This window comes from Cibotium barometz, chromosome 47, assembly GCF_041138505.1.
Source record: "Cibotium barometz isolate CiBa-2024 chromosome 47, ASM4113850v1, whole genome shotgun sequence".
NCBI classification, from domain to species: domain Eukaryota; kingdom Viridiplantae; phylum Streptophyta; class Polypodiopsida; order Cyatheales; family Cibotiaceae; genus Cibotium; species Cibotium barometz.
In genome coordinates, this window is record NC_141092.1 from 34,927,315 (window position 1) to 34,990,076 (window position 62,762).

The window sequence follows — 62,762 nt, forward strand, 5'->3', positions numbered from 1 at the left end:
CTGTGTATGAAGCTATATATATACATCCCCTTGAATTTGGCAATTACATGGTCAGGGGAGAAGGCTAAGGTGGAAGCATTAGAATGTCGAGCGTGAGTACATGCTCCCCCTTTCCTTGGGTGGATCATATTATTTGCAATGATGTTGCAGCCTCTTGGAACCAATTTGTCCAGCGGGTCATAGGTTGTGATGTGGGCAGATAGCTTTTTATGACCCTTGTGGCCACATCCACCAATTGCAGAGATGGTAGTGTACGCTCCCATTGACGAATGGAGGAAATGGTTTCCGACGATACTATTACAAGGGGAGACGTAGACTCATCGGTTTTTTGTTGGGTGTTGGCAAGAGTAGGTGTAGAGCATGTAGAAACTTCTATATCAGCGTGTGCCTGGCATGAGGAGCTAGAAGCTTCATGTGGCTCCCCCCTTCCTGAGCTAGGTGGTAATGATCGATATCGTTTGGGAATCCAAACTAACTCTGGAAGAAGTGGTGTGGAGCACTCTGTTACCTTTCCCTTACCACGATCTTGAATTATCGTTGGGGTGGCAACAATTGGTTTGTAAGGTTTTACAGGTGATGTAGAGGGATTCAGCTTATGTTTAGGGACCCAAATCTGGTCATTTCCCTCGTAGTACCCTTGGGCTACTAATAATTTTTTAGGGATCCATCGCGATGTTACATTGCCCTTTCTCGGGTGGGTAGCTGCTTTCCTTTTACGAGGCTTCTTGGTGGCTGAACGAGATTGAGCAGGGGAAGTAGCTGTTAACGAAGCTTTGGGGACCCATTTGTATGTACTCTTTGGCATAGTAAGCGAAGCTTTAGGGACCACCTTGCCTGTTTCCACTCTTGGCATTGAAGCATTAGAGGGGTGGCCAACAATCGAAGATGGTTTTTCCACTGGACTTGGTGATTTTTCGTTATCCATCATTTTGTCCAGAGTCGATGGCTTAGGAGCGAGATTTTGAGCGGTCCGACCTAGTGTTGGTTCTTGCGTTGTGACCCGTCTGGTTGCCCAATCGATATTGCACTTGGTGGCCATCATCCATTTGCGCCCTAAGATTACAGTCCCTTCCATGGTACCAGCAGGCATAACCAAAAAGCTTTGAATTATGGTTCCCTTGTCATAAGCTACCGGAGTGTGCAGAATTCCTGAGACAGGGGTTTTCTTCTTGTTGATTCCTTGAACTTGGATAGAACTCTTGGTTAAAGGTGGTTTTCCCAGTTGACACCACATGCCATATGATAGCAAATTGTGTTGAGCTCCTGTATCCAATAATGCATTATACAGCACCTCCCCGTAAGGACTCTGTAACTCAATTGGGTATCTTAGAGGTGGGTCAGATTCCAGTGCATCCTCCTCTACTTCCTCGAAAAATACTTGCGTAATTCCCAAGTTGGCTTCTCGTTGTCTCCTAGCACGCTGTTGACGTTCTTTGGCTTCGACTCTCGCTTGTATCTTTTTAAGCTCAGCTTGTTCTTTAGCTGCCTTCTTTTTATGGATTGCATGTAACTCCTCTTGGCTCAGGGGGTCATAGTATCTTTTGAATTTACTCCCATTAAGGAATCCAATGGTTTCAACTCCGTCGAGAGTCTCCACTCTGATGGTACCTTGTGGGGTAATTTCACATACTCTATATGGTCCCTTGCCAGCATATTTGAGCTTCTTCTTTTCGTTTCGCACTCCATACATTAGGACTTTATCCCCAACCTTGATGTCCTTGTCCTTTAGATGGCGATCAAACCATTTTTTCCTTCTATCCTTCTCCACAAGGGCATTGTACACAGCCAATTGTCTTTCTTCATTTAGCCGCTCAAGGATATACAGACGCTCTGCTAAGGGATTACCATCCCAACCCTCTTGAGTAGCAACACGAAGACTTGGAATGACAAATTCCCACGGCATGACTGCTTCTTGGCCATATACCATTTTGAATGGTGTGCAATTAATAGCCACTTTGTACGCAGTACGATAGGCCCATAAAGCTGTTGTAAGCTTTAGATCCCAATCCGTGCGATGAGCTTCAACAGTCTTTGTCAGAACAGAGATTAATGTCTTGTTTGTACTCTCGGCTTGGCCATTCGCTTGCGGATAATAAGGAGTAGATTTATGATGGGATATCATGAAATTTGTTGTGAGCTCCTTAATCACTTCATTTATAAAATGCGTACCATTGTCGCTCACAAGTTCAAAAGGACAACCGAATCGTGTGATTATATTTTCGAAGAGGAACTTGGCTGTTGTCCTTGCATCTGCCTTACGTGTCGCTTTTGCTTCAGCCCATTTGGTCATATAGTCAGTGGCCACAATAATATAGCGAGATTGTGTGTTTCGGGTCGCTGGACTAATTGGACCTACAAAGTCTAAACCCCACTTTTCAAATGGTTGGTTTACTTTGATCGGATGTAGGGGCATTTGATCTTTCCTCTGGGGTTTCTTATATCGTTGGCATTCATCGCAACCCTTCACAAAGAGTGATGCGTCTTGGAACATAGTGGGCCACCAATACCCTGATTGTAAGATCTTTCGCGCAGTTAAGTCGCCTGAGAAGTGACCACCGGCTACGCCCATATGTGCCTCTTGCAAAATGTATAGATACTCATCCTCTCGGGCACAACGCCTAAGAACGTCATCCTTTCCTCTTTTATAAAGAGTCCTGGCTATCAGGCAATAGGGTTCGCATTCTTTGATTAGCTTTCGAGCTAGATCTTTACGAAGCTCCTTGGGTGGAAAGCCATTAACCAAAAAGTTAACAATCTTCTCACTCCATTCAGGCATTGTCTCCACCATGAACAGGGAAGTGTCCGGTAAGTCATCATCAACCCCCGTAGGAGCCTCACCATTAGGTATGCGAGACAAATGATCAGCCATAACATGTTTTTTGCCAAGCCTCACAACAACAGTGAAATCAAACTCAAGAAGAATCAATAGCCATCGTGTGATTCTTCCTATGGAGCATGGTTTGTTTACCAGATACAACAATGCTTGATGATCCACATAGAAAACAAACTTGGTGGCAAGGAGGTAATAACGAAATTTCCTTACTGCGTATATCATTGCCAACCCTTCTCGCTCCGTAGTGGTGTAGTTCATCTCAGCATCGTTCAACTGGCGACTGGCAAAGCTAATGGGGTAGTCTAGCTTGTGTTCTCCAGGTTGAGTTAACACACACCCAATAGCAAAGTTTGATGCATCAATATGCACATGGAAGAGTAAATCCCAGTTAGGCATTCTCAAGATTGGAGCACTCGCCAAGGCCTTCTTTAATAGCTCATAGGCACGGTCACATTCTTCGGTCCAAATAAACTCGATGAGAAGCTTATACAATGGTCGAGCTATCTCGGCGAAGAAGAGAATAAACCTTCGATAATAACCAACGTGGCCCATAAAGCGTTGGACTCCCTTGTAGTTGGTGGGTGGGGGTAATTCCAGAATGACCTTGATTTTACTCTCGTCAGTGGAAATCCCATTTTTGGACACTATATGCCCTAAGATAACTCCGTGTTTAACCCAGAATTGGCATTTGAAAGGATTCAAGGAGATGCGATATAATCTACACCTTTCAAATATTTTTCGTAAACACATCAAGTGCTCATCCCAAGAGGAATGAACACAAAGATCATCTAAGAAAGCTTCACAGAAGTCCCTTAGATATTCCTTAAAGGCCGTGTTTATCAATCGTTGGAATGTTGCAGGTGCATTGGTCAAGCCAAAAGCCATGACGCGAAAGGCAAACACTCCAAACTCCGTGATAAATGCTGTTTTAGCTTGGTCCTCGTCTGCAATTGTGATCTGATTGTAACCCGAGTACCCATCTAAAAAGCTATATGCCTCCTTGCCTGCCACTCTTTCAAGCACATGTTCAGAATATGGCAAGGGGTAATGATCCCTTCTGGTGGCTGCATTAACCTTTTTGAGATCAACGCACACTCTGAGTTTCCCATTCTTCTTTGGCACGATGACTATCGGAGAAACCCATTCTGAGTGCTCAATTGGGTATATGAATCCACATTTTACCAGCTTTTCAATTTCCTCTTGTACAATCTTTGCGTACTTAGGATTCATTGGGTAGGGACGTTGCTAGACTGGTTTAGCAGTGCTAATCATTGGAATCGTGTGTTGCACCACCAAAGGTGGAACACCCTTCATATCATGATATGTCCAAGCAAATATGTCCTTGAATTCTTTAAGAAGCTTCGTAAGTGCAGCTTCTTCCGCCTTGGTGAGGTCTTGAGCAATAAAAACTGGTTTAGACTCCTCACCCGGATCTGCTAAGTCTATCTCCTTAACTACCGCAGGGCCATCGTAGACACCGCTACTCCCATTGGTAGGCGTTCGTTGGGCTTTTGTGTAGACTACTTTACGTTCCCCTGTGGTGAATGATTTGAAATGCTCGGGTGCGGGGTGTAAGTCTACTGGTTCTTGTTGTGCCCGGTTTTTTTCTTTTAATTCCGCCTCCTTTTGTTGTTGAGCCAACTCTTGGTTTTGCCGCCTTCTTGCAGTACGACTTAGTTTTGGCTTCTCTTCGATTTCTAATTGGGCGACGTCATGAGGTTGCGGAATACACCACATAACACTTTGGAGGTATTGTCCCCAATTATCCGCTATCTTCCGATGAGCGTCAATGGCTCCTACATAACTAAGCCATTCTGCAGTGGATCTCTCCTTATTTATTGCAGTTCGTACATTAGCTCGATAGCGTTGGCGCTTATGTCTCGTTTTCTTCTTACCAAGTTTTTGATTTTTGTTTCTATCCGATTCGGACTCACTTGGTCGATCTTCACTTTCGGATGAACTGCAGGAGGCCACTGTCCTAGGCCTTGAGCACCTTGCTTCCACATTTGGGTGAATATTTGATTCATTTTCCCCATCAGGCTCAGGGTCAGTTTCTTCTTGAGATTCATACTCAGAGTTGCATTGGTCAGAGTCTTCGCTACTTTCAGTGTCGGTGGAGTTTGCCACTTCCTCGCCATCAGGGGTCAAGTGCATAACACCTATCATGTTTATTGGCACTAACGGTGGCATATCTTGCCCGTCAGGTGTTACCCAACTTGTGCCTCTATTTCCCCATGTGTCTATGGTTGCCGCTAGGTGTACCCAATCCACGTTATCTGACTCAGTCATGCCCGGTAGGACATCCATGTAAGGAGAATCTTTCCCATCATCAGTCTCTTTTTTGCATGTATAGCAATACCTTAATGGGGCGGAATGAACAGTGGTATCCGATCGATTATCGATGATAACCTTGCTTCCTAAAGGATGTGCACGACCATTCTCAAGATCAACTCGAATGACAGAGTCCTGGAATTGTAGGTAGACATGGTTTTTCGACCAGTCATGTACCATTTGTGCTTCCCTCATGAAAGGACGTCCTAAGATCATTTGATATGACATAGGATGCTTGGAGAAATCCATTACAATGAAGGTATGTTTTCAGGACCTTGATCTTGAGGTCCCTTAACATTCCAATAGGTTTAGCTATGGTTCCGTTTGCCATCTTAACCACTATGTTTGTGACTTCGAGGTGAGATCTTCCCATGGATTCCCAACAGTTTTTAGTCACAATGCTCACTCCAGCACCACCATCAAGGATTCCCTTTAGAGTTAATCCCTTGGTAGTAATGGGGAGGGTGGCATTAGATTCGTCCCCTTCAAAGTACTGTCCCAACTTGTTAACAGGTATTTCAACGACCGAATCTTCATCTAAGTTGGGTTGTAGATCCCAATGTTCCCCTTCATCTTGAAGCGTGTCGGGTCTATCCATATTTGCAAATTGTGGTAGCCCCGCCTTAAGTTCTCCATTGAGAAATGCCCGAAGAGCTAAGAATAGCTCAGGATCTCCGTATAATTTGGATATGATTGTGGTTCTGATTTCGGAGGACATGAAATCCATTAGCTTGGACACATTCAATGGTACTTTTCGAGATATCGCCCCTTGACTAGGGACTGGTGAAGATGGAATCACTTCCTCTTCAATGGGGTCAGGCATTCCCTCACTAAACATTCTTTCCAGCAAGAAGGGTGTTTGCCCACTTCCTGATGTCCTATCCTCACTTCCTTCCCGAATGATACTAGGTATCGCTAACGGTTTATGGTTCCTGTGAGGTTGAACTTGCGTAGGAAACACTGTATCTGGAATTTTGACTTTTCTCGGGTTTGGTTCCAGTTCTCTTTGTGTTTCTTCCACCAAACCCCTTAAGTGTTGCACTTGTTCAATCTCCTCAACTGGGTTTGGGTAAGTACCAATCTTTTTCTTGAGGGTTTTTGGCCCACGTGGCTTGTCTTGGGGAGTCTCAGTCAGTTTGGGAGGTCGAGAGGGCATTAACTGACTTGGTTGTGGGGCCGAGGAAGTTTCCTTCTGTTTTTCCTTATTTATGTACTCGCTTGATTCTCCTTCGTTGAGCTCCCGAGTGGGTTCCTCCCTTAAGGTAGTGGCTTTGGTCCCCATGGTTTCTATTGAATCAGAATCATCTTCAGGATCATTCATATACACGGGGTCGTCTCCTGTCCCTATGTTAGTCTTTGAACTGGGCTTGGAGCTCGTGGCATTAAGCGATCTCTTTCGTCGTGTTTTCTTTTTCTTTGCCTGAGTGATTGATGCAGTATCCCTCTCTTCAAGAATGTAGTTTTGATTTTGAAGCATCGATCGTGTAACTACATTCGCGCGGGTACAACAGGTGTAGTTCCTCGTGCTTGGTTGGTGACCTCAACCAAATTCAATGGCGTAATCTTGGGTGCATTAGGATTATGTGGACATTGAGCGATCAAATGATCTATGCCACAACGATTACATGTAAGTACCGGCATTCCCGATGTGCTCCCTTGATTTGGTTGCATTTGAGTAGTGATCTTCTGTAGCCTATTAGGGCACTCTGCTACATGATGCGGTCCACCACACTCGTAGCATTGAAGAGGTGGTCTCCTCGCCAAGGTATTAAGGTTTTGCCCTCTTGTGGCGAGAGCAGCCGCTTGATATACAGGCTTGACTTGCCCGAGATGATCCTCCATGTAGTACTGGGGAATCATTTCAAACGTATCAATCCCGTATGGAGCAGTGGAGTCTATCTCCTCTTCATAATCCCCACATGCACTATGTGACTCACAACCCATCTGGTTTACAGGGGTAATCCTTGGATGTGGAGGTTGTGGTCCTAGCACTGGCGGTGGTAACGGCACAGACTGGACTACATTCGGATTCCTTGGAACTATGTGCTGTGACGGTTGCTCGATAGGTTGTGCAGGCATTAGCGCGGGTACTTGAGGTGTGTTTGACCAAGCTAGTGGTACCTGGTTTGCCAACATTCGCTTAAGTGTTAGGCAATCTTTAGATTGATGGCCATACTTACCACATGCATTGCAATTCCCATTGAATTTGACTCTGAATGTGGGACATTCACTCGTGCTATGTGGTCCTAAGCACACCGAACACCATTGTTGCTCTCTCCTTGGGTACATATGGCTATTCTGAGGAGCTCGATTACCCCTAAAGTATTCTTGGAGAGCCTTAGTAAGGTCGGTCACAGACATTTCAGATATCTTGGGCTCCTTGGCAATAGGTTTTACCGTCATTGGCTCGTGCCCAGATACTTGCGAACTAACGGATTTTGTTTTTGAAGACACCTTTTTACCTGCAATCATCAAGTTGTCTTCTAACTGGATTGCATTGGCAGTGACTGCTTCCCACGTTGTAAGACCTCTAATGACTAGGCCATTGTAAATGTCCTCGTGGCGCAATCCTCGGATGAATCTATCGAGGAGTTGGTTGTTATTGAAGCGTTCATCGGGAGTGCAACGAGAATTTAGATGCTTCAATCGACTTATAAAGTCTCTCACTGACTCCCCTTCCTCGCGTTCAGCTTTTTGGAGTTGAGATGCTACCCCCCAAGCACACCCTCACGTATGTATTCTTTCAAGAACAATCTCTTGAGAGTGGGGTAGTGAGTGCGCTCTTCAACCCTTAAGGTTCGATACCAATCTCCGGCCTTCCCACTCAAGGTTAAGCCTAAGGCTTTACACTTATGCAGCTCATTGTGCTCTTCCAAGGAATCACACACGTGTTCAAAGACTTCAATGTGCTTCCTAACATCCTCGTTACCACTGAAGTTTTGAGTGAGCTTAGCCACTTGTACTGCCTTGCTTCTAGGTTCTCTCTCAGGCATGCCCCGCATGTTTTCTGCAATGGATCGTCCGATCGTTTGAGCAAATGCTGCGAGATCACCTAAGTGAGCAGGCATAGTTGGTGGAGGCACTTCTGGGATAGCCTGGCTGATAGGAGTTAGCGTTGGTCTGAGTAGGTTGGCAAATGACGTAGGATATGATATGTGGCTAGGCCTAGCTCCTCTTGGATAAGGGTGGTGATAAGGCGGTCGTGGAGCATACGCCATTGGCATACTAAGAGGCGTAGGAGCTACCTGAGCATGAGTAGCGATAGGTACATAGGGTCGATAGGCACTGGCACGCACTGTTGTAGGTACTGTTCCACTAAGTAGCGGTGTTGTACTAACTACAGCGGTAACAGGTGCACTTTCAGCTATGCTCATCATTGGGGTGGGCATTGCGGATTCCTTAATGGAAAGTTGAGCCAAGGTTGGGAAGCTAAAGTTACTACTCGTGGGCTCAACCTGCATTGAGACTCCAGGCGAAACAACATATGAAGGGTCTATGGGACTCACCGAGGGAGTCTCCAATTGTGATAGGGTTGGTTGTTTGGCCTTGCCCGTATCCAAAAACCTCATAGGGCCAGTGGAAACTAGGTTCACTCCCCTATTTTGCCTCTCAAATTGGATAATTCTATGAATCACCTCACATATCATGTGTTGTTGCTCCTCTAGATTAGTGGCGCTAGATGTAGATCGTAGGACTTCTAACCAACCCACATGGTATGTGTAACCCATGTATAGGTCCGTTAGAGTCTCTGTGTGTAGATCATATTCCCAATTTTCATTGAGAAATATCCCATCCAGACTTGGTGTGCCAAACGGTTCTCTTGAAGTGGACGCAATGTCACTTCTTAAGGGTTGGCTTCTAGGGACCTCTACTTTAGGAAGAGCATCGGAATGTGGTAGCTCAGTAGGGCCCTCATTAAACGAAGTGGGTAGAATATCCACATGGACACTCTTTGGGAGGGTAGGGTCCACATAAGATGTGAATGGCGAATCTACTACCCCTCCTTCCTCATTTACTTCGCTTGTCGCATGCTCAGAGCGTGTAGCTCTACTAAAGGTCTCTATTAGACGACTAAACATGCTAGATCCGGGTTGTGGGGCCCACACTGGCATGTTTTGGCTTGTCTCCTCAGGGTTCTTGGTAGGGTGTCCTTCCATGGCTTCTGAGTCAGAGGACGAGTCACTATCCACTATTCGTGGATCTTGGGTTGCACTCCCTTGGGTTCGAGCCGAAGGCCAAGATGCCAACGTGGAGGGATGGTGTGAGCCTGCGTAAACTGAAACACTTTCTAGTGGTTCAGGCTCTAGCACCCGACCAGAACGTAGATGCATGTGACGTGGGTACCCTACGTGCGTTGGTAACTACCCTTGAAGCCCACACAAGTGGTTTCTTGGGTATTTTGCACCTCGTTTTTACTTGTTTTTAGATTGTTTTTAACTCGTTTTTGACCCCCTTACTTACGGTCGAACTTGGACTAGGGCGTGTGATAGCTCGAAACGAGCGTATCGTTCAAAGGATCCTAGTGTGCTTTACAGCACCGTGTTCGCCTATGTAGAGCTCTTGTAGTCCTCAAAACAGTCCGTTTCCCTTGGGGGGAAGGGGCAAAAGCCTATTTGCTTGTGGAGGAAAGGGTGAGGGCTTTATCCCACATACTCACTTTACTCCTTGGGGAGTGGGCTACATATAGGGCACGACTTCCCATAAGCTCTCGCTTGAAAGAAAGCTATGGAGGCTCACTCTCCTATATATATATATCAAAAGACCGAGACCGAGACCGAGGCCGGGGCCGTGGGTCGTGGGTCGTGGGTCGATTGGGGTTCTTTCTTTTCAAATTTTTTTTCTCCAATTAGAAAATCTTTCCTCTCTTCCTCTCCACACGTTTGGTTCTTTCTTTAAAAATAAAATTTAATTTTTTTGTTTTTTATTTTTTATATTTTTTTAAAATTTTTATTTTCTGTTTTTTTTTGGAGATAAGTTTTCTAGGGTTTCTTTAGGGTTCGGCCTTGGCCGCGGCGCTGTTCGCACACACAGCACAGATCTGGGGATTCAGAAACCCCCCCTCACACGCAAAAAACCAGATAACCGATCGTTCGCCCACACGCGGAGCGGAAAAATAACAAACGAAACAGAGATGTAGAAGACAAATTGCAGGAATAGATATTGAAAACCACAGAAACACCTCAACAACAACACAGTCCTACAGTGTAGATTAAACTTCACGCAGCAGCCGAGCTGCAAACTGGAGCTTGGTGCAAGGCAACTCCCCGGCAGCGGCGCCAAAAATGTGCGCTTTTGCCGCACAGGTCGTAGCTGGGGACTTGCCGGACACCGTATGCGAGCCACGAATGGCTGCAAGCATACAACCAGGAAGGCAAGCTCAAAACAGAATGCAAAAGGTGTGTCACTCACCGCTTAACCGCTGCCTTGAAGGATTCCCGCGTCGCAGCCGTGAAGGAGGAGCCGCCGACGCCGCTCTACCGCCTCTCCGCCGCCTCGCCGTGCCGCTACACAGTGCGCTCGATCGCTCTCTCACTCTCTCTCTCTCTCTCTTACACACACGCAGGAGAAGGAAACCAAGGAGATAAGGCAAGAGCACTCTTGTATTCACAACACATGAGAATGAGGATTTTAGGGTTACATTTGACTCTTATAGGTGACTTGGCCGTTCACACTTGGGCGCCCATACATGGCCGGCCGACCCTAACCCTTATCCTACTGATATCCAAGGTGCGCCTCTCATCGGCGATCACCCAATCCCTTCATCCTTAACATATGGTGCCGACAAGCCCGGCCCATGACTCAGAATATTTAAATTAATGACGTAAAATATAGTATGTCGCAATGTCCGCCATGGGTTAACACCCTACAGTCTCACGGGTCAAAACCAACAATTTCACAGGGTCAAACCCTGCAATCTCACGGGTCAAAACTTGTAATCTCACATGTCAAACCCTATAATCTCATGAGTTCAGGTTTCTCACGGGGGTTAAGAGTCTCAGAGCTTAAGACCCTGCACTTTCATAAGTTAAGCTTCTCATGGGTTAACCCCTTTCATGAATTTACAATCTCACGGCTTAAGAACCTGCACTTTGATGAGTTAAGCCATATCACAGATTAAGCCATCTCACGCATTAACACTTCCCCAAAATGATCTTATAGCCATTACATAATTGTTAAGCTTATAGCTTACTATTCTTTTGGCTCAATTAATGTAGGAGCTGCTCCATGCATACATATCCATACTCATGCATTGGTGGACACTCGCACCAAAGCCTCACCATTGACAAATATCTAGGTACATCTCTGGATGGGGGGGTCATGGTGGGCGAAATCTTGGTCAATGGTACAACCCATCGCCTGGAATTTTTCTTCAAATTACAAACCTCTCTAAATGACGCTACCATCTTCACAAATCAATGATCTTCAATCCTTAGTTAGGATATCTATATTAGCTTCGCAAGTTGACATAATTCTTGCAATCCTTGCCGACAAGTGGCTACTTCAACATAGAGCAGTTCAATAAGAGTCTATATGACTCACTTCTTCTACCTGATAAATATCTACTTCATAAGAGCACTTAAATATACAAAAAAACATAAAAAAGAACATGGGAAGAAGCATGCAAGAACAGGTCCTACTTAACTACATTTGACAAGAATCCTGCCACACAAAGGGACATCATCGAAGGCCAAATTCTTTAAATGATGAATGTCACTTCAATGAATCAAATGAGAAACTAAGAATCACTATCTCATTCTGATGATTATGTCTACGTTCCTAGTAGTTCATATTGATTGTGATTTTGTATATATAGGTGAGATCTAGGTCAAGTTAGGGTGTGATATATATAGCTCCAACACCCCCACTCAAACAAAGGTCTCTAGCGGCAAGTGAAAAAACCCTTGGGGAGTACAAGGGAAAAACCCGAGTCCCTATACATACATATCATATGCAAAAGATCAATGTGTGTAATGTGAAAGAGTATCTACAAGGATACAAAAATACATTTTGTACAAGTTTAATTATTCAGGGTGTGAGTGTAAAAAGTATTAATCTCCAAAGCATGAAGTTACAACAGCAACTCCAAGTTCTCCACGTAATGATGTGAATCTAGCTTCACTCAGTCCTTTGGTGAATATATCTGCAATCATCTGAGGAAAAGCAATGAGTAAGGATTGTGTATCATCAGAATCCTTACTAGACCACGTACTCGAGGGGTTCACCTAAAAAAATGTTAGTGTACCACATGAGTTCAACAGGAGGAGTTTTTTAATTAGATACATTGAGAAAAATTAACAGAATTACAATAACAGGATGAGTGTTTTAATTTCTTGTTAGTTCATAAGTAAAGAGGGGTTGTTCTATTGGGGGGGAAGTTTTAGTTAAGGGGTTTTTTAAATACTTCCTGAAAACACGTGATACCAAGGGTTTTATAGTAGTGCACCCCCCGAGACCATGTACCTCCCATCGAACATTCATCAAATAGAGCATCACGACTGATGATGAATTTTTGAGAAGTAGGATCATAAAAATTATATCCTTTAGAATTATCAGAATATCCAATAAATATAACTTTTAAACCAGGAGGATCCAACTTTTTTCGCATTTCTTTTGGCACGTGAATATAATCAATACATCCAAAGGTGCAAAAATATGATACAAAAGGAGTTTTTCCTGTCCAAATTATAATGGGAATCTTACCAATAGGTGTAGTTGTGGGAAGATGATTTTGAACAAAGACTACTTTATGAACTGCTTCAGTCCAAAAGCTCTTGGATAATCCAGAATGAATAAGCATACATCTTATAGCATTGATAATAGTTTGATTCTTACGCTCTGCAATGCCATTTTGTCGAGGAAAATATGAAACAGTGAACTCATGATGAATTCTTTATTCAATACAATAGTCATCGAAGAGATTTGAAATATATTCTCCACTGTTGTCACTACGAAGAGTCTTGATAGAGCGACCAGTATGAAGTTCAACTACTTTCTGATATTGCTTGAATATGGATAAGGCTTCAGACTTATGCCTCAAAAGAAAAACATATGTAAAATGAGAGAAATCATCAATGAAGGTAATGAAATAACAATAGTGAGATTTGGAGGGAGGAAAAGGTCCACAAATATGCATATGAATGAGATCTAAAAGGGCATGTGAATGTGTAGAGGTAGAGATATGAAAAGGTTGTCGATGATGCTTGCTAAGAGCACAATACTCACAGATACCCATATGAGGACAAGCTTTAAGATCCATACCTCTGACGAGATCACAACGATGAATATCAAGAAGCTTTGCAAAATAGGAATGGAAAAATCAATGATGCCATAACTTGCAATCAAGATCTCCTGGAGCAGTAACAACATTTGCAACATCATCATTCAAAGAGAGCTCAAACAGATTACCACGTCAAGGAGCTACTGCAATAGTAGGCCCATCCTTCTCAATTCGACACTTTGTATGATCAAAACAAACAAAAAGACCAAGATCAACAAGTCGGGCAACATAAAGAAGATTCCTTTGAAGATCTGAAACATGCAAAACTCCTCGTAATATTTTGGTAGAGGAAAGGGTGCCTGTAAGATTCCTCCCTCCAGCTTTTGAGGTGTAAAGGTGTAAGAACCTCCCCATCTATTCTTGTAATTATTCCCCTCTCTGAAATAAAAGAAAGATCTTGTTTTACCCTGTTTTGGCGTGGAGAGAGAAAATGTCTAGAGAGAAATAACCTAAAATTGAGATATTCTGGATATAAAAATCTTCCTAGTGTCTAAAATGGTTTCCCTTGAAACAAAAATTCAAAAAGAACTTTCTAATGTGCATTTGGAATTAATTGAAAATATGTATAAAGGACTTAAGCCTAAGGGTCAAGATTTTCAAAAATTTCTGGATGATGGTTCATTAAGGTTTCTATGGACCAATAGGATTAATCCAAGTGTTGGGATGAGATAAAACCAAAGAATAAAAGAAAATAACCAAAAATGAGTAAATGCTCACATAAGATGAAGAGTTGACTGAGTACAAGGTTTATTAGTTAAAAACTATGAGATATTACTAAAAAGATGAGATATTTTGGAATAATGATACATTTTTAACACCTTGGTAAGGAGGGGGGAGACTTTGAGGTAGGCACCTATTTCACACATGTGGATGAGTTTTTAATTCAAAAAAATTGTGATATTTTTATCTCTCCTCTTCTGGATCAAACCAAATCAAAAAGGGAGCCAAACTGATCCAAATCTTGTCCTCCAAATTCAGCCAAAGTGAAGCTGAAAAATTCTAGAACTTAGTTGGACTCAGTTAGTGGACTCCCTCACCTATAAATAGACCCTCATTCTTTTGTATTCTCATCTTTGAGCTATACCATGCAAGTATTACATTAAAATACTCATATTTTCTATTATCCCTTAAAAATCCTCTACTTTTGGAGAGAGTGGAGCTTCTCTCTCTCTCTTCAACCATCCTTGGAGCTTTCCTTTCAACACACTAACCAATTGATTGGTTGGGAGCTTCTTCTAAGATAGAGAAGCAAGTAAAATCAAGAGGTAAGAAGTAATTTCAAGATTTTTCTCTACTATTCTCAATGTTTTCACTTCTCAACCCCTCTCAAGCTTGAGAAGTTTGTAATTAAGTATTTATAATGCAAATCAAGCTTTTCTTAAGAGTTGTAATAATGAATAATTAAGAAAAGTTTATCTTTATACTTAATTCAGGATGTTTTTTTATGTATATCTCTCTCCCGAAAAAGAATGGTCATTCTTATAACCAATTCTCTATTCAAATGATACTTGTCATTGATAAATTCTCAATTCACAAATCAAACTCTAGGCTTGGGAAGCTAGAGGTTAAGAAAATGGCTTTTTATACTTTTATGCTAATAAAATTATAGTAATCTTATGATTTAAATCCATAAATTGGATTTAAGTGTAAAAGATAGTTATACTATCATAATTGTATTACTAAGTCTTATTCTTTTAGAAAATATTAAAAATTATCAGTAAGAGCAGCAGAGCTATGGTAAAAATTTTAAGAAATTAATACATAACTTATTCTTAGGCATAATGTGAAAAGAGGAATTTCTACCATATTCTAGGATTGAATATCCTAGGCTAAAAGAATGTTTTTCATCAAAATGATGGTAAAGTAATTTTGAAGGTTTATGCATAATTAAATAATTAAGAAAAGAGAAAATTTTGATAATTTTATTTACATGATAAAAGAGGAATTCCCATGACATTTGGAATTCAATCATTTAAATGGTAAAAGTGAAATTCTTTGCATAATTGAATTAATGGATATTTTTATTCAAATTCAAAGAGAAATTTTAGATAAATTTATTTTATGCATGAGAAAATTTAAATGATAAAAGAGGAACTCCCATGACATCTAGAATTCAATCATTTAAATGGAAAAAGTGAAATTCTTGGCATATTTGAATAATGGATATTTTTATTAAAGAAAAGAGAAATTTTAGATAAATTTATTTTATGATAAAAGAGAAATTCTATCAATCAAATGTAAAAAGAGGAATTCCCATGATAAATTTATTTTATGATAAAAGAGAAATTCTATCAATCAAATGCAAAAAGAGGAATTTCCATGATAATTGAGATCCAAGAAATTAAATAGAAAAAGAGGAATTTCTGGCATAATTCAAATTAGGAGTATTTATCAAAAGTGAAATTTTGAGCATTATTGAGAAATATGAGTAGAATTGATTTTGTAAATCCCATGAATCTTTTATCAAAAAGAAGAATATCGAATATATTTCACTTGAGAAATTTGAGAAAGAATATGAAAATATCTGTTGAGAAAAAGAACCTAGGCCAAGCAATTGGCAGAAATATTAGAAAAGCCCCATCGATATCAAAAATAGAAAATGTTACTAAATGTGAAATGGATGTGGACGTGAATGAAGAGATGAGAATGAGATGTGAGGATATATGAAATGGATGTGGATGTGAATGAAGAGATGAGAATGAGATGTGAGGATATGTGAAATGGATGTGGATCTGAATGAAGAGATGAGAATGAGATGTGAGGATATGTGAAAGGATGTGATACAAATGAATATGGATGTGAATGAAGAGATGAGAATGAGATGTGAGGATATGTGAAAGGATGTGATACAAATGAATGTGGATGTGAATGAAGAGATGAGAATGAGATGTGAGGATATGTGAAAGGATGTGATATAAATGAATGTGGATGTGAATGATGAAAGATCCCTATCCCCTCCGCGCAATGTATTCAAGGATGCTAGCAGTAGAAGTAGCACTTCCTGCACGGGGCCTCGTCCACAGATATCCGGACAAGACTACTCCCTCGGTTCTTCCAAAACCGAACCTGAAAAAACTCTCGTCGAAAAAGCACGGGCGATTCCTCTAGGATGTGTTTTTCTCTAACATAGTCAAGATGATCTGACCGAACCCATAAGTATCATAGTCAGATCAAGGAAAAGACTTGGACTTGGATCATAGAGACCAACACTTTTTTCCTCATTGAGAGACACAGCCGGTTATTCTTTTCCATAGAACAAATTTTTATCCGGGATTTACTTCATCTATCGTACCATAACAGAATTGAGTTTCATTTTAGGGATCCATCAGTCCAGCAGCCTACTAACCCCATCCAGCCCCATGGGTTAACCAACCACCTAACCACTGTAGTGATGGGATCCATTTAAGAATTTGATTAGGTTTTGTCCCGGGTACCAGGGAAAAGAGTTCCCAAGCCCCCTAGCCGGATATTCATGCAAACTCAAAACTAGTCACACCACTTACACACCCAATATAAAATTTTCTTTTTCATAGATTCAGCTGTCTTTAAAACAATCATTTAATGAAACTATAGCATCACTGATCATAATCCTCCAAAATATCCAGTTGAATCCTAATTTCTAATTTTTCCTTCATCGGAGTACCTATGGCATCATTGGCAACCAGAATGCTCACCACACCAGTCCACTCAGGGGCCTTTTCGATAGTTCCTAGCTCATAGTATCCAGCAATATATTCACTTATAAAAATCTAAATGGAATCTCTATTGAAGATCAGCAAGATCGACCAACAGATCCATATAAGAGAGCCATGCGCACATCTGAAGATCGACCAACAGATCCATATAAGAGAGCCATGCGCACATTTGTTGAGGACCAGCAAGGTCAATCAACCAGATCCATCTTCGAATTCAGAAAACAACTCTTACTCCTTGTTCCAATATCTTCTACGACGCACGTGGGTATCTTCGACAACCCAGAGCCCGCCGAGCACCGTATGGTTAGCACCCTCTAGGATCCTTCACAGGTCACCTAGCGCTTCACTCATAGGCCGCTTCCTTGGTCCCTTATCCATCGTACCGGAAGCTCACCATTTAAATAAAACCGAGGCTGGTCAAGACCTCGACCGACCTTGCTACGTGATACATCTTCTGTTGACTCTCCGTCAGCTGTTGCAACTTTAACAGGTAGGTCTCCATGACCTCATTCACAAGATGGTCAAAATGCTTCCCCAACATTTTTGACATAAAATAGTTATTTAAAAACAGGTCAAATACAATTTCTATAACGAACTCTCGTCTTTCCATATTGTTTCACATCAATCCTCATTTATTTCATATGTATTCCCATTCTCATCACATCATTTTCTATCTCATCACATCTTTTCTCATTTATCCGCATCAGATCTCATCCACTCGCATCTACCCATATCCACTCGCATCTACCCATATCCACATCTCATCACATCATATGCATTCACATCATACATCAAATCTATCTCCATTTACATCACATCACATTCATTCATATCCATCACATTCAATCGTTCATATCCACCATATACATTCTCATAACCATCCCATCACATACATTCTATCCACATTATATCACATCACTTCTATCCACATCATATCTCATTCATACACATCGCATCTCATTCATCCACATCCATCCAATTGTTCTCATGAAATAAAAATAATTCCTTTATGCATCTTTTTATGCATAAAAATAAATTTTAATGAGAATAACACTTTTGAAATAAAAATAATTCCTTTATGCATCTTTCTATGCATAAAAATAATTAATATCAGTGATATCCACCATGCATATTCATAGGTGAATATGTACATGGAGTAATCAGAATATTTCTTTTAGATGCAAAAATGGTGGGAATTACTCTTTTGGAATAACATAAAAACAAACTTTCTTTTTCACAAAATTCTAAAAATTTTTACCATAACAGCTTTTGTATGGTTAACCATTTCTCATTTTTATCATTCTTCAATTGACTTAAATTAACCCAAATTAGATTCATAGAACTCTAATCTACACAATTTTTTAAATTCAAGAGAGTAAACAATAAGAAGAGTTTAATTAATATTTTAGTTAATCTTTCTAGGATTAAGAAAGGCTAGAATGTAAAAAAGAGAAGGGAGTGGCCTTTTCATCAAGGCATAGCATTTGAATTTAATTAAATTTACTGCAAAACATAAAAATATGTGACTGACAAACAAGAATATGTAACTTAATCCATTTATATCAATTAAGACTCATCCAAAGAAAATTTCAAATTTATGCAAACAAAACAAACATGAAATATTTAGTGTCTAACCTTGAATTCCTTTATTATTGACAAAACAACGATGCAATATTTAGTCTCTACCCTTGAATCCCTCTATTATTAACAATATCATTTGATTAAGGCTTTCCTAGAAGTCTCTCAATGTCCTTGCATAAGGTATGATAAAGAAGAGGTTAGAAAAAAAGTAGCTATATTGTATCTTACTCACTAATTAATATGTGGGAACATGGAATCACCAAAATAATCCATCACATCAAATAGAGGTAGTTAATAAAGCTTTAATAAGAGTAGTCACATACTAGAAGAATATCCTTCAAGAAGAATATTCTAGTCCATATTTACACATTTTGGACGCTTTCTGTAGCTTGGATGCATTACATCTATGAGAGGGATAGCATGTCGTATTACTCCACATTAGATGGAAACAACTCCAACCTAGGACCATGGAAATAATGGTGAAATGTTAGAAACATGGTTCATTAGCTTTTTTGACTTGTGAGCATGAAAATAATGGAGATGTTTAGAAACATGGTTCATTACTATATTAGATTTTATTAATTAAAGTCTTCAAAATACAAGTAGAAGACATACGTACCCAAGATACAGAGAAGTCACAAATTTATCTTCTTGGGTTGATTTTGGAGCTTCTTGGGTTGATTTAGCAACTTCTATTTCTATAGAGTGGGTGGAGGGTAAGTTGTCACTTGAACACTCTTGGATGGTATGAGTGCTCAAACCCAATAAGGGAACATTGTCCCTTATAGAAATAGCCTTGGAAAGCTACATATGTCAATAGAACCTTCATAAGATCACCTAAGTTTCTTCATCACACAACTTTGTTAAACAGTGAATCATAACTTCTTACCTCTAGTTTGAGAAGATTGTTTTCTTCTTGAAGAAGGGCTTCCTACAATCAAAAATTCAAAAACAAAAATGCAACACACTACACAAATTACTTTCAAGATTTTTAACAAAATCCACATCTTTACTAAATTTCAAGATCTTCAACAAATTCTACATGATGTTGAAGCTCTCACAACCAACCACATTGACTCACCCACTCATGTCACTCAAGTCACACATTCAAATCATGTTCATTATGGGAAATTATTAGAATCCCATGCACTTTCCTAAAATCTCATCCACTTCATACCTCTAATGCATGCCTAGTCGTGCGCTCACTGTCTTGCCACAATAGTTTGGTATTGGGAACATTAAAAGTATTATAGGTATCATTTTCTCACGTAGATAAAGCAAAAAAGAAATGTAATACACAAACTTATTTGAGACAAGAGCTAGTGAGGGTATGGTAATTCCTACTCAAAAAATTATGGTGCATATAGAGTTTTTAGTGGGTATGCTATGGCACATCAGTCTTATAGTATGATAACTCCTCATAAGGTAGTAATTGGTTGTTGTCATGATCCTAGCCACTTTGCAAGGTAATGCCTCAGTGGGTATCAAACTACTCTAAGAACTACAAGAGATAAGCTAATGACAAGTGTTTCTATGTTCATGTCTATGGGTGGCATTCTAAGGGCATGCTAGTCCTTAGCTTAAAACATGATATAAATACTCAAAGTTGTTTTCCAACACTAGAATATTAGGGCCCCTATATGCTACAATATAGAGTAAGTATTCCTAAACATGTTGTAAAATCAAATTAAGCCTAAGAACCAAGAACCTTAGAGCATCTAGAAGCTATACACTTAAAATTATTGTAATCAAAGACCAAGGATGTTTTTTTATAATTATTAACAATATATTGGTCTTTAAAAAAACTAGCTTTAAGTCCAAGATCCCCTCATAGTTGCCATTTTTCACCACCCATAGTAGGCACCTTTTATTCACTTGTAGGCGATGTCATTGAGGAAAACATTATCAGGTTTGAACTAAGGACCTCCTAGTCTTAGGCATATACCTTCACAACTCGGGCTATCACCTAATTGGCCACATAGTAGTCTTTTAGAAAAAAATTTACTTGAATGATGCTTGTGAAAAATATGGCTTGGAAAATAGGTCTATAAGGAAAGTCTATAAATCTGGATAACATTGATCTTCTTACAGATTCCCCCTAAAAGAAATTGAGATGGATACGACTTAATAAAAGTTTTTTATATTTTATATTTTCGACACTCATGCCACATGAAAAAAGAATATGTAACACAATTCATCTTTATGGCTATATGTACAAATAAGACGTCTCTCACTAAAAATAGACATCTAAAAAGAATATGCAACACAATTCATCTTAATGGCTATATGTACAAATAAGAAGTCTCTCACTAAAAAGAGACATCTTACTAAGATGTCTATTTCTAAGAATGTAACATAGTTGGACCTAAGGTTGTTTTGGAAATTTTTTATATAATATTTTTAGATACTATTTATTTCACTCATGATAAATTTATAGTCCCAAAAAACATCATCTTTTAACCCATTTCATTCCCTCAATGGCATATGTCACACATGATGGTCAAGTGTTATTTACCATGCAATATTCAAGTTAGAAGAATATTGAAAGAAAGGAGCTTCTAGATTAGCCTTGGATTAATCTAATTAGACTTGGATTAGCCTAGATTAGGATGATTAGCCTAGGTTTAGAGAAAGAAGAGAGAAATTGGCTTGTATTATGTTGGTTATCAAAAGGTACCTCAAATATGGCCTATTTGACATATATGCACGACCAGTTACAAACCATCCCCACCCAAAAGGTTTCATCCTCGAAACCATTGATATGTACAACCACAATCCACATGCATGGAGTATATGTTAATGGACTCATGTCAAATATGAAGCTCATGCTCACATAATATATGGGAAGCCCAAATTGCATGTATATGGATATAAAATAGTTAATAAACCCTCAAAACAAGCCATAACGCTTTATAGATCATTTTGCCTGGTAGGCTTCCTATATAGCACAATTAGTGTGCTATATAGCTAATTTATCTTAGATATATCATGGTACATGACTTCAAGCTGTCAAAACAACATTGTGAGATCTCCAAACCTAGATATAATTCATGGAATTAGAAGAGCTCAACCGACCATGAAGCAAATACATAAAACATATTGTTATAGATTAATGCATGCAATTTCAAACTACATTGCTTTTCCTGCACTGCTTAAAAGCAGTATGCTAGGACTTACAACCACTATAAAGAAAAATGCACTTTATAAAAGTGTAAGTTATGTTTCCAACCCCATTACTTCAAAGAAGTCTATATATATACTACAAAGAAGTTTGTGGACTACTTTAGAAGCACAACAAAGTAGCACTCACTAGAAGTGTAGAGAGTGCTTTCAAGCAAAATGCACTTTATAAAAGTGTAACTTATGTTTCCAACCACTGCTTCAAAGCAATCTAGCACTGCTTCAATCCATTCAAAGCAATCTGAGCACTACTTTAAAAGTAATATATGCACTACAAAGTAGTCTATGAACTACTTTAGAAGCATAACAAAGTAGTATCCTATACTCACTAAAAGTGTAGAGAGTGCTTTCAAGCAAAATGCACTTTATAAAATTCTAACTTATATTTCCAACCATTGCTTCAAAGTAATCTAGGCATTGCTTTAAAAGCAACATATGCACTACAAAGTAGTTTGTGGACTTTTTTAGAAGCATAATAAAGTAGTGTCTACCACTCTAGAAGTGTAGAGGGGTGTATTTCTTTATTAGCTTTCCTTTCAATGGCGTGAAAACCTTGAGCAGCTTCCAGACATTATGCATCCAATTTCCAAGGGTGTAGGGATGTTCACGGTGAATTTACGTGAATTTCCAAGGGTGTAGGGATGTTCACGGTGAATTTACGTGAATTTCCAGCAAGTTATCTAACTATTCTTGACCCTCCTTGGAGTTCCAAAATGCATCCAATAACCCTTAAAATACTTTCAATGTACAGGAGGATTTCCAAAAAGCTTCTTTCTTAGGTAGCCCTCACCATTTGACCAAGTACTCCACTAATGTATAGTTGCGAAAAACTCTTTCTCTTGTACCCAAAATTGCTTCCGACACATACTCAATCATCCCCTCCTTATTCACTAGAGGTGATTCATCTTCCAAGGTAATATTTGAGTATGACACATGGAACACATCATGAATCTTTGAGGTTAATGGAAGTGCCAATTGATAAGCAATTTCACCAACACGCCTCACCACCTTGTATGGCCCATAGTAACGATGAGCTAACTTGGTATTTGTGTTGTCCTTGAGAGAACCATATCTTGTTTTGGGAATCCTCAAGAATACCTAATCACCCTTGATGAAATCCGATGGCCTTCGATGAGCATTAGCATAATGTTTCATTCTTTCTTGAGCTTGCTTCATATTAGCTTTTCATTGTTGCAAGAGTGCATCCAACTTTTCCATCTCCTCTTTTGCATTATGATTCACCCCCTCTTGCTTTTTAACCATCATTGACATATTCACTTTATACCCATAGAGTGCCTCAAAAGGTGACATGCCAAAGCTCTCATGATGCATACTAGTATGAGAAAACTCAGAAAGCGGCAACCACTCATCCCAAACAGGTTCTTGAATATCATGGAAATAGTGTCTCAAGTAAGTTTCCACACACTTGTTCAACCTCTCAGTTTGTTCATCGGTTTCTGGGTGATAGGCGGTGCTAGGGGTCAAAACAGTCCCCATGATCTCAAACAATGTCGTCAAAATGAACTCATAATCTTCACATCCTAATCACACTAACAATTTGTTAGGACACTCCATGCAACTTGAAAACATGATCCAAAAACTATTTTACAACCATGGATGCTGAAAATTTTACCTCGAAAGAAATAAAATGAGCCACTTTTGTCAAAAGCGGTCTACGAGGAGGATGCAAAGCTAAAGTAGATGATTGTATAGAGAGTAGGTACTTTCCTGTTAGCATTGAGATTGGAGATTCAAGTTGCAAAAGGGACGATGACATCCTTGCCTCCCCAAAGATTCTATTGAGAAATCCAACCTTGTAGTGAAAATATCAACACAACCTGGCACTTTGGAGATGATTGGAGGGGGTTCAGATGAACTGGATTCTATCTTAGCATGACAAGGCTCATTTAAAGGTTTATGTAGAGTATTAATCAAATCTTACTCATGATTAGCATCTTAGTTAGCACTTAATTAGGCCACATTGTGCACTCTCTTCTCAAAAAAACCCTAAGAAGAAAACACGCAGCCATTTTTTGCCTAATTGTAGCCCGAACAAACTTTCAAACATGAAGAGAAGACATTATGGAATAAGCTTGAGAGGTTATGAAAGGTTTATGAAGCTTGAACCTCATGATTTTCTAGATATTTTTTTCTCAGTCATTGGCGACAACCTGTGCGAGTTTGCCATGAGGAAGAAGGAGTGTCTAGATGTCATTTTCCACCATTATACTATCCAATCAATGTTAAATCCCTTCCACAAGTCATGAAAAGCTCTAGTGGTAGATATTTGGCTCCAATAGATGAGAAGATGCATGTAGTTGTCGAGCACCCTCACGGGTAGAAATACTCAACGAAGGTTACCAAAGCTAGTCTCATTGTGAAGCTTATTACTCACAAGTCAAAGCCCTAAGATATTGCAAGCTATTAACTAGAGATTTAAGCCTTGTATCACTCAAAAATCAAGCAAGAAATAACAGGAAAGGGGAAAAACATCTTTGGATTAGCATTAATCTTGATTAGTAAACTTTTTCCCAATTTTGGTCCTGGGATTTGAAATTAGGAGCGATTTGAAATTAGGCACCATGTCCCTCTTCTTAATCAAGAAAATTAAAAAATCCAAGAATTTCTCAAATTTTCTTAAAACCAAGAACGAAGTGGATCAAAAACTAAGCTCTTATACCAATGAAAGAAAAGAGCTTCTAGATTAGCCTTGGATTAACCTAATTATCCTAGATTAGGATGATTAGCCTAGGTTTAGAGAGAGAAGAGAGCAATTGACTTATATTATGTTGGTTATCAACAAAAGGTACCCCAAATATAGCCTATTTGACATATCTACATGACCACCCCTTTCACACTATCATAAGTGTTGTCCATGGACATGGTCCATTGACCTTGGGTCCATTATTCATTATATGAGACCATTTCACTTTACTACAAATAGAGGCCTTAAAATTTTAATCTTGTTATATTTTGTAGACTCTTATTATGCATGTTATTTTGTTGTAAATATGGTGGCTCATATTATGTCTATTATAATAGTATACAATTAATACTAACTTGTTTCTATTATAGATTTATTCATGAAAATTCTATTTGCTAAATTTATAATTTTATTTAAACAAAAAATATTTAAAATATTTAAATATTAAATAAAACATATCAAAGATTGAAAATGATATTCGTCATCTCATTATTATTTATAAATCTTACCCTTTCACAAAGTTCTTGAGCTTCATCTTGTAATAGTTGCACCTACATCATTGAACATAGAAAAATTTAACGTTAAGAAAATAATGATATTTTTACCATATTGAATAATATTTTCACATACCATTTAAAGATAAAACTTGTAATAAATTGTAAACAACACTTACCATTCTTTCTCTTATCTTGTTAAGTGCAATGACCATTCTATTTTCAATATCTTCAATCTCACGAAGATTCAAGGGCATGAGACTCTCACCCAACATGTAGCTGTAAAAGTTTTTAGAGGAGGTGTCACATGATTTTAAGAAAAGTGTCACATGCAAAATTATACGCAATGTATATCCGTTTTAGCACTATTTAGTAAACTTTCAGATGTACTAAGAGTACCTTTGTAGATTCTTTAAGTGGTCTATTTTCTCCCTTGTTGTAAGAGCTTTGCACCTCCAATACTATTTTAACAACCATTACAAATAAATGAAGATAAAAAAGTTATTTAAACAAGAAAGGAAAAAAAAATATTGTGTGACTTTAGATATGCAAACATAGTTCTTAATGATCTACTACATGTTAAAAACAAGAGGGTTTCTTAATGGTGGACAAACAAATTAAGAAATAAGGATAGATTAACACTCACATAGAGTAACTCACACAAAGTGTTGATTAGCAATAAGAATAATGAGACTAGCCATAATGAATGCGACTAAGCACTATGAGTAACTCATTAAGACAAGAGAAACTTAATTGAGAAAGGAAGCAATTTTTTTTACAAAATCTAACCAAAGTTTACATGGTTTAGACCTAAGAGGAGTCCACACTCTCTCTCGTGTAGGAGAGAAACACCAAAGCAAAGAAATATTGAAAGCTTCATTTGATTAGTAAAATGATTATATCCTTGGTTAGATCCCATAGTTGCTATTTATACTTCCTACCTTTATATACTACCACATATTGATGCACCCCATACTTGGGCAACTCCCCCCAAGCCCATGGCCTTGACCCCACTATTATAGATGGTCCATAAGAACTTTCTTATAAACCATCCCCACCTACGGGTTTCATCTATGAAACCTTGCATCGATTAGATAATCCACATGGGTAGGATCTCCAATCATAAGTGCTTGGGTACCAATCATCCAAAGGTGAATGAATGAATGTCATATTAAATCCAATTGTGAGAGCATCATTATACTTTTCAAGCATGGTTGTAAATTATCTCCAATAGCTATAACCTTCATCATTTTCCCTGAAAACAGCCCAAAACTTACTCTCCAAGAAAGTACATCAAGTTTGCTATCTTAGCAATGCAAGTATCTTCATTCTCAAGTGGTATGAATCTCTCTAACAATGATTTATAGAATTTTCTAGCAAGTTGAATCAATGTTGTTCCCCTACATTTACCTCACCAAATGCATCCAAAATTTTCTCACATGACCTTCTAAAACTATGGCGGGATTCCATGACGCTTCTTCACTAGGTAAACCCTTCTATTTGATGAGGTATTCCACAGTGTGGTACACCCTTTCTCTAGTACCCTTATAAGTGGGCTATTTCTTGTACAATACTTAATCTAATATTAAATGCATAAAGTTCACTCACAATTGAGACAACCATGTTGATAGTGTCATCCTTAGTCTTACATGACTTGAAGTGTTCTTTATGCCACTTCTCACCACATTTATAGCAAAGACCTTTGTTCCTCAACTCATTGTTGTGGCCACTGTCAAAAGTTCCTCAACTCATTGTTGCAGCCACTGTCAAAAGTTCCTCCATGTTCCTATGTTGGTAAGATCAATGCTAATAAAAACATTATAAAGCCCTTGTGGCAACCAATATAATGGGTAGTTAGTTCCCTAAATCTTACTCATAAGAAGGCTAGCTAGTAAAGGAAAGCAAGCACATCCCCCAACGTACTTGGTAGCTTTACATCAGTAAATATAAGGAGTAATGGTTGATTTCATGGAAATTTCAAGCAATGTATGTGCATATGTTAGTCGTAACCTCTTTGGGGATGCCTATTATTTTATTTTGGGATATTGTATTCTTGCATGCTCCCTTTTATATCATCTACAAAGATTAATGTGTTTAATCAAGCTGTGTGAGTTATTACGCTATCTATCAAAATTAATGTGCTTAATCAATCTATGTGCACTAGTCTGATATGGTCATGATTAATGTGTTTAATCAGATGTGTGCACTGACTCTATTACTATTTTGGATGTAGGTGAAGAATGAGTGGTGGATTATGTGTTAATCGTGGGTGAAACATGTGTTGGACCACTATGAGATATTTTGGAAGACATGTGAACAGCTTTTATGGTTTCATATTTAGGCATCTATATCTTGGTAAGGCTAAGGTCGTATACCTTTGTACATACCAAATAGTACTTTATACTTTTGGTAGGCCCAATACTTTATATTAATACTTACTATCTTTTTGTAGAGCTTGCATACTCATAAACTTAAAAGCACTTACTTGTGCTTTATTTTTGGAATTATCTTTTTAAAAATTAAGCACTTTTTCTAATACATATAAATAAAGAAAAGCCCTTACTTGTGCTCCGTTTTTGAAATTAGCTTTTTGGAAAGTAAGCGCTTTTTCTAACACATATAAATAAAGAAAAGTACTTGCTTGTGCTCTGTTTTTAGAATTATCTTTTTGGAAAGTAAGCACTTTTTCTAATATATATAAATATGGGAGACTCGTTTTACAAGGATCACACTCTAATGAGGAGGGATTCAATCCACTCTTGTGTTGACGATGACTACTCCATTCTCCATGTTGTTCTTTGTTTGTTTAATTTGGTTTATTAAGGTTTATGCAAATATATGTTCTACTGTAATTTTTGTGCTGAGAAATTAGAGTCTCCTTCTCTAAGTGTCTTAGAGGTCATGATAGTGGTATCAGAGATTTGGCGACCACTTAAGGAGAAAGACTTTTGAAGAAAAAGTAAAAAAAACGAGGTTTATGCAATTTATTTGGTGCAAGGAAGGCCAAACGTTTAATTTTTATAATATCTAAAGTTTTTAAAAATCAAGGAGGAATATTACGAAAGAGGGAAGGCCTTCAAAAAGCTACAACAAGGGTACAAGTACTTGGACAAAGAGAGGACATCATCAAAGATCCAAAGGAACTATGAGGTCAACAAAAAAATCCTATGAAAATATTATGGAAAAAATATTATAATTTCAAAAGAGTAAATATGAGAAATTCTAAAAGAATATTTTTTCATGGTTATTATCTGAATATAGTCTACACAGTTTTTTTCATGCTTTGGATTAGAACATAGTTTACACAAATTATTGTTTCTTTCTTTTAAAACACTTCAATTATTGTCTTTGGTGTGGTATAAGCTATAAAAACATCTGGACATCATTAAGGATGAAGCGAAGAAGGCTATAAAACCTCTAGCCAAAAGCTTGGATGGTTTATGGGAATCTTATGAGCCGTTAGATTAAGATCAAGATCAAGAACTAGGGTTCAATACCAACGTTTTCAGAACAACTTCTACAAAACCCAAAAACCACCTCTTTTTTTGTAAAACAACTTTCTTCAATTCTTAATTCCTTAATAATCAAGCCATATGGATGTGATTTACTAGAAGGGCAAGGGCTCCAACCTCCTAGTCTTGAATTCTAGAGTCAATTTCCATAATCGAGGGCCATAATAACTTTTTATTGATTTTTCAAAAAAAAAGAAAGAAGAAGAGGTTAATCACAAAATTCACCCTCCTATGCTACGTGGGGTTCTACATTAAAAAAATTAAAAAAATGCTTTAAAAAATAAAAAAATAAAAAATGCACCGGCTGCGCATTATTCGCCTACTAAAATTCTCGTCGCCGCCAATTAATTATTTTCCCCTCATCCACCTAGTGATCACCTAGCCTCCTACTGGCAGCATTACATCACCTCATGCGAATGGCATGCCATCTCCATTGTCTATGTAAGCGCTACGTGCTACTGCCATACGCTTTCTTATAAAGCTTTTGGTAAATCATAATTAATCTTTAAATCTAAAAACGCTTTACTATTCTTTTGTTAGAAAAGCATTTGATCTCCAAACCTTGTATACCAAATCTTGATATTAAAAGCTTTCTATTGCAAGCTTGGTGTCCTCTATTCAAAGCTTACCAATCCAGTTTTCCAAGATTTTACCTCCCCTTCACACTTTGTGACAAAAACAAGAAGAGATAAAATCTAAGTTTAAAGGCTTCCAACGATCCAAGAGTTGAAAACAAATAAACTTTTGAATTATTTTAAGCAAAAATGTCCAAAAAAAACATGTTTTAAATTAGTGATACATGTGCCCAAATGAAATTGGAGTGTAATATGATACAAAATAGAAGATTATCAATGGCCTAATCAGATATTTAAGCCCTTAAAGATTAATATTAACACTGCATTAATTGTACACTCTATTTGTAGGTAATGGTTTGCTATAAAACAAAGAGTACATTGAAGATTTGAATAGGTTAGAGAGCAAATCAAGCTATAAGAGTTGACGTGATCATGGATCAATGATAGCTAAATATTCTTATATCTTGTACACATGCCCTTATCATCTCTCTTGATTCTAGGTATACCTCCCCCTGATCTTCTTGTTGATTAAATACACATCATGTGCATGCCCACTTGAAGTAGGTGTCTTGACTCTTCATCCTAGAAATCTACCATGCATGTTGAATACCTTTCTAGGTTTACATTGCTTCCTAACATTTACTAGTTTGATTTCCACATAAACTTAGCAACACTTCTATATCTAAGGTGTATCCTCTCCTTCATCACTTATTTTCTAACACTCCCCCCCCTTAACTGTTGAATTCCTATCAGCATACATGTATTGGGTCTACACTCTTACTCATTTTATAAAGTGGTCCACCTCACTTTGAATCTTGGCTACAATTTTGACTTTGACTTGAGTCTTCACACTATTAGGTGGAAAAAGGGTTACAAGTATGGGTGAGACTCATGCTCCTCATTACTCCCTTTTAAAAGAGCATATATGAGTCCTACCTTCCTTCCTAGGAAGTATTAATATCCTTTTCCTTCTCTTTAGTCTTATCATGTCTACTTCATTTCAAAGTCCATGCTAGGAGTCTTATCATGCCTAGTGGGAACACCTTTCTAGGTTTATAATTTACTAGTGTATTTTCTCATAACCTTAGCAACACTTCTATCTCTAAGGTGCATACACCCCGTCATTTCAAATTATTCTTGATCACCTACTTTCTAACAAAATAGTCATATCTCCTCTATAGTGTCTATTAACTATCTTGAAGAAAACAAAAACAAGTGTGCAAAGACTTCTAGCTCTAGGGTTTTAATCTTTAATATACACACATAACTCAAGAACTTCTTAAAACTTATTGGTTGAAAATTTTATATAGCATTTTGTACATAATATTAAACTCGCTGTAGTGTAGCTGGTACTTTTCTAGTTGTTTTTCTACAAAATATCAACCAAGCATAAGCTAAGGTTCCATTTCAAAGTTGGGAAAATTTTGTGAAATGTATATGGACATTTTCACCAAACCAAAAGGCATAATAACATACTTCAAATTCAAACTTGGAATTATTGAGATCAAAGAAATGAGTTAATGTTAAATTCATGTAAGATGTTTATAGTATTTAGACATGGAAATATTAATGTTATTCATATAAGATGTTTATAGTACTGAGACATGGAAATATTACGTAATATGATAACTAAAATCCATATAGCAAGATGAGTTTTAAATTGTTCACACTTTTAGAATCATTTTAGATAGAATATGCACAAAGTTAAATATTTCTTAAAAATTATAAGCCTTCAATATCCAAATGAGAACACATGCACTCATATAAATAAATTTAAGCATCAATGATTAAAATTTATATAAATACAAAGATAGAAATAAAAACTAAAAAATTTACAAAACTAATACACAGTTTATTTCTAATGGATGAATACAAACTTAAAGATATAGAGGAAACATTAGAAAATAAAAGAGACTAATTATTATGTATTTTTATTGGATGAAATATAAGTGTTATCGTCTTAGTTTTACCTACCTCAACATCCTGAAGAAGACACTCTTTGGAGTGTTTTTGGTCTGCATGCTCTCGATATCTGTCCACGCCATTCGGCATGCTAGAGATATTATAAAGAAATAAAGCATTATGTTATGATCTAGTCGTGATTAAAAAAGAATAATTTAGCTAATCTAACAACTTTAGATTTTTTAAAACAAAGGAAAATCCTAATTTAAATATTTAATAGTTTTGAAAAGAGCATAAAATCTTTTCTAATGGTACTTCATTTTGAGTGCTAAGACTTGTACTATATTTTAAAAACAAAGTGTTCAAGTATATGAATAATGTAGAAATTTGTAACCTTAATAGTCTTACTGTGTAGGGGTAAAAGCATGCATAAACACCTATGATTCAAGATAGAAAATTTTCCATAAATGGAAAGTCCATGTTGTTTTTTCAACTTCACAAAAAACCAAGGTTGATCTAGATTCCATGTGAATCTACTGGCAAAGCTTCATAATATCAACCTAATCATCACATAATACAAACAAAAACAAGTATGAAATTTCACACATGTCATCAATGCGCAAGTGTATGTATAGTGTATACAAAAAGATATGGCACTTTTGTAAACAAATCTTATTTGATAACCATCAAAAAGCATTAACATGTACCTCATTGAAAATTTATATTTCTTTGGATAAAAAGAGTTGATATAAGCCAATTTAACACAACTTAGACAAATACTTTAAAAGACATTCGATTAAGTGCATGCATAAACAAAGAAGTCTCCCTTTGAGGTTGTGAGTTGATGTAAGCCAATTTAACACAACTTAGACAAATACTTTAAAAGACATTTGATTAAGTGCATGCACAGACAAAGAAGTCTCCCTTTGAGGTTGCATATGGTTGTCTGATTCCCACAAGGAATTATGGTGTAGACCAGGTTGTTCAAGGTTTGGACTAGCTATTATGACAAGTTCTAGAAGAAATATGGAAGGCACAGACAAAGAAAATTGAAGATGGTAACAAACATCATCACGATAGCACTTTCAAAAAAGAGATTGTGTTTTTTTGAAGACCATGAATCAAAGGCTCAAACATCGTAGGGAAGTTGCTTCCAAACTAGCTCCAAAGAGGAACGACCCATTGACTAGGGCTTTATTAAGAAGCTCAGTGATGTAGTTTTTAAGCTAGAACTACCAAGCCATTGGAGGATGCATCTAGTCTTTCATTCAAGAAACTTTATATAGTATCATGTAGCACTCTATTGAATGAGGATAAACTTGAGTTGGTGGATGACAAAGGCTTACATGAGGTCATACTACTAAAGAATGTCGCTTTACACTAGTACAAGTGGGGTTCTAGTCAAACATAGCTCTAGCATCTCCTCAAGTTTTAAAGGGCTACCTAATCCAATAGTCAGTTACGTTTTATGAGGATCAGTTCAGAAGATCTTTCCCATTGTTGAGAGCTTATCAAAAGGCCAAGTAGCTGAGGACATCTATAATGCATGTACGAGAGAATGTGACACCTATGAGTATGCATGACACACTCATACATTGAATAGCAACTCACATGCAAAGTTTGACACTCCACATAACATGTGGCACTACCTTGTGGTAGTGGGGAATGTGACACCTATGAGTATGCATGACACACTCATACATTGGATAGCAACTCACATGCAAAGTTTGACACTCCACATAACATGTGGCACTACCTTGTGGTAGTGGGGAAGTGGAAATCAAGTACATGTGGCCAAGAGAACTACTTTTGGCTAATTAGGAGCATTGGTGCATATAAATACGTGGGCTCGTAGCTAAACCATCATATTCATCTTCTTTTCTCAATTTTGGACTTCACATAGCATTTATATGTTACAGTAGATGATGAGTGTATAATAGGTCGTAAAGCTCAGATTACATCTTGTACTTGAGTTTAGTTTGTACTACTTCTTCCTTTTGCATTATATAGAGTAGTATTTTAGGACTCTTATGTGTGCTATAGTTCTACAAATATAGATAAAGAATTTAAGGAGGGGCTAAGGATATGGTATAATATTAGAGTAATGAGAACAACATGAATTATTGTAATGATAATAAAAATGCAACTTGCCCTCAAGGATGTCCACATCCCTTTGAAGTTTGCACGTTGTAGTCTATCACTTGCTCCATGTAAACACTCAAGTGTGTCATCTTTGGGACATGTAGGTAGTCTTTTTCTACTTTCTTTTCCTTGCCTTGTAAGATGTAGTTTATGGTAATATAAATAATGAATATTCACCCATTGGAGAATGCTGTGAGTTTTCTAAGTGTAGACAAAGGCTACAAATTCAATTCATAACTATTGAATTTCTATACATGTTTTGTGTGCCATGAAATTTTCCTACTTCTGTTTTGTGAATAAATGCAGAGATAATGACATTATATTTCTGATTTATTCACTTAGGCTCACCTCAATAAACATCCATACGTACTTTTCAATGCTCAATAATGAGGTTCTGATCTTCATGGTTATTAATCTTTTTTTTTAATCTACAAATATGACTATTGATCTTTACAATGAATTACAAAACTATGTCACATATTATTTTGGTCAAATATAGAAACTACATTAGGTAAGAATTCTCATTGAGATGACTTCAATTTCAAATTTCATCTAAAACATGCAAGAAAAAATAAGTAAAAATAGGATAATAATCTTGAGTGTAAAGAAAATGTAAATATTATTTTGACCATGCAATAATGGTCTCAAGAACATCTTCTTGCAAGATAAGATAAGATTTTCCATGTTGATTTCTATAGCTCACACACCTTTGTCTAATGTCCTACATATTATTATAGAAGTGTTTACTTACTGTTAATGTTTCAAGGTCAAATTAACTATGGACAAAATATTTCCTATGATAATGATAATGCATTCTTCTTTTCAAACTTACGTTAATAATATCATGATTTTTAGTATCCCCTTAAGAACTCTATGTCCAAGATTCTAATTCTTAATGAATGCATGACATCATGAGTATTACACATTACATTTTGATTGACTTAATTTTATGAGTTTAAAATCACAACTTATAATATTACCATTCTATTGAAGAGATACAATTTTTGCATGCACATCACATCATTTTGTACCCTAGTTCTTATAGCTCATGTACCTTTTTCCAATGTATTACATATTTGTAGTGAAGTGTTTTTGTCAAGGTTAGTGTTCCAAGACCAAAGAAATGATGATATGCTATATATTCTTATACAACTGTTTTTCTTATAGTTAGTGTTGCAAGAGCAAAGTTTAAATGAGAATAGCTCATCACATTTTTATCTACTTAAGCTTTGCAGCTTACAATCACAATTCAAATTATAACAAGCTATTAAAACAAAACACTTACTTTTTAAGTAACAAAATGGTATATATAGCTCTCCACTCTTTATACTTCTCTTTGGGCACTATAAGTAGTCTCATAAGAGAAAATCAAATTCTTTATCTTTCGTAGATTTTTTTTTTGTCATGCTTATTTTGTATCATTGTAGCCAATTATTTCACTTGTAATTACAAACCCTATTCCGTTGTGTTATCGAAATCCCAAAATTTTGTGTAATTGAAGCTTTTGCAATGATCACCTTCCTCCCATCTTGCATTTGTGTTTACTCATTATCAAGATGACAAATGGAGTGACAATTTGAAACGTTTGATTTCATTTGAGAATTTTAATAAGAATATTACAATGAAATCTCCTGGTTTACTCTTGATGATAGTGGTTCAAAAAGTGCAATGGTTTGGGGACAAGCATTTCAAACAAGATATGGTTTTCTCAACCCTTCAACTACAAACAGCTCTGCCATTAAGCTTGAACCTATACTCAGAGTTTATACATTTAAGAAACTCGAGTGAGTGTTTGATATCTTTTAATGTCCATTTGGCATTTACAACAAGCTTCCTAGGGTCTGAGAATGGTGAAACCTTTATCTCAAGCTCCAACTCTGGACAATTTTCTTTAGAGTCTGGGGAACCCATTTTCCTAGACATTTCCTCCACCTTGAATAGTCAAGAGCTAAAACTAAAGATTAACGAGAAACATGGTAGAAAATGGCCAACGAATTGGGACTAGCTTTTCAACTTATAGTCACCTAGGTAAAAGATTTCCCTTGATTTTCAGCATTCTCCAAATACAGTAGTGTCCATGTCATGCTTAGTCAGTCTTCTTTTCTGGATTAATATGTTTAATCTTCTGTGTGTGCTAACAATTATAACCAAGAATGGTTGTCTTCTCAAATGGGAGGACTATAATGGGAGTGAGATTTTCTAGAATATTTTATCATAGCAGTAGTGAACCCAATTAATTATGTGTGATGCATGTTTTATGTGTGAAGCATGGTAGTAAATGATTTCCTTTTGATAGAATTATTTTCGTGAGTGATTCCAAAGTAATTGTGATCTAACATTGTGGACTATGTTGAGTATACATCATGAGTTTGGAACAACCGAGATGGACATTGGACGAGATTATCTAGCCGAGTACATGTGTGCTAAATATTTGATTTTGTATGGTTTGGCCCATTGTACATATGTTGGGCAAGGTTTATTTTTTATGAGATACTTTAAAAGCATTGGACTATGGTTCAATTTTGTAAAAAGCCCAATTTTGAAAAAGCTATACTATTTATGGCTCCAAGGGCTAAATTTATAATATGATTTAAATACCATGCGTGGGAGTGGAGCCACGTATGTCGAGGGGGAGATTGCACCCAATCTTGTGTTTTTTCATTTTTAGACTCATGAATTATACTATGGTGTTTATGGTTTATTTCTTCTACTATTCAAATTGTCGAATACTCTAATCTATATGTACCATGGTCTTGTAATAGTGGTATCATAGCACAAAAAATTCAAGTGTTGAATTTGGGTCATAGACACTTGAAGAAAAATCAAGAAATTGAGTTTTCCTCAAAGGTTATTGACTTGGAGAAAATTTGAATTTGTATAATCCTACAAATCAAAGATATTCCAATTATCCTCATGGGAAGAAAGTTCTTTGCGTCAGTTTCAAAGAGAGGGATACTAAGATTAAAAAAATTTGGATCTTTCTTTTCAAAGCTTAATTATATATTTTTTCCCTCTCTACCCTCCTCGATGACTTCAACATCTACGCACTGCTCTCTTTTTTTCTCTCTAAATCGCGCTACGCACTTGGTAGATTTTCTGTTGTGCATCGTCTTGAGGGCCATCTTCCATTCATTGGAGAACCTTTTTACAAAGATTTAATAAGGTTACTAAACTTTTAATGAAAAGCTTAGTTTTAAAGCTTTAAAAGTTAAAACTTTTACCTTTTTTAAAAAAGGTTTAAACTCAAAAGACTGACAAAAGCTTTAAAATAAAGCTTTCACATATCATCAAAGAGGGTTTCAAAGTGCAATTTGTGGACATCAAATATTAGTAATTTTTTAGATTTTGGGAGAAAAGATATTCAGCATGATCAACTGGGTTTTCCTCTAGGACATTTTTTTCGACTCTTTTGAAGACTCTTTCAACGAGTTTTTATTGTCAACATCAAGGCATTACTTGATTTTTATTTTTATTCTTGATTGGTGGATGCCATCGACTTTGACTTGAGATGGAACATTGAAATAGCTAAGTTTATTTATTTTATCGTAATTCATACTATCTCAATATTTTTCCTTCTTTTCGTTAATCATGGCTACAATTCCACAACCACCTACTCTCCAAGATCAATGAAACGCACTTCAAGCTCAATTGTTGAGTGAGAAGAGGCAAAGAGAAGATCTTGGCAAAAAAATTATCTTGCAGAAGCGAAGACGTGCATCTTTGGAATCTGATTCTTTTGATTACGGGGAGGACCCTATCCAAAGGACCGTACGAGCTACTCTCAAAGCTCAAGAGTCGCGAAAGGGACGTAAGATCAACAAAAAGGCTTTTAATTTTCAAGATTACGATGAAAAAAAGGAAGCACACATCATACTCGCATGGTTGAGCCAACTTGATGATTATTTTTCTAGAGAGAAATTCTATGAGAAGAGTAAGGTGAAATGTTTCACTAATCATTTTGGTAGGTAGTGCAGCTCTTTGGTGGAATGTTATTAGATAGGGAAAACACAAACCAGAGTCATGGAAAGAATTTTAGAAATTGATCAAGAAGGATTTCTTACCTCCGTCATATAAGAGTAAAGCCAAACAGCAATGGGATATTTTAAGATAGCTCAAAAAGGAAAACATAGCAGCCTATGTTGACATGTTTTGCAAACTTTATTGCAACTTCAAGCTATAGAGAAGGTGCATGAGAGAGAGCAAAGAAGGAAGTTCATAGCAGGTCTGAAGCCAGTTATTAGAGCAAAAGTGAACATGTTTCATCCTCGTTTCCTTAGTGTGAGAAGAAAAATGTCTTTCCAAGGGACACTATAGTGACAGATCCTCATATTCCTCAATTCCTCAATATAAAGATTTTGAGAAGTTTCAGCACAAAGATGAAGCAGGAAAGCACAATGGTTCACAAGTGAAGGGGAAGAAAAATGAATCTACAAAGAAGACAAACAATGGTGGTGGACATTGAAAACCTCATATAATTACATGCTAAAGGTGCAACAAAGAAGGGCATTATGCATAGGAGTGTCTTGAGAAGACAAAGCATCAAACTACGATCACGAATGTGGTTAAAGAAGAAGACGACAACAACCAGCCTAAACAAGACGATACTCCCAATCATGATTTCTATCCCTAGAGAGGTAAGCCTAAAACTCATAATTATGTATTGTTTAAGTTTTTTAAAATCTGACCAACTATGACGTGTGACGCATGTAAGGAATGTGGGAGTTTGATTGTGAGAGAATCCAATCAATTTTAAAACATGTGTGATGCATGTAAAGGTTGTGTAAGTTTAATCATGAGTGAATCCGATCAACTCTAAGACACGTGTGATGTGTGTAAAAGACATTGTGAGTGAATCCCATGTGGGAACGATTAATGTGTTTTATCTCCTGTGTGTGCGGATAGTTATAACCGAGGACGGTGGTCTTCTCAAACAGGAGGACTATCATGAGTGAGATTTTTTAGAATATTTTATAATGGGAGTGAACCCAATTAATTATGTGTGATGCATGGTTTATGTGTGAAGCATGGTTTATGTGTGAAGCATGTTAGTAAATGTTTTCCATTTGTTAGAATTATTTTTGTGAGTGATTTCAAAGTAATTGTGATCTAACATTGTGGACTTTGTTGAGTATAGATCATGAGTTCGGAACAACCGAGGTGGACATTGGACAAGATTATAGTGTGCTAAATACTTAATTTTGTATGGTTTGGCCCATTGTACATATGTTGAGAGGTTTATTTTTTATGAGATACTTTAAAAGCGTTCGACTATGGTTCAATTTTGTAAAAGCCTAATTTTGAAAAAGCTATGCCTGTTATGGCTCCAAGGACTAAATTTATGATAATATGACTTAAATACCGTCTGTGGGAGTGGAGACACGCACGTCGGGGGGAGATTGCACCCAATCTCGTGTTCTTTGATGTGTATGCTCTTGAATTATATTATGGTGTTTATGGTTTATTTCTTCTATTATTCAATTTATGGAATATTCTAATCTCCATGTACCATGGTCCTACAACACATTGCCTTCTGGATGTCTTGTGAAATCTTTACTTTTAAGCTTGCCAGTGTTGCTATATCCGCGACCTCCCAATTAAGCAAATTGAGGCATGACATGAATAGATCTTCAAGCTCACTATATGAAACTACCTTTGTGAGACAAAATGAGGAAAATTTTACCTCAAATGTAATGATTTTTGGGTTGAAGAATGGTCCAGCCACATTCCAAAGGATGGTTTAGGAAATATTATATGATTATTTAACCACTTTCATGACAGTCTTCGTGGATGACTTCAATGTGCTTGGAAAGAAAGAAGACCACATAACACACCTCTCACGATGTGCCTCGGAGAAGTTCAACAAAACTAGACTAAGCCTAAATCCTTCCAAGTGCGCCTTTGATGTATAATGAGTGAATCCCTCTTAGGGCGCATAGTATTTGCAAAAGGGCTAGCGGTAGATCTGGCCAAGGTCGCGATTATTGTGAAGCTATAGCTGCCCAAGAATGCCAAAGAACTTGCCAGATTCCTTGGACTAATAAAGTGGCATAGAATATCCATGAGGTTCCTAGAAAATGTGGAATACCTCTGCATAACCTGATGGTGAAAGATGCAAAATATGTCTAGTCAGGATCCTATAAGGAGGCATTCCGAAATCTCAAGAGGAAACTGTCATCATCAGCATCCATCCTCCAACAACCGAACTTTGATCTGATATTCCACATACTTGTTGATGCCTTTGATTTTCCATTTGTAGTGCTTTGATGCATAAGGTTGGTTCATACCAGTTTACTATCCAAGCAAGAGGTTATCTAAGCTAGAAGTAACTACTCTATCGCAAAAAAGGAGTCATTGGGGATTATCTACTTGATCGAGAAGTTCAAGCACTATCTATTGGGAAAGGGGAGATTGATGGGAGTGTTGGATCTCTATGCCTAACTCATGATAGTGCACATGAGGGACTATGTTTCATGGAGTGATGATGGGGCTTTGGAGGAATGCACTATGATTAGAAAATACCTAAGACTCATGCATTTTTATGTAGAGCTATGCTCATAGGAGCTATGCTATTGCATTATGTTTTCATGTTCCATGTATGGATCAAGGAGGGTGTTGGATATGCTCCATCACATGCACACATGAACATCCTCTTGGTAGAGTTCAAATCTCAAAGGTTATTGAGGCATTAGTCTTGGCACTTTTACTCTTGTTAAAGCTCATAGATGTACCACAAACTTACATTGGAGATATTCTTGGCTACACGCCTACATTCGAGATATTCTTGGCTCCTAATCAAGCAAGCAGTGGAGATAATCATGGAGATAATTATGAAAAATGTTAATACCTAATCATCATTAAAGCAGCCAAGCTAATGCATGTATCTCTACCTATTTAAAAAGGCATCAAATCAATGCAATGTGTGGTCTCTATTTTCAATCATCTGTAGTATTACTATGTTTTCATTTAATGCTAATTGTTATTATCATCCTCCTTAATCAAGACTTGCATGTTGCATGCTTGTATTGAGAAGTGAGAGAGAGTGATTTCCTTGTATGGTGGTGTGAGCAACTCTACGGTGAAAGCGAGGAGGTGGAGCTTGGAGGATTCGAGCTTCTCAAGTGAGCTTGAAGACCTCAAGGGACACAAGTTCGTAACATTGGTAAGTACCCTATGACAGTTGTGTTCTATTGTTCTTCCCTAAGGTAAATGCATTGAGTTTCCTCTTGGAGGTGTGGTAGCCCATAACATAGACATGTTTTGTGTACCGTGAAGTCTCACTTTTTTTGTTGTGAAAAAATGGTGAGATAATGGCGGTATTTTCTCGATTTATTCTATTAGTCTTACCTTAGTAAACATCTATTCGTACTTTTTAATTCTCTTTGAAAGATCTATGGTAGGTGAAAAAATGAGGTTCTGATCTTCATGGTTACTTTTCTTCTTTTTTTAATTTACAAAGATGATTATTGATCCATACAATGAAATGCAAAACTATGTTACATAGTATTTTGGTCGAATATAGAAACTATATATGGTAAGAATTCTCATTGAGATCACTTCAATTTTAAATTTCATCTAAAACATGCAAGAAAATTCAAGTAAAAGAACACACAATAGGATAATAATCTTGATAGGATAAAGAAAATGCAAACATTATAGTAATGGTCTCAACAAGAACATTTTCTTGGAAGATATACTACATGTCACAAAATTTTCCATGTTGGTTTCTATAGCTCACACAATTGTCTACTGTCCTACATGTTCTTGTAGAAGTGTTTACTTATTGTCAATGTTTCAAGGTCAAATTAATTGTGGACAAAATATTTCCTATGATAATGATAATACATGATTCCTTCTTTTAAGATTTATGTCAATATTATCTACAATTTTAAGCAACCCCTTAATTCTTTATGTTCAAGATTTTGATTCTTAATGAATGCATGACATCATGAGTATTACAAATTACATTTTGATCAACTTAATCATATGAGTTTAAAATCACAACTCATAATATCACCATTCTGAAGAGATACAATTTTTTCATACACATCACATCATTTTGTACTCTAGTTCTTATAGCTCATGTGCCTTTGCAGTATGCTACATATTTGTATTGAAGTGTTTTCGTCAAGGTTAGTGTTGCAAGATCAAAGAAATGATAATACATTTTGATCAACTTAATCATATGAGTTTAAAATCACAACTCATAATATCACCATTCTGAAGAGAGACAATTTTTTCATACACATCACATCATTTTGTACTCTAGTTCTTATAGCTCATGTGCCTTTGCAGTATGCTACATATTTGTATTGAAGTGTTTTCGTAAGGTTAGTGTTGCAAGACCAAAGAAATGATAATATACTAGACCTATTCTTTCTTTCTTTTTCAAGTGGCCTTTGGCGCAAGATCATCCCATAGTTACCAAATTTCACTGCCCATAGACAGCTGCCCGTAGGTCCTTATTTATCCACCCATACGTCCACCGAGGAAGCAAAAGGGGGGTTTTGAACCTAGGACCTCTTGGTCCTAGGCAAACACCTTCACCAGTTGAGCTAAAGAGGTCCTAGGCAAACACCTTCACCAGTTGAGCTATCACCTCATTGGCAATATACTACATATTCTTATGCAAGTGTTTTGCTTATAATGACCAAAGTTTTAATGAACGCATGACTTGATGAGAATAGCTCATCACATTGAAGCTTACAATCACATTTCAAATTATATCAAGCTATCAAAACAAAGCACTTCCCTTTTAATTGAAAAAACTGAATATGTAGCTCTCCACTCCTTAGACTTCTGAAAATCAAGACGCAAATTAAGGCCCAATTTATATTTTGAGTGAGATTACTCATCAATAAAATCTTGATAAACTCCACGAGTTCACGAACCTTGAGCCAGGACACGTGATGTGCAAATTTATGGCTATGCAAACATTTTCATAGTCACTGGAAAATATCATTTTTAACAAGAGATAGCAGCTTTCCTTGGGGCTTATTAAGGGAGAAAGGAGAAAGCCGTTTATTTATACTCTCCAAAGCTAATTTCATCTAATCTTGGTTTCTAAAGCTTTAATTCACTATACAATGGAGAATTTAGACGAAGGCCCCTACCTGGAGCTGGCGAACTCGAAGAGCTTTCCAGTGGCGGCGACGTCCACCTCCGCATCGAAGAGGGCGGAGAGCTCGTAATCCTCCTTTCGTAGTCTGTTGCGGCGCTTGGAGAAGGTGAGCCGGCGGTTGATGGGCTTCTCGATTCGACTGATGGGGTTGGTGGCGCGGCCCTGGGTGGCGGACAGCGGCCCCGATGATGGTCGGTTTTCCGCAGGCGCAGGATCATCAACCAACAGATGAAGGGGAGGAGCCATATCGGCGGCTGCAGCTGCTTGGGAAATAGTGGTGCGGGACGACGTCATTTTCGCTTGGCCGATCTTGCAAGTGAGCGCGGCAGGCTGCAGGGAGTGTTAAAAAAAGAGCAGGTCGTGTGTTTTATTTCTATGAGAATCGCAAGATTTCCTGTTTTGAGGAGGGGGAGGACGGGTTACGGTAAAAAACTAGAAGGGAAAGCACTCCTAGCTCCGTCACGAAGGTGAGATCATTAATGGCGAGGCTGGCAGCACCACTCTCTTAATACCTTACGGTTTCCACCCTCTTAATACCTTACGGTTTCCAAATTCCGACGTGCTTGACGTACCTGCCGGTGCTGAGTACACTGCACGGGCCAGCTCTAGATTGTGCTACAGCGCACTCATACACGAACCAACTTAGCCAAGCACCCAAGTCCCAACCGCCTGGGGAAATTTAGGAGGACTAGTATTTTTTTTTTTTAAGTTTGGCGTTAGAAGCATGGGACCCCCTTATCCCACAAAGCAGGTATTGCACCTGCGCGCCGACCAAGGTTCCACAAAAGAACTATTCCCTCGCTCGGCTCCACAAAAGAACTATTCCCTCGCTACAAGCATCTCTCTCTCTTTCTCACACACACACATGCACATGCAAATGACCATCTCCCTCTCTCTGCACACTCTCAAATGTTGAAACTCTCTCTCTCTCTCACATGCACACACATATACACACCCGTTCTCTCTCTCTCTCTCTCTCTCACACACACACATGCACACACTCCCTCTCTTTTCTTACACTCTCCCACACATAGAAGCAAGCTCTCTCTCTCTCTCTCTCTCTCACTCACTCACTCACTCACACACACATACACGTACTTATGCACACATACACTCTCTCTCTCTCTCTCTCTCTCTCTCTCTCTCTCTCTCATGCACACATACATATATGTAAATATATAGTATATACAATATTATGTTTTAGATACATATACCTATACATAGACACATATACTTATACATATATACATGTATTTAAAAATATAAATACAAACATCGACATAATTTTGATTAAATTTTTAATGTGCGGAGATGGGTGATAAGCTGTGGTCACTTTTAAATATATAGATAGATATATCATACACACGTCGAAACACACACACACACACACACACACATATATATATATGTATATACATATACATACATACATACATATGTATGTATATACGTATAAATGTAAATAAAAACACACTGACCTGTATACACACATATACATATATGTTTTTTATTTAATTTATATTTCTGTTTATATTTTATTAAAACCTACTTTTTATTCTCTCTCTCTCTCTCTCTCTCGCTCTCTTTCTCTCTCTTTTCATCCACTCCCTCGTTACGTCTCTCTCTCCAAGTTTTCCCCATCTCACTCTCTCTCAAGCACATTCTACATATAGATGTAGATGTACGCACATGCATGCATCTACACACACTCTCTCTCTCTCTCACTCACTCACTCTCTCTCTCTCTCTCTCTCTCTCTCTCACACACACATACACACACACACATGTACACACTATACATACACTAATGCAAACACACACTCTCTTCTCCCACACAAACTATCTCCTATGTAGAAATTCTCTCTCTCTCTCTCTCTCCCTCCCCTCCACTCTCACACACACACACACATGCGCGCGTACGCGCTATCTCTCTTCTCATACACACTCTCCCACATATAGAAACTCTCTCTCTCTCTCTCTCTCTCTCTCTCTCTCTCTCTTACATACATTCATGCACACATACAAACATGTAAACACTTCTTTCTCATGCACATGTGCACTCTCTCTCTCTCTCTCTCTCTCTCTCTCTCTCTCTCACACACACACACACACACACACACACATGTAAATATATATTATCTATAATATTATGTTTTATTATATTTAGAGACGTATATCTATATATACATGCGTATTTGTAAAATAAATAAACACATATATACACATATATTTTTAATTAATATTAAATTTTAATACGTGGGGATGCATAATGAGGTGTGTTCACTCTTAAATAAGTGTATCTTCTATACAATGTCTTTTGTCTTCTCTTTTGCATAGATATGTGTGTGATTATGTGTGCACATACACACATATGTGTGATTGTGTAATGTCTTCACGTGTGCATGTGTCGTGCAAGTGTCCTAATTGTGTGTATGTGTTAGTGTGTAGTTATTGTGCGTGTGTGTGTGTGTGTACATGGTGTGTATATTTTTATTTATATATATCCATAGCGAGTGTCTACACGTACGTATGTGTGAGCATGTGAATACACTCGTGTGTACATCTATGTGTGTGCACATGCAGGTGCATTTGTGTGTGTGAGTGTGTGCATGTCCATGTGTGCACACATGTACTTATGTATGTGAGTGTATTTATGTGCTTATGTGCATGTATACACATGTGTGTATGTGTGCAAGTGTGCATATCTCTATGTGTTTGCATGTGTGTCCATGCATGCGAGTGTGTGTATGTGTGTTTGTATGCGTGTGTGCACGTATCATGTGCTTGTGTATGTGTGTGTGCATGAACATACATGTGTGTGCTCGACATACATATAAATCTATTTATATATACATGCTTACATACCTATAGATACACATACATACATAATATATATACATGTGTGTATGTATATTCTCTCTCTTACACATGCAAATAATATATATATGTGTGTGTATGTATATTCTCTCTCTTACACATGCACATAATCTTAGGAGATATGTATGTGTGTGTGTGTGTGTGAGAGAGGAGGAGGGGGGAGGGGTGGGCAATTTGCTTTCTAATGTGAAAAACCAACCATCATCAAAGAGAAAGGAGGAGAGAAGATAAGTGTTTGGGGTTTCTTTCCCACATGCTTAGATGCATTGGGGTTCACAATTAGCTATCACCATAAAACCATTTACTCATTGAATGGGTTTTATATATTTTGGGGTTTCTTTCCCACACGCTTAGATGCATTGGGGTTCACAATTAGCTATTGCCATAAAACCATTTACTCATTGAATGGGTTTTATATATATAAAACCCATTCAATGAGTAAATGGTTTTATGGCAATAGCTAATTGTGAACCCCAATGCATCTAAGCGTGTATATATAAAACCCATTCAATGAGTAAATGGTTTTATGGTGATAGCTAATTGTGAACCCCAATGCATCTAAGCGTGTGGGAAAGAAACCCCAAACACTTATCTTCTCTCCTCCTTTCTCTTTGATGATGGTTGGTTTTTCGTTTTATATATATATATATATATATATATATATATATATAACCCATTCAATGAGTAAATGGTTTTATAGTGATAGCTAATTGTGAACCCCAATGCATCTAAGCGTGTGGGAAAGAAACCCCAAACACTTATCTTCTCTCCTCCTTTCTCTTTGATGATGGTTGGTTTTTTGCAGGCGCAGGATCAACCAGCAGATTAAAGGGAGAAGCCATATCGACGGCTACAGCAGCTGCTTGGGAAATAGTGGTGCAGGACGACGTCATTTTGGCTTGGCCGATCTTGCAAGTGCGAGGGTTTGAGCGCAGCAGGCTGCACAGAGTATTAAAAAAAGAGCAGGTCGTGTGTTTTATTTCTACTAGTATTGAACCCGCGCATTGCTGCGGGGCCGACCAAGGTTCCAGAAAAGAACTATTCCCTCTCTACAACCATCTCTCTCTCTCTCTCTCTCTCTCTCTCTCTCTCTCTCTCTCTCATTTACACACACATATACACACCTGTTCTCTCTCTCTCTCTCTCTCTCTCTCTCTCTCTCTCACACACACACACTCTCTCTCTCTCTCTCTCTCTCTCTCTCTCTCGCTCACACACACACACATGCTCACACTCCCTCTCTCTTCTTACACTCTCCCACACATAGAAGCGCTCTCTCTCTCTCTCTCTCTCTCTCTCTCTCTCTCACACACACACACACACACACTCTCTCTCTCTCTCTCTCACGCACACATACACATATGTAAATACATAGTATCAATAATATTATGTTTTAGATACATATACCTATACGTAGACACATATACTTATACATATATATATGTATTTAAAAATATAAATACAAACATCAACATAATTTCATTAATTTTGATTAAATTTTAATGTGCGGAGATGGGTGATAAGCCGTGGTCACTTTTAAATATATAGATAGATATATCATACACACGTCGAAACACACACACACACACATATATATATGTGTATATACATATACATACATACATACATATGTATGTACTTATAAATTATAAATGTAAATAAAAACACACACATGTATACATATATGTTTTTTATTTAATTTATATTTATGTTTATATTTTATTAAAACCTACTGCAGGTAGTGTTAAAAAAAGAGCAGGTCGTGTGTTTTATTTCTATGAGAATCGCAAGATTTTCGATTTTGGGCGGACGGGTCACGGAAAATACAAGAATAAGGGGAAAGCTTTGGGAGCTCTCGCATGAACGACGCGTGAACGAGCCGTTGGCCCAGGTGTCGTTCATGCCCTCTGAGCCCTGCATGCTCCAGCTCCAATCTCCCCTTCGAGGTTTTCCATCAGGTTCTGACTGCTGCGCTCCTCCTTTCTGTACTCGCTCCCCCCGAGAGGGGGGAACTCTGCACTACGATGTCGCTTCATGATGTTGTTCGAGCCGGTGCTGCTTCGTCCTCTCAATCATTACACGAAGGTGCTGGCCCCTCGTCTCTTGTCCTCCATCAGGCGCCTGTGAAGCTCCTCGGTGGCTCGCTCTCCGTTAGCAGAGCATCTGCTCCGCCTCTCCATCAGCAACACGGTGTGGGAGGCCGTCTTGATTCTGAAGGTGCTGCTGAGCCTCATCAGGCTGTCGCCTCTCAGGGACATCGTGGCCCTGCTGTCAACGGCCATCTCGGTGGCTCGCATTTGTGATAATGAAGAGTTAGAAGCATGGCAGGACCATCTGTCTTCCCATGCTTTGATTGGTCTTTGTCATGGGGCCAGACCCCCTGTAGACACTTTGAAATTTTGGATTAAATCAAATTGGGAACAGAAAGGAATTAAGGTAGCTTCTGTGCAGCATCTTCCTAACTCGTATTATATGTTCATCTTTGAGGATATTTTAAGTGCGTCTTCTGTTATAAACAGCGGGCAGTGGATCATAAGAAACACGCCCCTTTCGTTCTTCCGTTGGTATGACTCCTTTGATCCCAAAGGCCCCAAACCCACCAAAATCCCCGTTTGGGTTGAATTGACTGATATGCCCACTAAGTATTCCATATGGGCTAAGAGGATTGGGGGTGCGGTAGGGAAAGTTCTAGGTCAAAAACCGTTTCAAGTTGTCAATCCCCAATGGGCGCATCAAATGCTTATTGAAGTAGATACCGCCAAGCCCCTTAAGGAGAAAGTCCCCCTGAAAAACAGTGAGGGCCAGATAATTTATGAGCAAACCCTGACCTATAAGAACCTCCCGTACGCCTGTTTCAACTGCAATAAGCAAGGTCATTTGATTAGGGAATGCCCTGAGCTCCAGCAGCCAGCCGTTAGTGACAAAAACCCGGCCTAAGACGAGGCCTTTGTTCTGCCCCAGAAAAAACATGTTTCCAAGGCTAAAAACAACAAAGCTAATTGGCACATCCCAGCTAACAGATATGCCCCCCTCCTAGCAGAGGTTCAAGATGGTCTTAGCATTCAGTTTCAGGCCAAAGAGGCCCCGATTTCAGGCCCTATAGGTGCTGACCACCCCTCCCCGGGAAGGGCGTGATTTTCAGCCAAGATCTTGATTCCCCTATGGAATCAGACGAGGATTTCATTGATAAAACCCAACGTATTGATGAAGCTTTCAAAGCTCAACTTGATGAAGAAGATGCTGCTATGATGAAGAGGATGTCCCTCTCACCTATGAAACATCACGAGGAGAGTGACTTCTCTCCCCTTTTCTTGGGTTCAAAAATGAAGAGGAAAAAGGATAAAAGTCAAGAAGCTCTCAGAACCTCCGTGTCTGCGGGTAAACCTTCCAAAACCATTAAAAAATGATGTCTAGTCAATTGCTATCCTTCAACTGTAAAGGGCTTACCAACCCGGAAAGGGCTGTGGCCATCAATATTTGGTTAAAGGACTTAGCCTTTGATTTCGACCTTCTTTGTCTTCAAGAGCTTAAAATAGGGGGTCCTCAGCTGCATATGAACCTTCAAAGAATCTCCAATAATGCTCGGTGGTTTTTTACCAACCATTACTCTGGGAGAGGCGGGGCAGCTATAGGCATTCACACGAAGTGGGAACATACTATTTTAGATGCTTGGTCTGATGTCAATCACTGTTGGACCGCGGTAAGATTGGGCAATCCTTTCAACTGCACTCTTGTTTTCGTTTATGCCCCGTGCTTGGCTAACTTAAGGGTGTCCACCTGGCAGTCTATCATTGAGATTGAGGGTCCCATGCTTCTTGTTGGTGATTTTAACATGGTTGAATCCCAGGGAGACAGAAATATGTTTCTGGGTAGAACCATCAATGGGCAGGAAAAGGTTCAATGGGAGTTACTCAAAGTTGATAAAGATCTATCGGACCTTTCTATTAAAACTGGTTTCTCCTAGTCTAACAATCAAAAAGGTTCCTTTCACAGAGCTGCGAGATTGGACAGACTGTATGCCTCTGGTAGCCTGTCTGATATGTGCTTAAAGATCAACTGCACGACGGATTCCTCCCTGACCGCAAGATGTCTATTGGCCAGGCCAAAGGGAGGGCGGGGTGGCCTCACCTGGACCCTTCTCTCTTTCGTCTTCCGTGTATCCAGCAAATGATTAAAGGCTCCATTACTGAGGCCTTCAGTCTTTTCTCCTCCCCCTCCAAGGGATGGGAATGTCTCGTCAGTAAGGTTCATTCTATTTGCAAGGATCATAAGCGTAAAGCTCATTCGATTCGGTTGAATCGGAGAGTCCAGATCAGGAAACAGATCCAGGACTTATATCTTTCTAAAAAAGGGGTTTTAGATCAATCCACGATCGATCTTAAGAATCAACTCAGACTCGAGGAGCTTTTGGCAGCTAAGGCCACTAGATTGTGGTACAGAGAGGTGTGGGCTGGGAAAATAGACACACCTCACCCTAAGATGTTTGCCCTCCTCAAAAGGAAAAAAGTTAGGGATCTTATTCCTATGGTCAAGAAGCCCAATGGTTCTTCCGCTGCAGATGATGTCGAAAACTTGCAGGTCATCAAGGAGCACTTTTCTAACTTGTTCTCCACAGCTTAGCCTCCCTCTCAAGAAGTTACTGCTGCTAGAGCCAAGATTGCTCTCATTAGGAAAAAGGTCGTCAACCCAGCTTTAGCTCTTAAGCTTGACGCTCCGTTCTCTGAGAAGGAGGTCAAGGAGGCTATCTCTCATCTCAAAAAGAGGAAATCTCCGGGGGAAGATGGGATTCCTAATGAATTCTTTCTTGCTTTTAAAGATGAGCTGACCCCTCACATCCTAAACATCTGGAGGGAAGCCATGAAGAAAGGTGGTCTGGCTGAAAGGACCAATATGGGGATCATCAAACTGATCCACAAAAAAGATGAGAAAGAAGATCTTGGAAACTGGAGACCCATAACATGTCTCACCTCCCTCTACAAAGTCTATGCTCATATTCTCACTAGTAGAATCAACTCCTATATGGACGAATGGATCCTCAAAGAACAAAAGGGTTTCATCAGGGGTAGATATATTCTTGATGCTATTATTAGCCTTTGAGAGGGCATGGAGCATGCGAAAAACTCTGGGCAGAATTACATCTTCCTCAAAATAGATTTTGATAAAGCCTATGATAGAATTGATTGGTCTTTCCTTTTCCAATCCCTTCAGGATATGGGCCTCAACAGGAAGTTCATTAAGTATGTCCAAACTTTGCTTGGTAATGCGTCTTCCAAGGTTGCTGTCAATGGGTCTCTCACTGATGCCTTTCCTCTTAGGAAATCTATTAGGCAAGGCTGTCCCCTCTCCCCCCTTCTTTTTGCCATTGTTGCTGATGCTCTTGGTTGGTTGGTTAACAAGGAAATAGCCAGCAACAACATTAAGGGTATCGAGATTCCCAACAGGCCTAACCCTTTATGCCTTCAACTTTTTGCTGATGACACTAATGTGCTGCTTCGGAATGAAGTGCAGACGGCTGCCCACTTCATGTCCTGCCTTGAGACCTTTTGCCTGGCCAGTGGTTCCCAAATAAACCACTCCAAGACCAGCTTCAGAGTGTTAGAAGGAGGGCCCCCTCCTTCGATTCTTGCCACTGGCTGTAAGCTTATCCCCAAGGGTGTCGTGTTCAGACTTCTTGGTATCCCGATGGGCTTTAACATCTCTGCTAAACAAAGGTGGGACTATGTGCTCAATAAACTTAAGCTGCAGGTCAAGAAATGGAGCCACATTAACACAGGGGTTGCCTCCAGAGCCTTTGTCCTCAATCACTTCATCATCCCCTCCGTCGTCTACTTCCTGGCCTGCTGGAAGCCGTCGGAGACCCAACTTCAATCCCTTAACTCCATCTTGGGTAATTATCTGTGGGGAGGTTCCCTTGACAGGAGGAGGATCAGCAAAGTTGCTTTCAAGGTGTGTTGCTTAGATAAAGAGCAAGGGGGTCTTGGCATTATTGATATTGGGTTGCTGGCTGAAAAGCTCGCGGCTAAGTGGGTGCAAAGGGCCATATTTTCTAATGATGTGTGGGCTGACTTGATCAAAAGAGATGTTGGAAAATTTTGGCTCAAAGGCAAGAGATCATGGAAGGGGTTCTCGATTAATTAAGTTCTGTTTTCGAAGGCCGATCTCTCCCCGATAGGTAGCAAACTGTGCTGCAGGATGTGGGAATCTTGGATGAAATATAAAAAAATCTTTTGTTTCCAAACTTACTCTAAGAGAGGGAGGTATGCCTATGCTGCTGACTCGGTTTGGTTTGGCCATCTTATAGCTCCGATCTCCGATGATCTGGTCCAGATCAGCCATTCTTGTTTCAAAGCTGGGATTAAGGTGTGGGGAGACTTATGTGATTCTTCCGGAATGTTAACCAGGGATCAAATCAATAACAAATTCAGCCTGCCTCGGGGTGGCATTGAGCTTGTCATGCAGAGGTGTAATTCTCTCAGTGTTTTCATTCCCCCGGGGCCTATTTGTGACTGCAAACACTTTTCTAAAGCCATCTTGTGGGGGTGGTCCAGAAACCTCGGCAAGTTGCCTAATGGTTTTCATACAGGCAAACTTGTTCTCAAACTCAACAATAGATGGTCATTGGGTTGGAATAAGCATCAATGGGCCTTCCGCTTCAAGCTTATCTGGGCCTTCGCTCAAGAAAGGAAACATGCCCTCTTGGCCTGGCTGGTCATTCATAAAGCGACCTGGACCCTCGACAAGGCTATGAAAATCGGACATGGAAATGGTCTCTGTCCCTGCTGCAAAACCAAGTTGGAAACTGTCCCCCATCTGTTCTTTTCCTGCTTCGACACGAGTCAATTCTTAAGTGTTCTTAACAAAGCTTTTATGCAAATTAGGAACACCCCTCTCAGTTGGAAAGAAGTCCTCCTCGGAGAATGTCACACTCTTGACCCCTTTACTTGGCATTCCGTTAGATTTCTTCTCTTATGGCATGTTTGGAACCAACGTAATGAAGCTCTTTTCGCTACTAAAACTAATCAACACTTTTTTCTTTTTCTTGACAGCACTCTCAAGCTTGTACAGTAGCTGCAACCTAGAGGGTCTCCTATGGAGGTTGATCGTTGGCAGGACCTACCATGGAGGAAATGGAGACAATTTCATGTTTCCTCACATTGCAAAAGAAAGGAAAGCATGCTTCAAGGGCTGGCTCACGAATGCCAAAGAAGGCTGCAACATTCCGACTCCTACATCCAGGCGTCGGAAAGTTTATGAGGAGTGTCTTATTCCCTCCAGGGCTCAGTCTGCTGTTCATAAAGTTGTATCAGCCCTCAGTGAATAAAAGCCAGTCTATCTCAGTTTTCAGGATGTTTATATTGTCGAGCTTCTTTTTCCGGTTCATCAAACTCTGTTGTTTTACTGGCTCAGCTCTGTTTCCAGCTGCAAGTAGTTATGAAGTTCTTCCCTTCACCTGCAAGGTCTAACAGTCCAAGGCGTCTACCCATGGACCTTCCTCATGGGAACTTGTAACCTTTCCTTTTTTTAATATATTCAGCTGTTTTAACAAAAAAAAAGGAAAATACAAGAACGGAAAGAACTCCTAGCTCCGTCACGAAGGTGATCATTAATGGCGAGGCTGGCACGTGTGGCCCAGCACCACCCTCTTAATAACTTTACGGCGGTTTCCACTCTCTTAATAGCTTACGGTTGACGTGCTTCACGTACCTGCGAGTACACTGCGCATTGCAGTGCACGGGCCAGCTCTGGATTGTTCTACAGCGCACTCACACACTCTCATACAAAGGGGTGAGGACTCCTTGTAATAGATAGATGAGAATCGCAAGATATCCGGTTTTGAGGAGGGGGAGGACGCGTCACGGAAAAAACTAGAAGGGAAAGAACTGCTATCGCCGTCACGAAGGTGATCACTAATGGCGAGGCTGGCACGTGTGGCCCAGCACCCCCCCTGTTAATAGCTTACGGTTTCCGACGTCCTTCACGTACCTGCCGGTGCTGAGTACATACTACACGGCGCATTGCAGTGCACGGGCCAGCTCTGGATTGTTCTACAGCGCACTCACACACTCTCATACACGAACCAACTTGGCCAAGCACCCAACCGCCTGGCGAAATTTAGGAGGATTTTACGGGCAACTTGCCCGCCACTGCCTGGGAGTTTGATGCCCGCCACTGCCTGGGAGTTTGATGCCTGGTACAGTCGCTACTCGCTAGTGCGGCGACTTGAACGCAAGGGTGCTTCCATAACTTCCATAGTGCAACTTGCAGTGGTAGAGTCGCTACTCGCTAGTGCACTTATTTTAACGCGGCGACTTGAACGCAAGGGTGCTTCCATAACTTCCATAGTGCGATTAGCAGGTACGTTTTCAACCCACCCGCACCAAATTTCAAAACTTATAATATTAGTATGGAGAAACTGTACAAAAGGTACCAAAAATACCATGATGGGCCAAAGACTATGAGCTAGAGACTATACCAACTCATTGCAATTTAGCAGCTTACATAACATATCCTGTCGATCATCTTCCCACACAAATGAGGATAGGCTCCGAGACACGTGATACCCAATCATCTTCCCACACAAATGAGGATAGGCTCCAAGACATGTGATACCCAAGCTGCATGCATGCAATCATCATAGCTTCAGTGGTGCATCCTTTAGGGGCCAACCTTTCCTTGCCAGTCCACACCTTGACCACTGGTCTGGTCCCCTGGGGATTCTCAGTGAAGGCCACAAATGTTTCATTAGGGTGCTTTTCCTTGAGGTACCATCTTTTGGTCTTTGGCCCAAATTTGAGAGGCCTAGTCTTCACATCATATCCTAATCAATCGTGCATGCACCCAAATATTAGACAACCTAGTATGTACAAGGGTCTACTGATCAGCATATCAATTGATCCCAGTTTACAGAGAGTATATTGCTTGAAAAATGTTAGCATCATTTAGCTTGCTAGAATAGTATATAGACTAGCACAAACGAGTACATTTATATATCGATTCAACCACATTTAGACCAGTATTCCCCCCTTTCTGAAACACAATACTATTTCTAGATACCCATATTTCCCATAAGCAGCCATATCTAATAACATTAAAAACCAAGTTAGTGACATCTTCAGATTCCACCCCCCTACCTAGAACCCAATCCCCCTAGCGACCCTAAACACCTAAGGACTTGGCTACCTATTTTCCAATTCTAACCCAAGAGCCCCAGATAGTAGGGCGATCCAAGAAAGCATGCCTTCCATCTTCCAGAGCTGATCTGCACAACCTGGGGTAGCAACCTAAAGTGAAGCTCCTTTTTGAAGGAGTTTAGACCCAATGGGAAGGGCTAGAAAGCAAAGTCTCTATAAAAAGACCTAAAATTTCAAGGGAATGTTTGACTCCTAAATGAGTTTCCTCTTCCTCCAAGTTCCTGCTCTCTAGTTTACTTTCCACGCTCTATTGCAGACTTCAGTGTTGAGTTCAGTTTTCCTCAATTCTAAGTAAAGGACCTTAGTTGTCCCTTTATCCAGCTTTATACAAACCATTGAACCACATCCAGTCTTTTAATCAACAAGAGTCATCAAGAGCAGTAGACACCCATACTTTTTGTACTTTTGCCATCATATGTCCAGCCCGATGCCTTTCTCTAGATAGTAGGCCAAAGACTTGTGACTAGCTGATCCAACTCTTTCCAACCTGCCAGAGACCAGTCCCAATAGTTAGCTAGTCTTCTTAGTCCGCTATTGTTCAATTTCTTTGCAAGAGCAATATCTAGAAGAGCTAGAGGAGGGTTAAAGTTATGGGACCACCAAATCCCTAGGATGAGAAAATAATTTCAAGTACCTCTGGGGTAGCCATCCCAATAGGACAGGTTCAACACTTCCTTCCATTTGCCATTTAAAAAGCTACAAAAAGGGGATTTTGAGATCTGGAGGGAAGCAGAAGAGAGTAGTTTGTTTCTCCAGCTACTTTTCTAAAGGACAAAAGAGTCTTTCACCACATCTTTGAACATTCTACACCATATTTCCTCCTGAAGTAGACATTTGGGGAGAAGAAGAGCAATTGTGGCAAGAGCATGGGTAGGGAGATGCAAAATCCCCTAGGCCTCCATCCATTTTTGTGACAAGCTTACTTTGTCCCAAGCTAGCCATGCTGCCACTCTCTTGTTATTGCTCCTATTTCTCCATAAGAAGTTCCTAACAGGACCTATGATTCTGTACCATTGAGCTTCTTAAAATTTCTTTAAAAACCTCAAATTGAGAGAAAAAGGAAAAACACTTCCTCAAAAATTTCATTTAGATTTTCTAGCATTATATGGTAGTGATGTGTGTGAACACACTTAGGACCACCGGGGCGCTTTTTCCCTCACTAGGAGGTTTTTTCCCCCGTGCGTATATGTACACCCTCTTATCTACTCATTTTGGGGTGTGTAATTATCTTTTGTATCTGGCACACATTTGTTCATTCTAATCTAGTGAGTTCGTGTGCTCTCAAGCTTCCCTATCTTGTGTGTGTGCATTGTTGCAACCCTAACCCTAATTCCAACAATTGGTATCAGAGCTAGCTTCCTTGACACTTGATCTAGTAGTCGGCCTCCCTCCTCATCATCACACGACCTTGTTTTTCTGTCTCTGATTGAGATACCCTCTTAGGAGAAGAAGGTATATACTATAATGTGATGTATACAAAGTATACGATGGTTTCAGGGTCCGCGGCGTGATTCGGGCGCATTTTGGGCACCGCAAGATTTCTGGAGACGTTTTGGAGAGGCGTCATTTTGGATTGGTTCTACTCGATTTTGGGTGTTTGGGCTGTGCACCAGCAAAGATTTAGTGTGCAGTAGCATCTATAGTGTCTTCATCAACATTGACCATCATACTTTCACCAGTAACACTCTATTCTCTACTTTGTGTTATTTTTCATACACTTTGCAGGTGATTCAGTCAGCTGGTAGCCATGCAGGGTTGCATTCAGTGAATACTGAGTACTTGTAGTGTGTTGAAATATTTTGCATTTGGTAGACAGTCGTGATGTATTCAACATGTTGTCTGTTGAGGACAAACTTGATGGGACTAATTACCCATTGTGGTCCTATATAAGGCATGTACTAGTTGCTAAAGACCCTTGGAATGTGGTCAATGGTAGTGAAACTCGTCTTGTTTCACAACTACTAGTGCAGCCAGGTGCTGCAGGTATATTTGAAGTAGAATCTGATACAGATGTGGCTTCTCCACATGTACTACGAGTACCTCCCACTGCTGCTCAAATGAGATGGGATGGAAGAGATGCACAGGCATATGCATTGCTTGCACTTTCTATGAAGCGAAGCACTATTCCTCATATTCAGTCATGTAAGACTTCAAAACAGACATGGGATGCACTTGCTGCATTATACTAGGTGCGCAATGAAGCACGTGTTACTTATCTGCACAAGCAATTGGAGTTTGAGCACATGAATGAGGGAGACTCAATTGATAACTTCTTGACCAAGATCAAAGATTTTAAGGAGCATCTCGCTAGTGTGGATGAGATATATCCTAATAGTACATTAGTGCCAATGCATTGTCAGATTCTTATCAGAGTTTTGCCTCTACCTTAGACTCATGATGAAGGGAAATCCAAATGCCCTTACATTTGATGAGCTGGTTTCATAACTCTTGCAAGAAGAGTAGTCTAGGCGAAACAGATCTGTTATGCGTGTTGGTGACCAAACTTTTGTTGCCAATCAGAAAGGCAAAGGTAAAGCTTCTTCGCATGGTGGCTATAAGCCAAAATCAGAATCCTCATGCAAGGATGCAGAGAAAGAAGGTGATAAGCCTTAAAAAAAGGGCAAGTGTCACTATTGTAGGAAACCAGGGCACTACATAAATGAGTGCAAGAAAAGGCTAGAGAAGGAGAAAAAGAAATAACCGGGTATGATTGGCTAATGCATCTGCACCAAGTACAGAAAAGAAGAAATCTGTAAGTTCTGCTCAAGATGATTGGGCATGGACTATACATTGCAGTTATGACCCTTTTGTTCATGATGTATACGTGTCAATGGTAGAATCAAATGCTTGGTACTTTGATAGTGGTGCTAGTAAGCACATTACTTCACAAAAAAAAGGTTCTAATCTCTGGAATCTATCGCAAGTGCTGGAACCATCACTGCTGCAAATGGGGGTGTATTTACTCTTTCTAAAGTTTTATATGTGCTAGGAATTAAGAAGAACTTGCGATCGTTTCAGCCTTAGCCTTGTGAGGCTCGATGGGGTGAAATTTGTGGATACCAGATGTACAATTTTGGATAGAAATGATGGTTATTCTATCATTGCCTCAGGTACCTTGTTTCATGGCTGATACAAGATGGAGGTATTTGAGAAGTTGCAGCATAATGCTTGCTGAGTCACTATGACTTGTGCTATGAGTGATACAGAATTATGGCATGCTCAATTTGGCCATCTAAATTATGGCAGTTTGTTACACCTTCAAAAGCATGATATGGTGTTTGAGTTGCCAACTCTTGAGACCCCTGCTAGACATGTATGTGACGGGTGTATTCTTGGTAAAATGCATCGGGCATCATTTTCAAAGGATGGATCTGTGAGAGCTATTAAGAAATTACAGCTTATACATAGTGATGTATGTTGTCCTATGAGGACACCATCTATTCGGGAATATCTCTACTTCGTCACTTTTATTGATGATTACTCCAGATATAGCTGGGTGTATCCATTAAAGTAGAAGTTATAGGTTTTTATATGCTTTAGGCACTTTGTATCCATGGTTGAAAATGCATGTGAATGTAAAGTTGGCACCCTTCATTCAGATCGAGGGGGGAAGTATAGGTCCAAGGAATTTCAGGCATATATGGCTGAAAAAGGCATAAATGTATAGTGCCATACACACCCTAACAAAATGGTTTGGCTGAGAGGAAGAATATGTCTCTCATGGAGATGGCACAATGTATGGTGAAAGCCCAAGATTTACCTCATGGTTTTTGGTTAGAGGCAACTATGTGCGCAAACTATGTGTTGAACAAATGCCCTACCAAGGCCTCGTAGTCTAAAACTCCTTATGAAGCTATAAGGCCAGACTTGTTACAAAGGAGTATGCACATTAAAAGGGCATTGATTATGATAAGACCTTTGCACCCACATGTCGTATGACTACCATTAGGTGTCTCATTGCTTAGGTAGCACATCATGGGTGGAATGTACATCAATTGGACATTAAGACTACATTCTTGAATGGTGATTTATATGACGAGATGTATGTATCGCAGCCTCCTAGTTTTGCTATGAAAGGAGAAGCGTCTAAAGTATGCTGGTTGAAAAAGGCTCTTTATGGCCTTAAGCAGGCTCCTAGAGCATGGTATGAGAAGAGTCATGCATACTTGATTACAAAACTATTTTTGCAACAGTCCAACAGAGAGTACCTTCTATGTGAATATGAGTAAGGATAAATTTTAGGTCATCGTTCTATACATTGATGACATGCTGCTCACTTACGAGACCCGATATATATCATATTTCAGCCTTTAAGGCAGTCATCGTTTGAGACGTTAGATTTGGGGCCCTTGCATTATTATTGGGGGATTCAATTTATGCAATGCAATGATGGCATTGTTATGCTGCAATCTAAATATATATAGAAGCTATTGAAGAGGTTTAATCTTGAAGACTGTAAACCTGTGGCTACACCTATGGAGACAGGTACTCGACTTAGTCTTCAAGATGCATGAGACTCTTTTGATGCTAGTTTGTATCAGCATGCTATTGGATCCCTTCTTTATATGTACAATGCCACATATACAGTATGTGGTCTCACAGTTGAGCAGATTTATGCATAGCCCAGGTACAAAGCATTGACAGGCTGTTTTTAAGAGGGTTTTTTGCTATTTATAGGGCACTCAATATTTTGGATTATTTTCTCCAAAGAGGGGTGAGTCACAACTGCATGCTTTCAGTGATTCAAATTGTGTTATGACACACGAGTGTCCACTAGTGGATTTTTCTTTTGCCTTGGTGATTCATGTATATCATCACTCCACAAGAAGCAGCCTATAGTGGCCACGTCTATCTGTGAAGTTGAGTACAGGGAAGCTTTTACAGCTACAGTTGAGTGTGTGTAACTCAAACATTTTATGGGGATGATTTGGGTGTTGGACAAATGTCTAGCACTACGATTTTCATTGATAGCCAGAGTGCATTAGCAGTTGCGAGGAACCTAGTGTTTCATGCTGGCACTATGCAAATTGAGGTGCATTACTACTATGTCAAGGAAAGACTCTTTGCAGAGATCAGCTTGGTATATGTGCCTACACATGACAACATGGCAGATTTATTCACGAAGGCTCTTTCTTGTGAAAAGTTGGAAGCTTTTCATAAGCTTACTGCCTTTTCACGATTGATCGACCATACCTTGTACAAGCTCACATCATCACTCTCCAAGGGGGATTTGTAGCATTATATGGTAGTGATGTGTGTGAACACACTTAGGACCACCGAGGAACTTTTTCCCTCACTAGGAGGTTTTTTCCCCCGTGCATATGTACACCCTCTTATCTACTCATTTTTTAGTGTGTACTTATATTTTGTATCTGGCACATATTTTGTATCTGGCACATATTTGTTCATTCTAATCTAGTGATTTTGTGTGCTCTTAAGCTTCTCTATCTTGTGTGTGTGCATTGTTGCAACCCTAACCCTAATTTCAATAGATTTAAGTATAAAGAAAAAGCATGTTCAAAATTACAATATCCTCTTGAATTCATGATAAAAGGATTGATGTAAGGCTCAGTAAACGTAATTTCTCGAACCATCGCTTAAAGGGCCAGCACAGGCAAGGATTCACTTAATTAGTAGGAGGGGCAATGATTCACTCTAATTAGTAGGTGAGGTAGGAGAGGCAAAGTTTCACTTTAATTGAGAGGTTCCTCCTTTCTCACTAGAGCCTTCAAAGCCCCATTGAAATTTTAAAAAACAAAGGTCCTAGGCTACATTTATTCTATCTAATCTCCCTCTTTAATTTATGCCTCTACTGCCTCTACTTTCTTTGAAAACTATTTTCTTCCAATTTACTACATGGAAGAGAAAAGTGTCACTATACAAGTTTCTAAAAATTCATTAAAAAATTCTATGGAGTAAAAATATGTATAAAGAAATTGTGATTATTAAAGGTTCAAATAACCAAGCAACAATGGTGACCCAACCCCAGCCTCTCGCATCTACGTCGTGAGAGAGAAGAGTGCTTGATAAAAATATTAACGATGAGATGGCTAGCTCAAGCACTGCTTTGTCCAAACACCAAGGCTCCCTCTCGCTCTTGAATCAGTAACCCCAACTCTCTACACAATGCATCTTCTTCTCTCCAGATGGTAACTTGTTTTCCTTGGCCGACTGTCCTACATATGTCTCAATTTCTCTTTCCTCCTAGACTACTCTAATGCAAGGGCATTTGTGGCTCAAACCCATGTACCTCCTCATTGTAACTGCTAATTATGCGCATAAGGCAAACCCACACTTTCTCGTATGTATAAGAGCAACACAACATGTCCATTAAAGCAAGAACACACAAGATCTACTCCTCAGTCTCCTTCAATATGAGGAAGGGAGGAGAGGGTGTGTATTTATCAAAACCAAGAGAGGAGAGGATGTGTACAACACAACATGTCCATTAAAGCAATACCACACACGATCTACTTTCAATCTCCTTCAGTACAAGGAAGGGAGGAGGGGGTGCGTATTCATCAAAATCGAGAGAGGAGAGGAGGTGTACAAACTTGAAACATCGTGAAACTAACCTAGCCTCATTTCTTTGTTTCCCTGTTTCTCAACCTTAGTCGGACTAATTTAATAGTCTCCCTCTTCCTCTAATTAATTAATTGATTCTCTTTTTTTACTCATTGTAGGCCCCTATTTTTAGTTTCTAGCCTCCAATGGAGTTCACTAAATCTACCTCTAATGGAGTTAACTAATTCTGGTTCGTTTGTCTTGTCCTCAATCTACCTCTAATGGAGTTCACTAAATCTGCCTCTAATGAAGTTCACTAAATATGCCTCTAATGGTGTTCAATGAATTTATTTTGCTTTTCTTGTCCTAGAACCAAAAAGGTTACCCCTCTCTCCAAACCCTCACGAGGGACCTCCTCGTCCTCTTCCTTGCCCCTTCCCCCCTCCCCATATCACCTTGGGAGATGACACATCTCAAACCTCTCACCTACATTCTCATCATAATTCTTGCTGCATATTTGACTAGATATACCTTACACCACAAAATACCAAAGAGTTAGACCTAAATTTAGAGAATGCATAGTGTTATTCTTTGTTGTTTAAAACTCACAATTATCTACTATAGAAATGTCGTTTGCATTGTGCATCACAAGCCCATTGTTCATGCACAAGAAAAATGTCGACATTTGAAACCATCGGTGAAGCTCACACTCTGAAAAACAATGGTATTGGATAATTGGAAGTGATTTTGAAGGTCTTCGATTGTATTTTAATGTTGTTTTACATGCTTTTCGGATTTAGGCTAATTTTTATTGCATTAGAGTAGAGAAATTGCAAGAAACAGAGCAATTTAGGAAGAGGGTTTATGCTTGAAAAGAGAGAAATCTCTGATTTTTGCATTAATCCAGTGTTTTTTGTTTGTTTTAGGTGCATAATCTTGCGCAAAAAGTGTATAACGTCATTAGGAATGAAAAACATTACGTAAAACCTCCACAAATTGCTTAATTTTTGCTAATTACTTGTTAATTTTATGTTTTTTAGTAGGTAATTAGTAAACTTGAAAAAATAAAAAAAACACATAATTGGACTCAAGAAGTGATGAGAGTGCCAAAGGGATTAGTCATAGTCCAATTTTATCATCAAATCATCAATTCAGACCCTAACCTATACACATTAAGCATAGATTAAGCTTTTGAAGCCCCAAATTCCCTCTTCAAATTAGGGAAATTAGAGACCAAAAAAGAGTGATGAGATTGACCAATCACACAGGCTATAGCAATCTAGTTGCTAAGTTACTAAAAAACCACTTGACATTCACTAATTTATCTTAATGGGATGTTTTTTCTATTAAGGGAGTGATTAGTAAACTAAAAGTGACTAAAAAACCTCAAAAAATGAGCTAGAATGTATCTCTTTGAGTGAAAACGATGATTTCTTTACTGAACCATTGGCAATTTGGAGTGTTTCTACACATTAATACTTCATCAATCAAAACTCATGCTCATTTTTTTGTTGGGAAATTAAGTACTTAATTACTCGTATATTTTTTATTAATATACTTACAAATGAGTACTTGAAGCATTAATGGTTTCGTGAGGAATTTGATGACATGTTCATTTGCATGCATTGATCAATCTACTAAGATTAATTAGAGTCCAAAGATTGCATCACAAAGAGGGAAAATTAGTGGAAGGATTAATTTTCATTAATCCTTAATTTCTCATGTTAAAGAACTCATTGGGAGTTAAGTGCATTGAATGAGAAGAATCCTAGTGGGGTTTGTGTAAGACAGAGGTAGAAAAAATCCAAGAAGAGGGTACCACAAGTGTGAGACTTCGGCTCAATAA

General features: G+C 38.8%; 1 protein-coding gene across 2 annotated transcripts; it reads right to left on the bottom strand.

Moving 5' to 3' along the window:
• Positions 1-18,992: 18,992 nt before the first annotated feature.
• LOC147611621 (MADS-box protein SOC1-like) lies at positions 18,993-42,792 on the bottom strand. Of its 2 annotated transcripts, none has more exons than XM_086784997.1 (8): positions 42,338-42,792; positions 31,158-31,236; positions 25,496-25,557; positions 25,276-25,375; positions 25,112-25,153; positions 19,608-19,649; positions 19,338-19,522; positions 18,993-19,177 (listed from the first exon to the last, which is right to left on the bottom strand). In XM_086784997.1, the coding sequence occupies exons 1-8, from the start codon at positions 42,637-42,639 to the stop codon at positions 19,147-19,149; spliced, it is 843 nt and encodes a 280-aa protein (XP_086641123.1). In that variant the 5' UTR covers positions 42,640-42,792; the 3' UTR covers positions 18,993-19,146. The 2 variants fall into 2 exon arrangements, with proteins under 2 accessions (XP_086641123.1, XP_086641124.1); XM_086784998.1 differs by having other exon boundaries at positions 31,158-31,215; positions 42,338-42,790.
• Between the last annotated feature and the right edge of the window lie 19,970 nt (positions 42,793-62,762).

Coding starts and splice junctions, on each gene's coding strand:
- LOC147611621 (XM_086784997.1), bottom strand. CDS start 42,639: ATGACGTCGTCCCGCACCACTATTTCCCAAGCAGCTGCAGCCGCCGAT. Junction 19,523..19,607: donor ACAATCTTCTCAAACTAGAG/GTAAGAAGTTAT, acceptor TGACATATGTAG/CTTTCCAAGGCTATTTCTAT. Junction 19,178..19,337: donor GTGACTTCTCTGTATCTTGG/GTACGTATGTCT, acceptor CCATGGTCCTAG/GTTGGAGTTGTTTCCATCTA.